Below are 54,455 nucleotides of genomic sequence, written 5' to 3' on the forward strand. Positions count from 1 at the left end.
CTATATTAACTAGTCTTTGTCTCAATCCGGCCTAATAAATTTTATGCTTTATTTTAAATCCACCCTAAGATTAAAAAAAAAGGAATAAAATAAATAAAAACGTCTAAATTTTATCTGATAGAAGCGTGTGTTACTGCAAAAAGGACGTGTCAACCCAAATATTCCAGCAATATATTATTATTCCAAACTAGGTGGATTTACGAGGATACCCTTATTTATGCCCATTTATTTCATAAGGTAAGCATGGCGTGATCAGTGAGCCCAGGCCCCACCTGGACCGTCCATCAGGTGCATCGCATGATCCCAGTCGCTCCTCCCTGCCGACGCCTGACAGCGATCCTGACCGTTGGTTCGATCTTAGCGGATCCTGGTCAAACTCGGATGACTCCGAGATCGAACGGTGATGAGCCGCGAATCGCGGGAATAATGGTGCTTTGGTAAATCTGGTTACATTCGGAGGTTATGTTCGGGACACGCGGTTGATCTGCCAAGTGTCGGTACGCTTACCCGCGGTTAAGCTCACCGTCGGTGGCGTCGGTGGGGTGGAAATTGGGGGGGGTTTAATTTGGGCTACGCGAGAGTTTATCGAGGGAATAAGCTTGTGATATAAATATATAAGCAAGGGAAGCGAGAAAGATGGGAAAAAGAGAGGGGTAGAGAGAGAAGGGGAATAGGGAGGGGAGAGAGAGAGAGAGAGAGACAGAGAGAGAGAGAGAGACAGAGGAGTTCTCGTTCTCGATAGGACGAGAGACTCCTCGAGGTAATGGGAGAATCAAGCGGCTCGGTATCGATTGATGTGGAGAGGATCTCGTTCGGGGGAAAGGTTAGGGTTTTCTCGATCGATTAGGGTGTTGGATTTTTAATGTACTTGTTTCGCTTATTTTGTCGTTGGAGTATGTGAAATCTTGGATCCGATGTAACTGTGTAAACGAGACGTTTCCTTGTACTTTTCTTGCTTCGAGGTCGTCAAAGGGCTCTCATTTGTGTATGGGATTGTAAGCATTGATCATTGAGCTGACCGATGATCAATGGCTTCTTCAGGCTCCAAAATGGTGCCTTTTCTCTTCATTTAACTTGATTTTAATACCAAAATCTTGTTTTTCTAAACATCGTGTTAGTTTTGGTTTATCTGTTGCTTTATTGGTTTCCTTGTGTTGCTTTGCTCCTTGCATTGTGATTCTTCTTTTTTATTTTCCTGCTTACTTTGATGTACTACGGATTGTTTTAGCGATTTCTTTTCGTGGGGTAAAGTGATGTAATGAATGAGTTTCGCTTTTGGGCCATCTTTTCCTGTCCCTCTTTTTGATTAGGTGATATTGTATCTAAGTCATCAATTACTTGGGTCATACCCTTTTGATTCATTAAGGAGGTAGTCTTTTCTTCAAGCATCGGCATCGACGGCATGGTCCTATTAACTCTTAAGTCATCAATAGAGAAGGCATCAATTTATAACTATGAAGAAACTGTGGTAATTGCACTTAATTCGTTCAAGAAGATATGGCGTCTGCTTGTTTCTTAGCTACAAGCTCTAAATATTCTAGAGCTTGGTAGGTTTTTTGATTTAGGTTGAAGCCTTTTCTTTTTTGGTTTGCCTCATGCGTTTTGTTAATCTCTTAAATCTGTTTTGCTAGCATATAACCTGTATGAAAAATCTTGAAACCCTTTATTCCTTCTCTATTCTTATCGGTTTTACAGCAGATGGTGTTCATAAGTATAATACAAAATTATCTTTCTTTACTTTATCTTCTTGGTTACTCAATGGCATAATTTTTTTGGCATTCTGCAGGAACATCACATACAGACAAACCATGGTGCTGTATCTGTTGCTGTTTATGGGGATCAAGATAAGCCTGCACTAATTACCTATCCAGACATAGCTTTAAACTGTAAGTTTGACAATTGTTAGTCTTATATGCTATAAAAATTAGCTGCCTTGTTGCTGTGGTTATACTCTTCAAACTATATGATTTCCAGATAAATACATCAGCGAATAATTATAATTCCAAATTCCCTTTATTATGTTCATGATTATCCACCTCTCTTTCAATTCAGAATCATCTCAGTCTTTAAGGTGTTAATGAGTGTCCACCTTTCTCTTGTTTTATTTTCACATATTATGCTTATTTGTCAAACTGCAGCTGATTTATAATTGATGCTTAAGTTACATGTAGTCTTAGTTGTATTTTACAAGTTATATTGGTCAGATTTAAGTGGATACAATAGGCAACAACTTCTGTGTTATAGTTATTACAGAAGTCCAGAATTTCTGCAACTTATGATGCCTCATCTTATTGGTTGGTCAGATATGTCTTGCTTCCAAGGATTATTCTTTTGTCCGGAAGCTGCCTCTTTGCTACTTCATAATTTCTGCATATATCATATCAGTCCTCCAGGGCATGAGGTCGGTAATTTGATTGCTTTTTCCAATTGCAATTTATCTTGTATATTATTGGTGCTCATGTGATTGTCCCCGTGATTTTGTAAGAACCTTGCAGTTGGGAGCAGCTCCGATTTCTTTAAGAGATCCGGTGCTTTCTGTTGAGGAATTGGCAGATCAAGTTGCAGATGTTCTTGATTTCTTTGGGTAATGCAACATCATACAGTGATTGATTAAGTCTTGCAGTTTGCTCTGTTGAAAGAAGAGATATTATAGAGAAAGCACATCATTGCAATTGTAAGCAAATTATTAACACTTGTTTTCAATTATGCTCTTTCCAGGTTAGGCTCAGTGATGTGCTTGGGGGTGACAGCTGGTGCTTACATTCTTACTCTTTTCGCTGTAGGTGCCCTTCTGTGAGTACTGGGGAGTTCCATTTATAAATTCTTTTTGATTTATGCATCTATACATTGTTGCAGACAAAGTATAGGGAGCGTGTTCTTGGTCTAATACTCGTGTCCCCTTTATGTAAAGCTCCCTCATGGACAGAATGGTTTTATAATAAGGTACCAATCTATATGCACTGATTTTGATTATTGCATTTCTGTGCTGACAAACAGATTGGAATTCTTAGGTTATGCTGAATTTGCTATACTTTTATGGCATGTGTGGCTTGGTCAAGGAAAGCCTACTTCAGCGCTACTTTAGCAAGGTATAGTAGGCTAGGATCACTCTTTTCTGCTATTTGCTTACCAGACTCTTTGCTGTGCACCTCACACTATTCTCTTTCTTGGCAGGAAGTTCGTGGAAGTCCACAAGTTCCTGAATCAGATCTCGTACAAGCCTGTAGAACTGTTAGTATTCTAATCTCTGTTCACAACTGGCATGGGAAAACTCACATAATGCTCTTCTCTGCATATTGTTTGGTAGAATGAAAATTCATTAATTTGGTATGCAGTTGCTGGATGAGAAGCAGAGCACAAATGTGTGGCGGTTTCTTCAATCGATTAATGGGTACGATCAGTATTTTTTTTTTCTGTCAAATGTGAAATCTACTAAAGGGTAGGGTACATGGAGCTGACAAGAACTTAAACAGGAGACATGACTTGACGGAATCACTGAAGAAATTGCAGTGCCGAACGCTAATTTTTGTGGGCGAGAACTCTCTATTCCACTCGGAAGCCATCCATATGACCTCAAAGCTTGACAGAAGATATAGTGCACTGGTTGAGGTAACTTAGGAATTAGTAATTTGTAATCGAGTTTGTGTTTTAGTGAAGATTGGTCTGAATATATTGGATCATGTCTGAGATCTGTCTCTCATCAAGTAGCATATTGGTTTCTTGGTGGTGGGGAACCTCTGTCGAACCAATTGCAGGTCCAAGCGTGTGGGTCAGTTGTGACAGAAGAGCAGCCCCATGCCATGCTGATACCAATGGAGTACTTCCTCATGGGGTATGGACTGTACAGACCATGCCAGCTCAGCTGCAGCCCAAGGAGTCCCCTTAGTCCATCATGCATTTCGCCAGAGCTGCTCTCACCCGAGAGCATGGGAGTGAAGCTGAAGCCCATCAAGACTCGGATCTCTCTCGAAGTTTGAAGAAGGCTTTGAATCATATTTTGTTATATAGATGTGGTTTTGATGGCCGTTTTTGGTTTTGATAATTGAATTACTGGGCTGTAGATAAAAGGAATTTAGATGATCACTAAGGACAGGCAGATATGAGAAAGAAGAGTGGGGTCTAGGGGGACACTATTCTATTTATTTGTTGTCATAACACCTGTAAATGTTTCATTATTTACAACTGAAGAATAAATAACAAGGCTGCTGTGCTGTCCTCAATCATTGGAGATGTGCTCTTTATCTTCTTTCAGTTATTCCACTTAAATTATGCCATTGTTGTGGAGGAAGGTTAATGATGATGATGCTGTCCCTTTAGCTGTGTGGCGGACAGTAGTCATGTTTAAGGATATGATAGAATACAGCATCATATGTAATTGCTATTAGATTAAAGGTGGTGCTGATGCTTTTGTATTGCTTATCTACTGGACGGTGTCGCATTCCTGGTGGATGGATGGGTGGTAAGGGCTGGTGGAATAGGATATAATAGGTACAGCTTCTGGTTTTATATGTGAGAATAGCAATTGCTTGGAATCTTATGAGAATAATTATAAACTCTTCATTAGAAAACAAAGATGTATGCCTTTAGTTTAGGACAGCTCCATCTCTATCAGAGAAGGTGAGCCATTTCCATCAGGCTAAGCGTGCAGGATTTTTGCCAGGAGAGGTACGTGTGCGGTGTACCTAATGCTAATTAATTCTTGGATGGTGAATAGTAATGTTATCATTTTTTATCCAAAAAAATTGAAGAAAGAAAAGTATGTGATCTTTGAGATCTGTCACCCACTCACCCTGATTCAATAAAATTTAGGAGTCAATGGTTCTCTATTGAATCATCATTATTAGCTTTGCTGAACTGTTTTAAGAATTGCTTTCCAATTTTATTGCTCTAAGAAAGAAACTGATATTATGGCTGCACAAGAACAGATAATTTCACGAATAATAATTCATGTCTGAAACTCGATTTGGTTGCAAAACAAGATGAGCTTAAGCACCATCTTAAAGCTTGGTATCTAAACAATTCTAATATTAAAAGTTGTATTTGTAGAAAACGTATTGAGCTTGTATAAAAAAACTTGAACTCGACTTTGGCTAAAGTATGAATATCCTACTTTGTTACCATAACAAGTCTTGAGTACTTCATGAACTCATCAAGGTTACAAGTTGGACTGTTTAGTTTGGAGTTGTCAGTCAAGGAAGTTGATGAGAAAAATAGGCCCAAATAACCAAGATGTTCACATCTCGATCAACCATGTCCAGCCCAAGAAATTTTGGGCTGTGATTAAACTTGTCTCCTTGCTTAACTGTTCATGCCCTATGTGGTACTTACAGGACTTCATGAATTACTAACAAGCATGCAAGTAGATGCTCTTCCCTTTTGCACACATTGCAACAGATGCTATAACTGAAACAAAAGCTAACCAAGTTCCCTTTGCTTGGCCGTCAAGGTAAAGCTATGGGAACTTCTTATTCTGAAGTCAAATACAAGAAAGCCGAATAATGTAATTCTACAATAAGGACCATGTTCAACATCATCAACGAGGAACTGGGAGGGCCTTAAGCAAAGTCTCATGGGAGGACACTGGAATTGTATGGAATTTGCAATCGTTCGACGGCAATCACGCGGCATCATGATCATGATCACCTAAGACTGATTCACTGATAAGCTGAAGAATGACTCTCCCAAGCTGCTCCTCTGCATCACTCCACTCATGTATCTCAGCTTTGATGGCCTCACTGTTGATATGTATAAGCTCCCATAAGGGGTAGTCTTTTCTGGGCATCAAATAGTCCATTTCACTTAGCTTAAATGAAGGACAGTAGTCTCCTTTCCCATCACCAATGTAGATGAACTTCTTCTCCTCTGTGAAAGACGATGCTCTAATCTTTTCGATGATCACGCCCTATATATATGGCAGAGTAATGCCGTGAACCATAACGTTTTACATTACTATCAAAGCAACATTCTAAGCTATGGAGTTACCTTGCACATATTTGGAGGGCAGAGTCTGCAATCATGAGAAGAGGTAGTAAAATCATGGTGAGAGAAAATCCTGAGCCTCCCCTCCTCGTCTACATAGCTTGGATTTGTGTTGATCTCAGAGAAGTGTTCTAATATTCCATGGTGTTTGAGGATGATCTCAATGAAGAAGGTGTTGGCATCACTAACTATCCTTAACTCACACCTGAGAAAACCATCATATGTACATATCAAATGTATGACAAAAGAAAGTGGGACAACAAATATATATATATATATATATATACCCAAGAGCAGAAGCAGATTTGATTGCTGCAATAGTGTTAGGGGACAATGGAACTCTCTCTAAGATGTTTGCAATCTCATCAGTAGATATCCTTTGTGAATGCAACTCACTCATCATTCTGTCCTGTAACATTTGGAATCTTTGTTATCTCGAGGACCCAAAATGATGAAAAGAATACATAAGAAGTCACGAAGAGGTCTAGTGTAATGCATATACTATAGCAGAGTTCCATGACATGGATTCAAGAAGCTCTTGGAATAACTTGGCGCCTCCAAGATTGTCGACAGCCCAGATATCGCTATCGCAGTCGATTATAGTCTTGTCAAAGTCGAAGATTACAACTATTCCAGCCATTTGTATTTATAGAGAAGGATTAATCTCACTGCAACTATCTAATGCAATGAGAAACAGTTTGCAGAACAGATAAGTATGTTTATATATATATATATATATATATGTGTGTGTGTGTGTGTGTGTGTGTGTGTGTGTATGTATGTATGCATGTAATAAAGGGAGCCAAGATTCTTAATTCCAAGAACAATTCAAGAGGAATAGGATAAGTCCTTGGAGGATTTTCTAACCTTTTTTATCCAGTTTGCTATGGCTTTAATGCGGTTGAAAAGGCATAGTATCTTCCCTCCCTTTTCTCGTACGCCAATAACCGCACGTGCCTTTTCCTTTGTTACTTTAATATAGAGTGGTGGCTTAAGATTGAAGAAAATTACTTGTTGTGCATACATTCTTGTTGCTCAGGAGTAGGCACTGAGAATAAAGTTGAGACAAGTGTGGCAATTTCTTCTGCCATGATAATTAGTTTCGATGCTATTCTCGTTATAATTAACACCTCTAAATCTTATTTCAGCAACTCATTTGCATGTGGTTGCTCTTACCGTCTTCTAGGGTTGGGTTTTTTTTTCTCCCCTCCACCTAGGATTTTCTCGGTCTGTGGCGTATGACCAACTATACTCTTAACAAGTTAAATTTAATACGTAAAAAAAATTTTAATTTATAAAATTACCTAAATACTCTCAACCAACTTACTGTTTTTAAGACTCCAGTTTCAACTTTTTATGTCGTTGCCTTCCACCTAAATACTCTCCCGTTCTTAGCGCGATACCGTTGCTCGGCCGTGTGCTGCAAGTAGTCTTGTCGCGCATGGCCAAGCAGTACGGCCCTACCTGTTATTCGTTCCCGACTTCAGACAGGATTATGATCTCAAGATCAATCTAATTTAACCCAAAACCAGATAAAGCTGATCGGAGAAATTGCAAGCTTAGCAAGGAAGAAAGAGATCAGATGGTGGAAGCTTTCAAGCAAGGATTTAGGGAATTTGATCCAGCTCGATAATCAGATACAAACATTGCTTTCTTACTGATGGTTTATGTGATTGTACTCTCGAGGACGAAAATTAAGCATGATGATGCATCAATATCAATGTTCTTACACGCGAGAAACTCTGCATCTGGGGTCCAGACATGTTGTTGTAGCATGAGTTGGCAATTGTTATAGCTGGCTGTGTTTGGCTGATGAGTAGTTATTTCCATGATCTATATTGTGTATTGGCTGCTGATGCAGATGCTGCAGCAAGCTCCAATACCTGGTACTACAAATTGAAGCGATAGTTGATGTATAATTTTTGTAGTCCAATGATGAAAGATGGATCTGAAGTGGCTCTGTGATTTCAACTAGTGCATCGCGATGGAGTAGCAAGTTAACTTAATATTATATTTTTCATTGTAGTGTTATATAACACAGATTATGATCCTATTTTCGCACTATTTCAAAAAAAAAAAAGAAGAAGGAAAAGATGGATCCGAAGTTATGCATCTAAAACTGGGACATAAAAGAGTAGTAGTAGCTTCCACCCCGGGCGTCACTCGAGCCGGACTTTCCTTAAACCTTTTGACCTTAACTTCTGCAACTACCCGATTGGCATCATCTCAACCCTCCTCACCGACGGGGTGCAGGACCTAGTCTTTGTCAACTACAACCAACCCGTGGTGGAGCCTCCTACGTAAAACCTATAGCTTAGGAATGCTCGGTCTGAAAGCGCTCAAGGGCTGGACCGACGTGTGGTGGGCTAAGTTGGAACTCATGTTGTAGTCTCTATTAAAGTTGAGCTGAGCAAGCAACGAAGTGGAGCTCAAGGAGATGTTGTTTTGTGCAATGGTCAACATGATAGGGCAAGTTATACTAAAGCGACGAGTGTTCGAGGCGTGGTGTTCATAGTTGAGCGAGTTTAAGAAGATGGTGGTAGAGTTGATGATTGTAGTTGGGCTTATCAACGTCGGAGACTACTTGCTAGCAGTGGCGTAGATGGATCTGCAAAGGTTGGAGAGGAGGATGTGGGGGTTACATAAGAGGTTTGATAAGCTGCTGAGTAGGAGTTTGCAGAGCACAAAGCGTTGGCCGAGGAAAGTGGAAGGACAAATTGGACCAAAATGAAATTTAGTTCTCTTCCCTTCAATAAAGGCACTTAAGTTATTTTGTAGTTGATGAACTTTGACATGACTGTCACATAAGTAGATTCGTCTGATTTTTTTTACGATAAACTAACGAAAGTGTGACATCAAAAAATTTCTAAAATTTAGGGGTGATAACAGTAAAAATCGGATATATCCAGGGGATTAACCCAAAAAGGACACTCTCCAACAGGAGTATAATAATAAGAGGAAAATGTAGGGTCTAATTATAAAATTGCCTTCGTTTTATAGTCTTCGTGAATCGTGGGGCTTGGCCATAACCTTAGCGGGTCTACTTAGAAGCGGATCTCGCCGGCAGTTGCAGCCGCCCGATATTTAGCGAGAGCGACGCATAAAAATCCAAGAATGCGAGGCCGAAATCCGAGCTCCAGAGGGCGAAGGAGTGATGGGAGGCATAGCGAAGAAGGGATGGGAGCAGTACATGCTTCAACTCCAACTCCATCCCTTAAGAACCAAGGTGGTGCTCCTCTCTCCTCTTCTCTTTTGGGTTCCTTCCCTTCTCTCTAATGGTGGTGGTGGTGGTGGCTGGTTTCCCTCTGGTTCTTTTTCCTCTGGAGACAGGCGATCACTGCGGGAGTACTTGCAGGGATAAGCGACTCGACGGCTCAGAAGCTTTCCGGTATCCCGAGGATTCAGTTGAGGCGGCTGCTTCTCAAAGTGGTAACTTTTATGCTTCTGTTTGAAGTGGTGAAATGATTAGTACTGCTCTTATTATTATTATTATTATTATTATTATTATTATTATTGGGTTTTCAAGATCTTGAATTGGGTTTTGTTTGGAATGTAAGATTGGTAGCTATAAGTCGGTCTTCATGATGGCCAGTGACCAAAATTTGTGTGGGTGTGATATATGGTTTTGTGTATTTATATATGCCAATCTATAGACTCAAATTTTCAGTAGTGCTATGTAAATTCAATCCATGTTCAGATTATTTGACTAATTACCAAGTCCTTTAGGTGATCATTTTTCTCTAGCAATACCATTTAAAACTTCGAGTACTTATCCGGTGCCAATTGTTCAGCTTTTTGGGTTTGCGTATGGTGGACCTTTCGGGCACTTCCTGCATAAATTGTTGGATATCATCTTCAAAGGAAAGAGAGACACGAAGACAGTTGCTAAGAAGGTAGACTACTTTCATATTTTAGAGTAGTGGGTTTTATATGCATCTAGATTTCTTCAAAGGTTATATTATCATCCAAAAATAAGAAGATATAGCAACAAAGACATGTCATCAAGACAATGAAGAAGAAATTTCTGAAAAGCAAAATAACCATCATAAGAAACCTAGAAGATGTATGACATGAAATAGTGCACATTAGGTCCTTGTTTTCAGCAACCAGATCGATATATATATATATATATATGTCAATCATGGAAATCTTCTCATTAAAATGAGCAGATCAGGTAAAATTTTTCAATGTTTTTCTTTTCAGGTTCTATTGGAACAGTTGACATCTTCTCCTTGGAACAATTTGCTCTTTTTGTTCTACTTTGGTTTGGTTGTTGAGAGTAAGTCTGTTGCTATTATAAGTTAAGTGCATTCATATAAATTGGTGGAGTTTTGTTGATATATCGATTGGAGATCTTCAGTCCTTATGGTTATGAGAAAATATAGGTACATGTGGCAAGATACCGTATACTTTTATCTACACTGTGGAGTACTTGATTTTTTTTTTTTTTTTGAGTACTTGATATTTAATTATCCATCAGTGTCTCTTGTGTACTTTCTAATTGCCTGTAGGAAGCCTACCCTCATGTTATTTCATTGAAGTTGGAATACCTGTTTTTATCAATATTTCTGTCTGATAGAATAGCAAATTACCATATGATTGTCTAACAAAGATATGTGGTTGTGAAGAAATCCTTTCTTCTGTCGGCATAGTAGAAAGATCAAAGAGATAATGAGCTTGCTTATCACTCTTTTATTCAGTTGAAGTGCATTCTGCAGAATTGTACGGTATCAAGACTTTTATGTTTATTGACTTCTACATATTTATGTGATGTAGGGAGACCCTGGCCACAGGTTAAGAATAAAATCAAGAAAGAGTATCCCTCAGTGCAATTGACATCATGGATGGTATACAGTTGCTCTAGTATGCGAGATAATTTCGTTAGCATTCACTTCAACTATCTCACATAATTACCTAAATATGCAGTTCTGGCCAGTAGTAGGATGGATAAACCATCGATATATGCCGCTGCAATTTCGCGTTGTATTCCACAGTTTTGTTGCTTGTTCTTGGTATAGTTCTTGCCTGGAATTAGGGTTATCTTCCTATTTTGTTTAATGATAGGTAACATATTTTGGTGGTTATATTTTCTCATGCTTCAGGGGAATATTTTTGAACCTTCGGGCAAGGGCTATTGCTTCGAGTAAATGATGGCTAAAATCAATGGCATGGGCTGTCTCTGGATTCGACCTGGTAGTATAATATTCAAATTTATCCGTTACTCAGTAATGGCGTCTTGTATTTCTGATGCTCTAGTCAAGGTCTTCTTGTTAGTATACTAGCCTCATATCTCATTGGATTTTTCTTTCTTCTTCCTTTAGATGGTTAAATGCAAACCGCTCTAAATGTAAGAGAAATTAATTTTATGCCACCATGTTCTTGTTAATAGTATCTTTATTTTCTAGCAGCAATATTCAATTTGCTGATTTCACATAGCATGTAATTCGGAAATGTTGGAGAGAGATTATTGAAGTTTCTGTTTATAGTGTGCTTGAGATGGTCAAACATCTTCTCATTTTACAGCAAGAGAAAAGATCACAACTTGATGGGAAAAAAAAATAATTTTCCTATTTAAAGTCACTTTACAAAAGAATCAGTTAGTCCTTTAATTGCAGGATGTACATCATGAACATTTTTTTGGAAGAGTGATTAAGAATCAGAACAGCTTCCCGGCAAACTCTTTTATCTCTTCTTGTCTGCATGATGGAGAGGCATAGGAAGCTAACTTCTTAAGCTCGGAAAGACTCCTCCCAAGCTTCAATGCCACCTTCATCTGAAACAACTCCCCGTTCTCCCTCTTCCCCACTTCCCTCTCCTCCAAATTGCCCTCAATCTCCTCCTCCAACTGCCTGTAGAAGCCGCCGCAGTTGCGAAACAACTCAAACACCATCCCAATCTGGCCTCCATGCTCCAATGAGTTCACCGCGGCCGCGAGCACCCCTCCGACGACTGCGACCAATGGCCCGTGAGCCGACGAGCCGATGAAGCCAGTGCCGATCGCCGCTAGGCCGGCTAGCAGAGGACCTGAGACTGCAAGTGTCTTGTTAATGTTCAACACCAACTTGCCCAATCTCACATACTGTTCTTCATCTTTCTCCTTAAGTACATTTAGAACACCCTTCATCTCCTCTTCCAGTTCCTTGCTCCAACCATTACTCCCCATTCCTTTGACTTGTTTCTTATGTTGCATTCTTGGCCACCAACATGTAGGTTCCACTGTCTCCGGGAACTTCTCAAGCATGCCAGGTAGCAGAGGAAGTGGATAAGCTTTTTCAAGAGCAATAACCTTCTCCATGGCGTTCTTTACATCCAACTCTGTGGGTGTTTGATGCCCTAGAATGTGATCAATGTCTCTTCCGAGCTGCTTCCACAACCGGGTTGCATTTCTCTGCTCCTCTGCTAGCTGAGATGGCTGTATCTTGTTGACGATCAGCATCATGCCGCCGGCGGCGGTGAACAGGAGCATGGAGGAGAGCTTGAAGGCTAAGGCATGTGGCGCGGAGGCGTCACCCAGTGTGATGGATGAGACGCCAGCCATGAGCGACGCAGCGAGGGTCATGGAGTTGATGGAGTGGAGGAAGAGGTGATTCCAGTTGTTCCGCTGCGCGCCGATGATGGCGTGCATCTCCGCCCGGTCCGCGACGGTGTCGGCTATGGCGTAGAGCTTGGAGAGCAAGAGCCTGTCTTGGCTCTGTGGTGTCTTGGGTAGTAGCTGGATTTGCTTGGTGGCTGTCTTCTCACCTCTCTGGATCAAGTCATCCTTGGGGAGTCTTCTTGGTAGAGTTGGGAAAGAAATGCCATTGCTTCTAATGTTACTGGGCAATTGGAGACTGACGTGGGATTTCCGGCAATACGCCGCCGGCTTTCTTATTATTGCTGCTGCTGATGATGATGAGAACAAGTTACTAGTCCGTAGAGTAGCCATTTCTGGTAGTGTCTCTCTTCAAATCTCTTAGATTTCTTTCCTCTTTGGCTTTTGGGATTGCTGAAAGTTTTCTTCCTGGTGGAATGCTATGGATATGTCTTTGTGTGATATATATATATATATAGATTCAAGGTTTGGAAGAGATCGTTGTTGACTGGTTCTGGTTTCAACTGTTGCTTCAAAGTAGTTGAATTCGGAGAAAGACCAGGGAAGGAAGTGGTCAATAGTATTGAGCTGGGTTCGAATTTTGGATCGGGCAAACTGTGACCTGGTCGAATTAATATAAAACCTCCAAGTTGGAATTTAAATTTAAACGCTCCTCCGAACCCTTTTTAACTTGTATATGACGTCGGCTGCAAGAAATTCCTAGAGACGGGGCAGCAGGCAATCCAACGCCTCGGAAACCAAAGCCACACGAGTGGCATATAAAGTATGGAACTATATAAGCGCACGATCCCAACTACCACGGGGATGTCAATATCCACAATTCCAGGGGCATTTCTTGGAAACAAAAATTCCTTCCTATCAACTTGCTTCGTTTGCGTTTCCAATTTCGCTTTCCCTTCTCTCTTTTGTCTCAACCAACAGGCAACATAAACAAATCATTACCGTTATTCCCAACATACCCTTCCGTTTGCTCCTCTTCTGCCGTTCTCGTCGTCTTTTCTCTACATCTCGGTCGTCTTCCTCAGCATCCAAGCGCTCCTCTCTCTCTTTCTCCAATGGTCTCTTCCTCTTCTCCTCCTCCTGCTCCTCCTTATACTCGGTAACCATGGAGGAGAAGAGAAGAGGAGAGGAAGGGAGAGGAGGAGTTCCTCATGGGATCGAGGGGTCGATGCCCCTCTTCCTGAAGGAGCTCGTGGCGGGAGGAGTCGCGGGTGGGATCGCAAAGTCCGCCGTCGCCCCGCTCGAGCGAGTCAAGATCCTCTTCCAGGTGCCTAATTCTTAGCTTTTCGGTACATTTTTGTAGTGGGTTCGCGTTTCTTCATAGAAAGTTGGGAGTTTTCTTCTGGGTTTGTTGGGAATACGGTCGGTGCTACGATTTGTTTGGTTTCTTGGATTGTTCTGCAAATCTTCTTGTTGATAAATGGGTATGCTTGAAACTGGGGAATAATTGGTTTTCCCTTCCCTAGTCGGCTTCTCAAAGGGATCAAAGTTTAGGTTTCTTTCTTGAATTCTGTTATTACAACTGGTCGTAGAAAGAATGGTAAACCTTGAGTTCTGCCGTGGTGATTATTGTGCGTTTTCTTGGCAAGATTCTGTAACATATAATTATATTCTTAGATCGAACTTAATAATCAAGAAATTGAGTTAATGGGATGCGTATTGATGATAAGATAAATGAAATTTGTTTTTTTGGAATTGGAAATTGAGCCATTCTTCAGGAGAAAGATATTATGGAGGGACATATGGGTTTCAATTCAAGGTAATGACTGTGATAAAGAGCAAGAAGCAGGCCTGACTGAGGGTGTGGAATATAAGGAAAACCTTGTAAAAGTCATGATCATAAGTATGTTATTAGATATAATGATAAAATAAAATAAGTAAACAGGTTTGCTCTGCTTAATATTTGATCGGGACACTTGAATTTGAAGTTCTCTATTATGTTATTGCAGACAAGAAGAGCAGAATTTCATAGTGTAGGAATAACAGGATCTTTCAGGAAGATCCTACAGACAGAAGGTTTATTAGGGTTCTACAGGTATGAATTTTACACTTACTAATTCAACAAGCTTTCTAGCAAATGAGTGTAACGTTCTCTCTCTTTCCCAGAAAAATGAGGTGCAGTTGGTGATTCTTTCCTTTCTTGTAGGGGAAATGGCGCCAGTGTTGCTCGAATTGTTCCTTATGCAGCTTTGCATTATATGGCTTATGAACAATATCGCCGGTGGATCATACTTGGTTTTCCTGATGTTGGAAGGGGTCCTGTTCTTGATCTTGTGTCAGGGTCAATAGCTGGAGGAACTGCAGTTATTTTCACTTATCCTCTTGATCTAGTTCGTACAAAATTGGCTTATCAGGTTAAATATTTATATCTTATGCTCTTTTGCTTCTCTGCCCTTTTTATGCCTTTTTCCCATCTGTTGTTCGATTGCAACAACTACACTACTACAGCAATGTTAAGAAAGACCAAAGAGATGGTATCGAGTGAAATAATATCAGAAGTGAATGATATGATTAGTTCATTTTGCCAGTAAAAAGGAAAACTATATCAGCTATGGGAAACCTTTTAGATGTCCCAGTTATAGTTTGTTTGTTTTTTTGGGGCAATTGACATACTTGTATAACTTTAGTTGTTTCTTTATCATTGGAAGCCCATAGCCCATAGGAGTATCAAATTTACATTTTGTGCATAGAATTGCCTACTTTTGTTGTATAGTTGATCCAATAATTTTTCTGCAGGTTACAGGATCTTCAAAAATGATGTTCAGAGGACTGTCTCCCACTGAGCAGGTTTATAAAGGTATTCTTGATTGCGTCATAAAGATCTACAGACAAAATGGCTTGAGAGGTCTTTATCGGGGTGTAGGTATGTCTCACTTAATTTAAGTATTGGTGATGAAAATGACTTATCTTCTTGCAGTTGAACAACCTCTTAAATGTTGTCAAACAAGTAATCAATTGCTTGTAATGAACCCTGCCGTGATTATTATGCATGCAGCTTTTGTCAGAGGCCTGAGGCAAATAGGCAATTGACAATTAGTTATAGAGAGGCATCTGTTCTCTGTTCCTTGAGAGATTTACATCTTTAATGTTTGAATTATTTTGGTTCCTTCACTTTACTTTCCTTTTCCTCATAATGAATCCCATCTTTCCTTCCATTTTGGTACTTAGGTAACTGCTTGAAACCCTTGAATATGTATAGTTGATTTGTTGGCAAGCATACATTCAGAAGATGCAAATAATATTCATAAGGGAAAGTTGCTTAGCTCATACATATACATGTGCATAAAATATGCATTGGTTTAGACATGTACACATGCACAAAGATAGAGTGGTACATATTTCAATGTGATTATTGAAAGGTCAAGCACTTGAATGTTGGTTAGTTGGTTTTGATATACTAAGAAATTTTGTTAGGTAATACTTATAGCCACCATCATGATGTTCAAGTTAAAATTTTGTGCATGAGTTTCTTATTTGTTTACTGTGGTTGACTTGTTCCTGGATATATTCACACCAACTTCTTTTACTCAGCTCCATCACTATATGGAATCTTCCCTTACTCTGGTCTTAAGTTCTATTTCTATGAGGAGATGAAGACCCATGTTCCTGAAGAACACAAGAAAGACATTGCCATGAAGCTTGCTTGTGGATCAATTGCTGGTCTATTGGGCCAGACGATAACATATCCACTCGATGTTGTCAGGCGGCAAATGCAGGTATCTCATAATGAATGTTTACTACTCGCTTGCTGTTTATATTACATAAATTGGAACCAAGTGATGCATAATAAAGGGGAAACTATCTCCAGGTACAAAACCTCCCAGCACCTAACCATGCTGTGGTGAAAGGAACATTTGAAAGCCTCATAAGGATTATTCAGGATCAGGGCTGGAGGCAACTTTTTTCAGGACTTAGCATCAACTATTTGAAGGTGAGTAGGTTTTATCATTATTCTTTATAACTTGTCTATTATTCAGGATCGGGGCGGGGGGAATGTTTCCTCACAATTTATGAAATGTATGCCTAGGAGTTAGAATATTTATCACAGCCAGATTTACACGATAAAATTATAAAACAATATTTGTAAAGATGCTCATGTATACTTTTTGTTCATTTTATTCTTCACATAAAATATAGTTTGACAATTTTGCCACCCCCTAGCGGAAGATCTTGACTCTACTACTGGCTGTGAATGTATTATGCATTTTACTGCTCTTTGGATTACTGATGGTTTCATGCTAGATTTTTTTTTTTTTTTTGGGTCAGCACAAATCTTTATTTTGCTTCATTTATATTTAAATTCACTCTTAGTATTTAAAGACAACCCTTCTCTCAGGTCATCCCATCTGTGGCAATTGGATTCACAGTGTATGATGTGATGAAGTCATGGCTTAGGGTTCCATCTCGAGATGAAGTAGCCATTACAGTTTTGACAGAAGAAAGGAATAGCCATCCATCTTCCCTTCGCTCTGGTTAGCAATCAACACATGCCCAGTGTATATTTTCCCAAACGGTTGATCATTCATTCAATATGTAGAACACATTAGCCCGCAAAACTGCAGCCCTACAATTTTGGCTCTAATTTCTTTTATTACTTGAGCATGCTGTTTTAACATCAAGCTGCTAACAATCCAGCAAGAAGCCATGGTGGTCTAAACGTGAATGGGCAATGAAATATTCTTCATTTCTTCTCCGACACAGGAAGATTGAATAGAGCAATTTCTTGCATCTAAGATAGCCTCAAATTTTATGTACAGGCTGTGTATAATTGACATATCATTCTTGAACTCAAGTTATGGTACCATTCATTTATTTGCGGTTGTGCTACTGCCATGATTCTTTAACGTCTCGATCTATCTACTGCTGATTGTTTGCAAAACTTTGTAATTATTTCTACACAAAGTATAGAATTACTGCTCAAGCTTCAGTGCTTCCATTTATAGTACATGGCACACGTCTTGTTCCTGTAGTTTCCTCCGGTGGGAAAATGACAAGGTTATGTTGTTGGCCTTCCGAGCAAACCATATGGTGTGTCGTGTGCTTGTTTGGGGGAACCAAGATGTATCATATGTCTTACCTCGCCATCATCAGCATCAAAGTTCTATCCTAACTGTAACAGTTCAGCTTGGACCACAACCCAGAGATAAAAAATCATTTAACAGATGTGACAGATTCTACTACCCTTAATTGATGCACCTCAGACTATACTTAATGGGCTACAGAGCTGTGTCTGGCTGTGCCAAACGAACAATGTGGAATATGACACTGAAGTGAAGTGGGACTGGGGGAGTTTTCTGATGTTGTCTTGAAAGTGAAAGACTCGAGTTATACTTTGGGTCAGGTCTTTGCATGATTAGATTTCATCTGTCACTTGTTTTGAGAAAAGCCTGCATTATATATAGATCAGGGCATTTTGGCTACTCAAGTTGGGCAGCTTATGATAATCATCTATTGAGACTTGTTGATCACAATTCTCAAAGAATCCCTTCTCTTTTACATTCATCCCCTCTAGAATCAAACTCATTCAAAGGTCCCAGTGCCACAGTATTGCCTCTTGTGAGGAATGGAGATGCACTGCATGTGCTAGCTTACAAATACATGCACTTGAGCAAGGACCTGAACAGTATCAGGTGCAACTGCAGGCCCAGCTTTTTCTTCATTTTCCAAGGCCCCCCCCCCCCCAATTATGGACTTTCTTGCCTTCATTGCACTGTCTTCTTTACTTGCCTTCAATGCGGTTTGTTTCTATTATGCAACTTTCAGACAGTAGCAAACTGACATGGTAAAGGCTAGTCAGATCAAGACTACACCTTTCAAACCACTGGTTACTATAATGTTCAGCCATAAGGCTATATACATTGATCTAAGTAGTATTTTGGACTCGTTCGTTCTCCTTTGTGGTAAGATAGTGTCATCTTGTTTTGAAGTGCTAATGACTGTAAGTATACTAGAAAATGATGCAGTATATATGATATATGTTGTCCTAATCTCTCGCAATTGTGAGCACCAACTTTCCCTAGAACTGGAAGTCATTGAAGTGTAGCAGATAAGCAGGGCAGTTGAACAGAGAGTGAATAACCTTGTGTAAATAAGTAACTCCGTGTTTCTGACCCCATTAAGATATCTCTCAGATCTCCCCGCTAGATTTTGCTGACCTCATCTTGTCCACTTCTTCGTTCCCAATACTGCATTCCTTCTACTGTGGCAGGAAAGAAAAAAGTAGCTCATCCCTCTATACCTTTTCTCTCTGTTTATATAAAATATGTATACCGGTTACATACATATGTATACAAAGGCATAAATCACAAAAGAAATTACTCACCACCAAAAAAAAAGAAAAAAGAAAAAGAAGCAAAGTACTATGTCTGAATGTAGCTGAGAACAGCTGCCCAGAACAGGAAGCCTGCACAGAGATTCCAGATATTTTGGCTGCCACGATCATTGCAGAGAGAAGCAGGTGGAGATGGGGAAGTCTGAGGAGATGAGAGAGAGAAGGGTAAGGGAGAGATGGGGCCCCAAAAGGCTGCACAAAGAGGTAATGCTCTTCCTTCCCCACCCCACCTCACACTTGTCTTGTTTCTCCCCCCACTCCTTATATGTGCCTCCTCTTCTCCCAACCTCCTCTTTATTTCCCTTCCCTTCGGTTTTCTCAATAGCATGGTCTTTGATTGATGGGCTAATGTACCTCTTCTGCTAAAGGTTTTTGGACACCCTCCTCCAAATGTTACTCCTTTTCCCTGTTTTGGGTCTCACCTGTTCTTCCTGTGCTTGTGATTGTTCAAGCAAAAGGTTGTAAAAAGGTAAAAAACTTGCTTGGGTTTTTTCGGTGGGATATCTTGGGCTTGGGGTAGAGTTGGAACTGAGAAGAATGCCCTTATAGGGCCGGGTTGATTTGTTGTGTAAAAGGTGGCCTTTGTTACTGTGTTAGATAGAATAGGAGGGGGGAATGATTGGTTTTCTGTTTAGTTTGAACAGCATTCCTTGTCAATTATAGGAGAATGAGAGCCCATCATCTTTTCATGGATGTGTTTTGAATCATGCCTTGGCTTCAGGGTAAAATCTATATAAAATTATATGCTTTGCTTTGTTGTTTGAAGGCAATGGAAAATTCTATTGTTTCTTGGCACTGATCAATCATGAGGAGATAAAACCCATAAATATTTTATGTGCTTAGTAGTCCCTTGCTTTTGTCATTTGGTTTGCACTGTTGAGGAAGGTAAGCCCCACTATTATTATCAATCAGGAACAATCCCATGTCTAACACTCTAACCATAGCCTTTGGTTTGATGCCCTTAGGAGGAGAGGAGCAAGGTATAGTTCTTCTTTAGCCCTGGGACCCATCCTTTTTGATTTTTGTGCTGAGTGAAAAAACCCAATTCCTTGATCACTCAAAAACAAATGGTTACTTCAAGTAGTCATAGAACTGTATGTTTTGATAATGATGGATGCCAGATAAACTCTGTACGCCCTGTTTTCTTGCTTGTTCTTGGGTTATGAGAAATCACCATCATGTAGGCATTCTATAAGGAAATGCACCACTTCCCATTTTAGGAAGAAAGGTAGCAGATCTTTTCATGTAATTTTTTTTTCACAACAAAGCTAGGAAGTGTGTGCGTTCTACAACCTTGTTCTCAGCTTCATTATTTTGGTTTTGGTTTCAGGATCTCTTCTGGAGGACCTCTTGGTTATCAACTTGGGCCTTTGATGGTCTCAGCAGCCAGCACTTCTTTGAATGCGGCCAGGTTGGTTCCTAAGTTCTTCTTTCATGTGAATGTATATCATTTTGCTTAAATGTGTTGGTCTCTTCACGGGGATGGTTCAAAGTTTCCGCAGTACATGAAGTGGAAATCTCACTCTGCATTATTTTGAACTAAACTACCTTTTCATCTCCCTTCTCCATTCCTGCATTTGTTTAATCCATCCATTTTTGCACCGTTTTCGTTCCCTTTATTGGTTCACAGTGGACATTAAAGGTTACGGATAAACATTATAATGAACCTCTGACCATAGTATGAATTTCATGCAGGTACTTTCGAATCATGATTTTTTCTTTAAATGTTGTACATCCACATCCCTAGCACACTTTATCTTTATGATGCCAAAATTACTGTCTAATTTGATCGAAATTTCTTTTCTTTAAACTTTCTAATTCCTAATTCATAGATCCAGCTTCTTCTGATGCGCTTTCAGGTCCTGGGTCTAATTTAGGTTTAAGAGATCACAACAGCCATAGGCAGACAATGATTGGTGATCAGTTGCTTTCGACATTACAAGTAGAAACCATGAACAACCATTTTGTGACAAATAATGACCTGGACAATGATGAGGTACCATTTTCCTTAGATGTAGCACATAGTGAAAATATCACATTTAGTGGTTCCAATGGAATTAGTGAACCACGAGAACATTTCATGGGAACTTCACTGTCTGCCACTTCGTTGGCCAACCTCTTTTGTGCCACCACTTGTTTACAAGAAAATCTTATCAACATGAACACTGCTTCTGCTTCAATGTTACCTTCAGAAGAGATGAAAACTTCTGTTTCCAGTGATAGCTGTATAAACTCATCACTCACGGCGTCAGTAAATTGTGAATTTGGACCACCAGATAATACAGTTCTTCTGGCAGCCAAAAAAGATGACAAATTGAATAGGGAGCTGGAGTGGGCTTGGAATTATGCTGAAGTTCTAGGCAATCAATTTCCTTCACGGAAGACAGTTAGCTCTGTTTGTCCATCCTATCACGTGATAGGAAGCTCAGAGTCTTCTTGGCACCAAAACCGATCGGATTTGAACTTCTGTCAACCTTTCTATAGCTGTCCGCCAAACAATGAGCTGTCTCTGAGTCTTGGGTTTTACGAGCCTTCTTTTATCAGCATGACTAGTATACCTGATCAGTGCTCTGAAGTAAGCTGCTCTGGTGTAAGCCGTGTTACCTCAAAAGATGGTGCATATCCATCTTCAACAGAATTTCAAGCTTGTTCTCCTCTGTTCCAGCATTCTTTCGATGATGTAACACTAGGAATGGGGCTTGGATCATGGCAAAGGCATCTTAACAATGAGGATATTTCTCTACTCCGTGGTTCTTCCAGGTCACTTCAGTTTTCTCATGTGCTAGTAGGATCAAGGTATCTTCATGTGGCAAAACAAATACTTGCTGAAGTTGCCAGTTATGCACTTGAGGATTTAAATGTTACTGCTGACTCACTTTGTGGAAATGAGGGAAGACCAAAGATGTCTTCTGCTTCAGGTTGCACTACAAAGGGAAATTCATCAGTATGTTCTGATGGCCTGCAAATTTCCACTGGAGAAATTAAATCTCAGGACAATATGGACGGTCAAAATTATCAAGATGCTAATACTAAGAAAAATGAGTTACTAACTATGCTCCACATGGTAAGTTGACCCTATTTTATACTCTCTGGAGTACTAGTTGACATTCTAAATGCTTATAGTTTCTATCCACCATGATAAGACTTTCTCTCTAGTTGCTTGAGAAATGTTATGAAGTCAATAGTATGCAACCTACCTTTTTGCAAGTGCTGCAATCAATTGTCAAAACCTTTCCAGTATCTATCTTATTTGTTACCTTGAACTGTTTCCTTGTTCACTGCTTGGTAAACATATAGTATTTGTAGATGCGTATACCTTGTTCTCTTCATGGTATTGTTATGAAAAACAAAAGAGCTGTGTAAAATCTTCTTTTAGAATGAATGTATGTGTCAAGATACTGGCCTCACTTCGACATTGCAGGTCGACCACAAGTACATTCAGTGTTTGGATCAGATCCGGAATGTCATAAATGAATTTCATAAAGCAACCGAGTTGGGCAGTTCCAACACTCATTTCCGGTTTGCTCATTATGCAATTTCTGGCATCTATAAGAAGTTGAGAGAGAGGATTACTAGTCAAATTGTCTTAACTGCTCAACAACCAAGCACAGAGTACTTGAGTGAGAACGAGAAAAGCTTTGAATCATCATTTATCCAGAAACAATGGGCTTTGCAGCAGATAAAAAAGAATGAGCAGCAATCTTGGAGACCCCAAAGGGGTCTACCAGAAAAATCTGTCTCCGTTTTACGAGCATGGATGTTCCAGAACTTTCTTCACCCGTGAGTTGGTCAAGAAATTACTAGGATAGTTTTTAATTAAGAGTGAGTAACTAGCTCTTTGATTGTTGCATCTCTCATATATCTTCAGGTACCCGAAAGACAGTGAGAAGCAGGTACTCGCAGTAAAAAGTGGATTGACAAGGAGCCAGGTATTCAGAAATCTTGAACACATTCTTCTAAGTTCTAACCGTGGTCTAATTTAGTCGACACTCTTATAAGCACATCAGAGTGTGATTGCCCAGTATTCCTAATGTTCCCTATCACTTTAATAAAATTATGCATGTATGGACTCATATTTTCATGATTAGGTATCTAACTGGTTTATAAATGCTCGAGTACGTCTTTGGAAGCCGATGATTGAGGAGATGTACTCAGAACTCAACAGAAAGAACCGAAGCGAAGATGGATCAAGTGCCGAATGCAGAAGCCATGGAAATACTGGCAACCAGATATTCCAAATGAACTGAAGTGCATAGAATTTGTTCATCAGCTTTAGCTCTATATATTTATCATGCTGATCAAGCAACATGATGATCCATGGCTACTTTGTGATCTAATACATTCAAGTGTGCTTTTCCTCCCATGATTAGATCAGTGAGCTGTTTGAGACAGGACGATCCTTCGATGAGTAGCAGTAGCAATCTGTATGTGATCATCTTTTTTTTTTTATCAATAAAAAGCCCGTAGTTTATAAGCTAATCTTCCTCGATATATCGGTTAAATATTTAGGCTAATTCTTTTAAGAAACGAGCTACAATTAGTCTAAATAATATGCATATTGCACTTTGTTAGATAAAAAGATATGTCACATATTAATCTTAATAGTGTCTACCAAATTGCACTAACAAATTACAAATTACTGGTAAATTAAGTAAGTATTCACACAATCTGTAAGTATTTGTGAGCAGCAGTTAAGAATTTGCCTTCACCGGAACTTTGTTATCTTAGGAAGGAAAAAAAATCTCTAATGGAAGATGTGAATATGATACAAGGATCTTTTCACTATCTAAACTATCACATTTTTTTTATATCGACCTCATAAACTTTTTTTAATATATAATGACTCTTTAAATTATTAAATAATTTCTACTTTCGTTAAAAAATCATTACATACTAAAAAAAAATTTGAAAAAATTATTATATACCAAAAAAAAAAGTTAAGGAGGTGAAAATAAAATAAAAGTATGCCTGTGATATAATGATAATAGTACCTATTAGAATCAATGCTTCAATACAGACTGTTAACTGAAAATAAAATACTATCTTCGAGGAAGTTTAACGTAGTTATTTTCCCTCTCTTCTCCATTTCTTTCCCTTGGATATAAACTAGCTGTTCTGCTGTGATTGCACGCCAAGATTTTTTACTCATAGTTTGACCAGTATTCTGCAACGAGGTTAGAGAAGGCGGAGTTTTTGTTTTCCATCAGATATGAAGGCTTGTCGTACTCCACAAGTTCCCCTGCAAGCAAGAAAGAAAGCATGAAGTGGTTCAATTTTTTTTTTTTTAAAACAATTTCAATCGAGAAGGCACCAAACGTTTGAGCCTATGTAAGTGGATCTTACCAAACGACAGGACCATGACCATGTCACTATCAGTGACAGTTGGTACTCTGTGAGCTATGGTTATAACTGTGCAGCTGGAGAATTCCTTCCTGATAACTCTCTGCAGGATAGCATCTGTGGCAGAGTCGATTGAAGCAGTTGCTTCATCAAGAACTAGAATTCTGTTCTTACCAAGGAGAACACGGCCAAGACAAAAGAGCTGGCGCTGCCCCGCGCTCCAGTTTTCGCCGTCGTCGCTCACTGCCATGCGGAACAATCAAAGAGTCATATACAGGATTATGCAGGCTTTAGAAAATCATGACTTCCATTTATCAGATGAACTCACTCACCTGGCGAATCGAGAAGAGCAGGAAGACTGCTAATGGTGCTCTTCAATTGGCACTTCTCTAGAGCCTGTAATTGAAAAAAGAAATGGGCAATTCACTGGGAGTTAAATGCATAGAGTAGAAAGTTTTCTATAGAGTAGCACATTTGTATGACCTTCCAATTTGTAATTAACCTCAAGCTTTAATGAAGTTGGATGATCTAGTACTAACCTCCCAAATTGCACTGTCTGTGTACAGGCCTAGCGGATCCAAGTTACTGCGAACGCTGCCCCTGAAAAGAGTTGCCTCTTGAGGGATAATACTTAGTTTCATTCTTAGATCCTTCAAGCCAATGGTGCTTATGTCAAGATTATCAATCAGAATTCTCCCGTCAGCAGGTTCTATCAAACGAAATAAAGTACTAAGTAAAGTCGTTTTTCCGCTTCCAGTTCTTCCAACTACCCCAACCTTCTTCCCTGCTGTAAAAGTGCAAGTGATTCCTTTAAGAACAAAGGGAGCAGTTGGACGATATTTCACCTGATCATCAGCATGCGTATTACCGTGAGTATTAATCAAATAATCAACTACTTAAATCTTATCAAATAGCCACTGTATTTCATAGAAATGGTGCAAAATACTTGTATTAGAAGAAGATTGCAGTTGTGGTGTATTATGCACATATGCTATTGCAGAAGTTCAAATAAGCATTTTGTTTCAGTCCTCACTTTCAGATTTTCCAAATCTATCCTTCCTTCAGAAGGCCATGAAGGTGGAGGCCTTCTTCCAGTGAGCACAGCAGCAGGCTCTGGTGGAATATGCATAAATTGTTTGATTCTCTCAACTGAGATTATGTAAGTCTCCAGGTTGGAGTAGAATCGAGTCACAAAAACTTGCGCAGAGGAAAGTGTTAGAGCATAGGAAAGACAGAGACCTAGAAAACCTGAAACACATCCAAAGAAAATCATGTAATTAAACTTCGAAACAAAGTAGAAGAGCAAAGCAGCAGCACATATGTTAAATCTGATGCTGTTATACCTGGGGTAACAACTCCCTCGCTAACAAAAACAAGTAAAATAGATGAAGTAACTATGATAAAAATTTGGAGCACTTCCACTCTTAGAAGCACCCATTCCAATGCAGCAATTGTATGGAAGAACAATGTCGCATCAGTGTCGATGAGCTGTAAGTTGTTTTTGATGAATCTCTCTTTCATTGCATAAGCTCGTATAGTAATCACACCAAGCAATGACTCTGCTGCATAGTTCATAACAGGTGCTTTTGTTGTTCCATTGATTCTTACAAGCTCCCTCGCAGAGGCTAAGTAATACCTCTTTCAAGATACAAATATATTTGAGTGAAATATAGAAGTCATTAGCTCTATTAGTCTAGGAAATGTAACCTATGAGTATTTGATCTATTCTGTCACTTACCTGGATGCGCAGCATTATGATTATTGCTGGAACTGCTACAATAAGCACTTGCCATGTAACTGTAACCATAACTATTATACTTGCTGCAATCTCTATAGAACCAGACAGCACAAAGGCAAGGGCGTAAGGTATATCAAAGTCCAAAATACTCATATCAGAAGATGCCTGCAGTGCATAATACTCAAGATGACATATCTAATGTTCAAGCCCTATGAAAAATAAATTCAGGACAGATAACCTAATTTTTTTAGATAGCAACATATAACATAATGTTGTGCTGGTTAATGAGACAAAAGGAAAGAATACCCGAGTTAAAATTCTTCCTGTGGGAGTGGAATCAAAGAATAACATTGGAGCCTTAAACACTGAATCCATGAAACCGGAGAAGAATGCCTTGGAGGCCTTCAATCCAAGATGAGCTGCTAGCAAACTCCTTATATAAGCCAAAAGGCAGCTAGTGGCTGAAGTTATTGCATAAACTCCGACCACAACTCCAGCAGTAAAGTGGTGCATCTGAACAGAAGCTGCCAACCAATAGGTTCCTAGAGTTTGCAGAATGACAAAAGAAGACTGTGCACATACAATCAAACCAAGAAGCAATGAACCCCTTGAAACATTGAAATAATCTTTATACGGTTTCAATCCAAGATCTCCTATCTCCCTCCTTTCATCCTCTGTGAGCTGAACTTCTGAGAAGCCCTTGGCTGAAATTTCACCCTCGTTGTTCTGCTTTACAGGCGGCCGCAATTCATCCTGAAACACTTCTTCCATTTCACTTTGCTTTTCTTGATTTGGAGAATCTAATATTATTATTGAAGATTTATGAGCATTAACTAGTTGTTCAAATGCTGTCCCAGATTTCAAAAGTTCTTTATAGGTTCCTGCTTGTGTCACTTGTCCATTTTCCATGACCTACAGAAACGTGCCTCTAAACTCAGTCAATATATTATGCTAGTTAACGAATCGTTCAAAAGGAAGCTTACTTACCAAAATTTTGTCAGCTTTAGTAAGGAACTCAACTTGATGCGTCACAAGAATGACAGTCTTCTTTTCTAGAGCAGTCATGACACAGTCCTGCAATAAGTTATTGGTCATTCAACTATCCACAGCACTCAAGTTGAGATGAAATTATACAGTAACATAAATCCTTCTGTGCATCAGAAAATATGGTTTACACACATGAAAAAGGATTGCAGCAGTATGTGCATCTACTGCACTAAAGGGGTCATCTAGGAGATAGGTGTCTGCATCATTGTAAACTGCTCTTGCAAGCTGAATTCTTTGCTTCTGTCCTCCACTCATGTTCAGTCCTCTCTGACCTATCTCCATAAGGTCTTCATGGACAAAGGTTTCAATGTCCTTGTCCAAAGCACAAGATTTAATGACCTCCTTGTAGCGTGCCATGTTCATGGGCTTACCGAAAAGTATGTTGTCACGAATTGTTCCGCTTTGGATCCAAGATGTCTGCGCAACATATGCGATAGAGCCAGACACATGAACCTAGAAACACAAGGATATCATATTAAGGTTATCAAAGAAACAGATCAAACAACGCACAAGAAAAGAATAATTGAGTGATGAGCATTGCTTATTTATTTTTCTTACAGATCCTGATATTCTAGGTATCTCCCCGAGTATAGCACACAACAATGATGATTTTCCAGCACCAACAGGTCCACAGATAGCAACCTTCTCACCCCTGTTTATGCACAAATTGATATTATCTAAAGTTGGAAGAGATGTGCAAGGCACCCAATTGAAGATACCATTGCACACTTCAACACTCAGGTCTGAATCCTGCAAAGGGATCCTTTTAACATCTTCATTAAACTCATCTTCTAACAGGAACATGCCTACACGATCTAGTGATACCTTGGCTTGCATCATTACAGATAATACTTCAGGGAGCATTCTCATCGGCTCTGATATAACTCTTAATGTTGCAAGAATTGTGAAAATAACACTAGCATCTAAAGGAGCAGTACCCATAACTGCTGTTCCAGCAAATATTACTGCTGAAACAAATGTAGGAGCCATCCAATATAAGGCACTTCCGTAGGCCTTCTTAATCTGCGTCTGTCCCAACCACTTCATTTCGGCATCTCTGAGGGTCTCGATTGCTTTTCTGAATTGTTCCTCCCATGACTGCAACTTGATGATCTTCATATTGTTCAAGACTTCAGATGTAGCTCTTTGTCTTTCATCTTGTGCAAACATGAACTTTGATTGGTAATGCTGCAACATCTTTGCAAAGGGAACATTGAGGATTCCGCATATGACAAGAGGAACTAAACCTGGAAGAGCTCCCAAACCCACACTCCAAAAGAGTAGGACTATAGCTAGGATCAATTGCAATGGTTGACTCCATGCTAGGTGAAGCCAGTAAGGGAACTCCCCAAGTCTATAGGCATCAACTGCAATGTAGTTAACGATCTCTCCAGTAGAATGATTTCTCCTTCCCTGACTGGAAAGCTTTAGCTGCTTCTGAAAGACGGCCGCCATAAGAGCGGAGCGCATCCTCATTCCTAGCCTCCTTGAACCGAAAAACCAATGCCTTTGAGACAAGGATTCAACAAGTTTCATAACTACCAAGAAACCTATTAACAAGATACCCATGTTGATCTCTCTCTCCTTGCGATAAGAGTATGACACAAATGAATAAAGCAGTATAGGTGAAGCCCCAAAGGATAACGTCCTTAGCAGTGTATATAAACCTGTCAACAAGAGCTCCTTCATGTAACACTTAGCAAGCACATAGGTAACCAAGTTACTACTACTCCTTGCTTTCTCCTCTCCTTGAAGATCCCATTCTCTTAGAAAGGTTTGACAAGCTTGCAGTGCGCCATCTTCGGCATCCACAGGAGGCATGTCATTGAGATCCAACGGTTTTGAATTACCTAGTCTCAGTAATGGATTTATCCAAGAAAATGTCACGAAACTAAACGAACCGGCTTTGCTAAACTCTGTTTGCTTCGCACTTTTTGTGCTTAACAAGGGTTCAGATAAGCCATCACTTGCAAGGTTCAGATGGAGGAGATTGTTTCTATCCAAAGTGAAAGAGTACAAGGCAAGCAAGAAGCTCATAAGCCATGATATCGTCTCAAGAACTGAAAGGCTATAAGAATTCACCGCAATTTCCAAATTATATGCAGAAATGAGAACCAAGAATGAGGCCAACCATAGTCGAACTAAAGCAGCAACCCATTTGGTGGGCTGAAGGTTGAGTGAAACTGATAGAACTACCCAAACCAATCCTCTAATAAAGCATGTCATCCATTCAGCACTATATGAAGTCCATACTCCAACACCAACATATGCAATGCCGATGGCTGCAGTACAAACTGAAGCAATAATATTTCCCCAATAGAGATTCCTACTTCGGTTAATACTATATCCTATTCTGAAAGCAGCTATCCCTAAGCTGAAGAAATACACGACAAGAAACAAAAGATTTATGAGATCTATCAAACTTCTCTGGATGCATAGCGATCCCAAATCGAACTCGCCCTCACATATCCAAAAGGACCAACCTGCCATGTTAGGCAACAAGCAAACAAGATGAAGAATTTTAAGACCCACATCAACGTAATTGAAGAAAACGAAATCCGCACGAGAGATGATAAAACGGCTACCTCTGTTTCCTTCTTCCATTACTACTGGAACAAAAAGAAAAGAAAATAGAACTGGGTCTCTTGGATCACCTTGCATTTGCTTGAAGGATTTAGTGGTTTTCTTTTTAAGAGCGATTTCTCGTCTGTCGTTTTGCATGTCGCCTGATCCGAAGAAGAGCTGGAAAGGCCGTGGAACATCGCTACTCACTCATTATTGTCTTTTTTCTTTCTTTTTTATAATTTTTGACGTAGATCGCACTTTTTTGTTGTTAATCTCACTTGCTCACGATGTATTTGTTTTTTATACCAAGTTGCAGGACAATGTTACGACAAGTGAAGCCACAAATGATTGATTTCTTAAAGGAGGTCCTTTTCTTCTCGTTCTTTTTGTCTTATATGATAGTTTTTCTCAGGCATATGCTTTACGTTTTGAGGACTAAGGATACGACTTTGACACCGACCTGAGTCGCTGGGACTTTTGGCTTCTTGGCTATAAAATAATGAGCAGTTAAGATAATTTCGCAGGAGTACTTTATTATAAAATTAGAACAGCAATTAAATTAAGAATGAATAGTGACAGGTTTAATACAATTAATTTGTACACGAACAGCTCCCAAGGCACTGCCCTCCCTACGCTTAGCAGTTACCACATGTTAGTAACCACCGCGGATTGATAAACGAACGAGGAAGACATGATAATAAAAAATGGTATATTCGCATGTAGCACCACATTATTTAGTGGAAATGTGCCCAACAAACTATCTGGCTCGAAGATTTTACTGTTGTTAGTCGTTTGATTTCTTATTCATGCCTCTAGTAAGATTTTTAGAGATACTAAAAGGCCTGTTTACTTCTAGAATAAGTTAAATGCTAGTATCAATATGCCAATTTAATTACTTGCGTAAGAGAGTTTATTTTAGTATATATTATTGTGATTTTTAAAACTAGTTTATTAATATGTAATTAATTACATTTGATATTATAAAATTAAAATAATAATTTAGTAAATAATTAAAATATATCTTGTAAGGAAAGGACGAGGAAATAAAAAAGAAGAAAGAATATTTAAAATAATAATGAATTAAAATGACATTTTCACAGGTAAAATAATAATTAATAAGTATAAAAGAATTGGCAGAAGAGAAAAAAAAATAGGATACGAAAAATTGGTAAATGACTCTTTACATGTTAGTATGATAAGAGTTAATGAGATTTTCTTATTCCGAAACTGTGTTAATTATCTCATTTAATACTCTGCATATTCATAATTTTATATTTCACAACCTATCTATTTAGTATTCAAACATCATAACTTGTGGTTTTTGTCCTCCAAAACACCCACAATATTCAAAATTGTCAAAAACATATATATATATATATATATATAAAAGAAAATATTATTACAGCATATTAACGAAAAATCGAGTTTGCCTAACCAAGTATTCTTATTCGGCAGAATAAGAATATAAAAACGGTCGGGTTACTCCTGCAGCAGAGAGTTCTGTAAGATCATTTAATTCTTTAGGCAAAACTGAAAATGGCTTCATAGAGGAAAAATAACATGAAAAAGGAAATTAAAAATGTCCAAAATGAATCACGTAATCTGGCTACTGCTGCCTTGAACAACGGCAACCAGCAAATAGCATGCTGTAATACACGATTCAAGGTACGAAGAGATAGATGCCACAGCAAGAAGCAAATTCAATCTAGCATATGACAGTAGGCAAACATTAATTAGGCAAGTGTATTCGCTTACACATAGGATGCATGATATAATTCGGAATCCTGGCAAGTTTCTTAAACTTAGAAAGATGGAATTTGAAATAAAGGCAGAGGGAGACGGACACAAAGAGTCTGCAGCACCAAGTACTCTTCTACTTTCCACCGAGTGTGGGGAATTGACCAGGATCTTCAATTGAAGGCGTAACATAGTTGCCCGTGCTCCCACCACCAAAACCACCTCTGTATGATCCTCGATCACCTCGACCCCTACCACGGCCACGCCCTCCAGGATTGTAATATCTTTCTCCTTCCGCAGGCTTCAGAAACTCATTGATACTCAGAGACTGTAAAGCAAAAAAGAGAAATTATATCAATTACAAGTATAATGGGAATAAGGATTTCTATAGTCGACTCGGATAGCATACCTTTTTGGACCGTTCGTCCCTCTCATTGTCCCTTTTCTTCCCAATATCCTTGTCAGAACCCTAATCGGATCATTGTTTTCTTAGAGCAGCATTTAGACCTTACTCCAATAAATAAAAGAATCAACCTGATTGAAAGCTTACTAATTTAATGAAGATCTCATCACTCCCTTTCTTGATGGAAAGCAGCTTCATAGACTCAAACTCCTTGTCTAACTCAACCTTCCTCTCTTCAGCCTTAGTTGCAAGTAATGCCTTCCGTTTTTCCTCTCTTATTTTCTCATACTCTTCTAGAGTCATTTCCTGTTTAAGCCAGTAAGAAATCAACAAAGCATACAAGAAACATCATACTAGAAAACAATAAAAAGGAATTTTTGAGATGAAAGGAAAGCACAGTCAAGTGAAAATTAACTAGCAGAATGTCAGAATGATTTTATCAAAGCAGCTTTAAGTTTTAACTTCTAATAATTTCTACTCTAGAATCTTTTCCTATAAGCCAATTTATGAAGATGGTAAAGCATGTCTAGAAAACCACCCAAGGAGAAGGAAAGAGAAAAAGAGAACTTGGAGACTGCTCATCAAATAAAACTAATGTAGAGGCCAAGGAGAATATCATACTGCTTTAACCTAAGGAATGGATACAAGAAACCTAATAACTTCAAATAATTATAGGAACAATATACAGACTATAAAAAAATTTGCTTGGGTGCGCTTTTTATTTGAGAGAAAACAAAGCTCATTTTTTGTTGAGTAATCGTTTTCAAGTCTTGAATGAGCCCTCCAAAGGTTGATGCAAATAGACGATTTTTCGTTTGATGTCTCTGAGCTGTACATCTTGTCTTACTCTGGCCATTGAATCAAATTAAACCTTAATGAATAACTAATTGAATTCTCTCCTTTAAGTCATCGTAGTATAAAAAAAGTACTAGTGAGGAAATGAAAACTATTCACCACGATTATATCAGACTTAACAGCAAAATGTAATTGCATGAGAAAAAAATGCCTATAAATTTTCAAAGCCCTTCTACCAAGCAACTATTAGGATGCCTAGTTGAAAATGTCAAGACAGGGCTGTTGGAGGAGCTCAATATACGCCTGCAACGGAACCAAGAGTAGCATAAAAGTGCCATCCAGTTCTCTCAAAGGCGACTGAAAAGAACTTGACACCATTCCAGCTCCATTAAATCACAGTAGTGCCTATATACCGACTCACAAGTGCCTTCCATACTTTGATTGACAGCTAAAAATTTCTGCCAAGGTTGCAGAAGCTAACTAGTAGGGTAGGCTGATTGGAAAAAATAACCATGAACGGACAGTAGTAGCAGAAGAATTTAATACTATCTAGACCAACATTCATTTACCTTAGTCTAGTCTAGGCGAATTATGACAAATCACCAGTTAAAAATATGAACAAAGCTTAAGAAAACTTAACTAACTATAGGTACAATCAGAGCAAATGCTCAACATGTCCAAGAAACATCATAAAGATAATAAGAATCAAGCCAGGCATAGAGAAGATTACATTCTGTTGACCATAAAGTTGTGAATTTCAGAAAGGCCAGAGAATGAGGGAGAAATTGTAGGGCCAAAATAGGTAAGGTCATCTGTTTGCATTCTCCTAAATACGAAGGACTGAGGAGCATAGAGAAACCTATTTCTTGCCCTCTAGTGGGGAAAGGTCAACTGGTTTGCTGCTTGCAGGTTTTTCCATTTACATAGTAAATTTAATATATAGGGGTCAAGATCACAACATTTTACCAAAATTATTTGCACGAATCAGTGGCATAGTGATGAGCCATACATATATGTGCAACTGCCCACCTTAACATGCTCTCCTTTATGGTCCAATATTGACTCCATTAAGAAGTTTACGTGCCTATTCATGTCAAAGTCACACTAAATCTTCACTGGATTATACTCCTTAACATTAGCATCAGACAAGTGACGAGACCTTGGTGATCAGAGTATTATTCGAGCCACCACATAAAGCAGCCATTATTATGAGCAGTTGGTGGAGACAACCATATCCACTTGATAGGAGAGGTGATTAAGATAATTCCAAAGAAAGCACCTACCTTATCCTTAGTACAAGATGTAGCAACCATTGTAAAAGGGATGAACAAGACCATCAACTGACAAAGTATACCTTTTCCTCAGGTTCTTTCTCCTCTTGTTCATTTGCTTGACCCTCCTTGTCCTTATTCCCTTCAGATTGTGGCACATCTTCTTGCTCTGCCGGCTTTTCAGGGTTCAATGCCTTCTCATTGGTCACATTTTCATCAGTTACCCTACTCTCAAACAAATGCGGAGATCAGCAAAGAAGCGCATCCCAACAAATGCACAAAGCAAACAATACAATGTAAGACGAAGAAAAACTTAACTGAGCAAGAACATCATCATCTGTGGTTCCCCAGTTTCCTCGTCCTGCACCATCACGTTTAACTTCGTATCCACGGCCAGTTCCGCTACGCCTCTCGTACGCCCTCCGTTGGGGGCGTTCTGAGTCACCCCCGGCTTCTCCATTGCCATATCCACCACGCCGACCGCCACGGTACGATGGCCTTTGCGAGGCATAACCTCCGCGTTCTCTGTCAGATGACCGGCGAGCATCCAACTCCTCGCCACCACCTCCTCCACCAAAGTTACCAGTAAATCCATTAGCATCCCCATTTGCAAAATCTCTATTTGGTCCGGTCCCACCTCCTCGCCCACCCCTACCACGAAAAGGCCCACCTCGGCCGGCAACGCCCCGAGCTGGTGCAGCAGTGTTCTTCGCCTCCCTCACTAGAAAACACGTCCCAGCACAAGAATAGCAAATATTACAAGAAAAATAAAGTTGATGCAAGTTTCATCTAAAAACGTCTCTTGAACTAGGGTCCAACATCAATTTTCCATACAATAACTCAAAAAAAAAAAAATCTGGGAAACAAATATTCGAACCAGCTTGCTGAGGAGGGACCGGCTTCGCAGGCAGCTTCGCCGCAGTGGCGGCTGGAGCGGCAGCGACAGAATTCTTGGCGGCGATTTTTTGCTGGTGAGTCGCGATAAGATGCGAGGGATCGTCGTTCTCGTCATCTCCGAGGAGATCAAAAGAGTTCACGGTGGCCATCTCCGCGAGGGGAGGGGTCGGAGGTGGGATCGGAAGTGTTTGCGTGAAACTCTAGCAGTAGGCGATTATACTGGACGAATCAAACTCCATGGAAACCCCAAAGAAGGAAAAGAGTGGAGGAAGCTGTTTTGGAATCGAAGAAAGCTAGGGTTTAGGATGGCTGCGGAAGTGCTGGCGAAGAACCCTAATTGCGCTCCCACATACGAATAACGAAACCATATATATAAAGAGAAACCTAATCGCCTTGCGGCTACGCCGCGCCCCCAGTAATAAATTGGATAACTGAAATGTCAGTTTGAGACGTCACATAGATTCTTATCTACAGAAATGCCATTAAGATACAGGAATATACTAACCCAGCTGTCCCCTGTTTCGCTAACGAAGAAATAGCTGCAGTATGTGTCGGTGAGTGATACGTGTCGGTCGGTCGACTGCCAAATGCCCGCCAGCTCACGGTACGGTCGAACGAACGGCGTCGATTGAATAATAGGGTAAAATCGGTTTTTTCCGCTAGAATTTACAAAGTTATTGGGGAATTACATTTTGCTCCCAGATTAGAGTTTTTGACTTTCTTTATGGTCTAATTTACTGTGGCCCTAACAAAATTACTAAACTAATCGACAGTTTTAAAAATATTAATAAGTTCAATTTTTTTCTTTAATTACTGTTCAGATTAAGTTAAAAAATTTATATACATAAAATACTGATTATTTTAAAATCAGACAAAAATACTGATTAATTTAATATTTTTATTATGAATACAATAAATTAGACCACATGGTAAGTTTGAGAAGTCGACTATTTCGATAAAAATAAATTAGAACGAGGCTAGTTTGGTCAAAAACTTCCCAGATTAAGCCTAAATTCATTTTATTCAAAATTATGTCTTTCTACTTTATATTCAAACTGAAATCTTATTTATTTGTATTATACTTAACTAAATCACACATCGAATTTAAAAATACTTAGAGACAAAGTTGTAAAAAACTTAATAAACTTTTAAATACATCTAAAATAATATTAATTAAATTCAAATAATAAACATATATATTTTTTAATATATTTATAATATATTTGTTATCTAAAATTCAATCATAATTATTTTAGCCATGTTATAAAATTTATCTCATCCTCTACAAATTTGTATCTAACAAGTATTTTTAAATTCGACCACCAAATATATTATAATCTAGACTACATGAGAGTAAAATGACAAAAATTAAACTATAGAATACTAGATTAAATTTAAGTCCAGCCAAGAAAGGTAAAATGTAATTTCCCCAAAGTTTTGTTTGACTGTTCGTTAACGTTATTGCAAGCAATTCCCAATGGATAGGCCATCTGGCCACAAGGGTCAGTTATCCAATCTTTTAGCAAAGGGCTTATCTTTTAAACTAGTCCAATCTTGATCAACTACCGATGAAACAAGAAATCACACAGCATAACAGCACTAGGTGTAAAAGACAACAAATTGATAGACGCTGGATGTTAGCAACCCTTAGAAGAATGAAGGACAAAAATCATGCCAACCACTAATGATTCCTAAACATGCGAGTTTAAATAAACTCTATATTCGTTGAAATAGTAAAATGGATTTGAAACTTTATACAAGAAAACAACATCAAAATATAGATGCCTAGTTAACATACAGTTGAACTGTGCCATGTTGATTGGCATGCAATAAGCAGATACCACAGCATGGATCTTCGGAGATAAAATTAACCTTTCCTCATTTTAGACCTTGCATATCTGCAGGAGGCTTGGTCAAGAAAATCTCGAGGCAAAACAAAAGGTAAGTTAAAACGGAGTGAAGAAAAATTTGTGATCCAGAGGTGTATATTGATGAGCAGATTAGTAGTGCATGAAAGCTTCACAACATAAAATATTTTAAAAAGGAGAGAAGGCAGGATACTCCAAATGCATTCCACCCCGATCAGAAGAATTCAGCAGAGTCCCTTGGAGCCTATTCATAGCTGTGGTGGAGGACTCAATGTCCTGCCATTCAACTTTCTGCTGTTAGTAGATGATCATTTGAAGTGCAACTATAGGAAGTGGTCAAATTGTGGTCTCTCAAGGACCTACAATGATCACAGAATCATAAAACAATTATCATATTTAGGCCAGCTTGACACAGAAAATAAATCTATAAGGATTCGTACATCAAGGAATCTGACATGCCATAGATCATTCTGCAATACCGTTTGAAAATTGGACAAGAATTGGCAGAATCTGTAACTTTTAATTCTGTATGATGCAAGTTTATGAGAAAACAATCAAATGGAATAGGTCCACTGCCTTTACGTACAAAACGAACGTCTACAGTTGATTCCTACCAGCAAATAAGCTCACCAAAAAGGAAGAAGTCAAACCAAGTACTTAGCCCCTCTACAATCTATTGTCTTTGTGTTCTTTCTAAAATTATGGAAAATTGACTGCAATTAATCTCATGCATCAGAATTTTCTCAGATCAATTAGGTACTTTAGTTACATCTTAAGTTGAAGCAGGACAAAATGCAAAAACAACACATGATGAACGCTACATTCTTAGAGGTCTTAATATATAAGGTGGCAGATTAGCATGCATAAAAAGCAATTGCATCATATTAGCCATGCAAAATAGGTGTTAGTGTGAAGCCTCAAACCAATCCAACATCCTCCCATGGTAACCCTCCAACCACAGTTGCTTACACCCAAATAGAGCAGATGACATGTAGAAGTGGCTGTTCGAGAGGACAGGTAACTATAAAACTCAAGAGAAAATAATGGTAGTGAACAGCATACATACCGTAAAATCAGCAAAAGCAACAGGCATCCCTCCTCTTCCTCGCACTTTAAGTACATGGAAACCAGAGAATCTAGAGACAAGTTCAACAATTTGTTTGCCAAACGAGCAACTAAAAGTCCCCTTCATGAGAAAAGTTAATGAGAAGACCAAACTTACTTCGATAAAACTTGCTTTAGTTCTTCTTCGGTGCAAGTAGGTCCTAGATTTGCAATAAATAAAGTAGAACAAGGTGGAATACCCTCTGATAAAGATTTCTCTGGCTGCTCCTGTAACATTACCCATGGTAGCAAACATATATAAGGACAATAGAAGAATATTTAAGGTTTTGGTTGGGAAAAACAGAAATTTAACAGTGTGATTAGAAAAGCCAGTTCGTAAAGTTCCATCAGTTCTAGTTAATTAGTTGAATAAGCATGGCAAGTTTGAGTGTAACTCAGCTACATATATCACAGTGGTTAAGCAATGATTTTACACTCTAGCTGGCAACTTACATTTGAAGTAGCTTGTCTCTTATCCAGCTTAGCACCAGTTTCTCCACTGTTTATCACGAAAGACGCGAGATAATTAACAAGTGTAACAGTAAAAAATAAGAAGCTCAAAAAGAGGATAGTTTTCATTTATATCTGTGATCACGTAGGACGAGACCATGAAGTTAAACAAAATATCCCAATTAATTAATATGTGCATTCTGAAGTGCATGTCAACCTCTGTTTTGCAGCTAAAGCACCCTTGTCGCTGGGACTATCATTTTCTGTGTCCGATGGTTCATCAGATCCACCATCTCCTGAAGGTGCAGATGTGCCAAAAACATGTGCAAATGAGATGTAGGTACAATTTCCCATGATAGTGCCTTTAGTGAACTCAGACTGCGGAATACTCGGTTGAATTCATGTGAAATTCACAACAAAATAAACTAGAAAAGCCATTGAATCACAGTTTTTCCTTAAGGAAACAGATTTATTACATCTACAAAAGTGTGAAGTGATGCTTATTATCAAACTTTGAGAACTTTGAGAAATGAACATTACCATCATTGCTCCATGCATCTTCCTCGTCATTCATTACTTTGGCTCGCTTATCAATCACTATATAGGCTCCACTTCCTATACAAACAAATGTCAACCTTTGCTTACCAGCATTCAGGAAACAATATTTGTCAAAAGGAAAGTGCATGAACATCTCACCAACATATTCCAAAAGAATAATATTGAATAACATATAATATGGTACCATGTGGTCGTCTCCGAGAATTTGACCTGGCTAATTCAATATGAAGAGTAGATCCTATCTCAGGGTCAAAAACAACTCCCTGATACCAAAAAGAAAATGATATAAAACAACAGTAAAGATCAATATCAATCATATTCAAAACCTGATAACTTGGCATGTATAAATGCTAAAAATGTTAGAAACAAATGAAGAATCTTTTAGTTGGCTGGTTAATGGTCACAAGCTAAAGGAAAACTAAAGCCTCCTTTGGTTGAAGAATAAGGTATTTCATGGATAGTGTTATACTGATTTTTTATCCATGATATAGAGAACTATATTTTTTATGTTTGGTTGCAATAGTCGTCACCAGTCATATATTCTTAAATAAAGATCAAGGGTCTGGTATCCATAGTATCAGTAATACTATTGGAATGCTGATATTAGTTATATTAGATTGGGTGGTGTTTGACTACAAACCATGAAAAAGGCATCCATAATTTATGGATGAGATTCCCATATTCTTCAATCAAATGGAGCCTAAAGGTTTTGAAGATCAAACAGAAAAAAGGACAAAGTAATGCCGGAGATAGTTCCTTTTCTTAGTTGCTCCATGCCTTCGCCATGAAGTACTATCTGCAACTAGATTAAAAGCCTATGCACTTGGAAGACAGTATGAAAGTACCATTGATTTTTTATCAATGGCAAAGATATTCACCCTAAAAGGAAAAATAGAGATGTTCAATTATGCTTTGTTGGTTAGTATCAATGACAACATGTGTTTACCCATATACACAGTTTTGGAAATTACAATTTGGACATGCATGTACAGTGACGTGCTACTTCAAGCAAAGAGACAATAGAACTCAGATCAGTTTAGATAAGGTATTGAAGTATATGTGATGCAAACTTGATTTATTCACTATTTGACAATGTAACATTCAGTAGTTTGCAGGAAAAGTGAAGCTAAAAAATGAAAAATATCTCATGCAATTCCATTATTCTACTGATTAGATAGCAATTTGCAAAATATTACTAGATATATAATAATTACAACGAAATAGCTTCCAGTATTAACAAGGTGCAGTAATTAGAATAAAAATATTTTTGTAAATCCATAGGGGCATACAGGCACATGTTAACAGTAGGCCAATATAATGTAAGCAAATTGAACCAGGAAAGTAACATTCTCGCTGTAGACATAATAAACGCCACGGTGATCGAACTAATTAAAAGCGAGACACACAGAAAAATAAAAGAAGAAAAAATTTCAGAAATATAGTAGAGAAGAAAACAATATCATCAAAAGCTGGCGAAGATAATACATCAGAACTCACATTTAACGCGCTCATAGCTGCCATTGCCGCCTGATGATTGAAGAATGTCGCAAAGGCAACGACCTACGATAATAGAAATAAAACCCTAATAGCACGAGATCTTGGGATCCAATCAAAGAGGAAACTCCAAACAACAGATCAAGAACCCTAGCTCTAACACCAAAAGGACGAATAAGGATGAGGGAATCGAGAACCTGGTTACCGCGCCCAGTGTACTTGAGCTGGCAAGAGTCGAAGCCATGGCGGCGGCGGAAAAGGTTGTGGATCTCGCGGGGCTTGACATCGTCGGGTAAGCCGGACAAGAAGAGGGTTTTGATCCTCTGCTGCTCCGGGTCAGGATGGACGACGGGGATCGGCGCCGGCGCCGGAGCGGGAGCTGGTGCGTAGTGGTGATAGGGTTGGAGGTAGTAAGGGTTATGGAAGCCAGAGGACTCGACGAGGACGGTAGCAGGAGGAACTCCGGCGACCGCCGCCGGTGAATGGAGGTGCGGTTGTGGATAGGGAAGAGGATTTAGGGAAGGGGAAGGGTTCATGTCGTAGGAGCGAGAGGGGTGATAGGGTTGCGCCGCCATGGGATAGACGGCGAGGTGCACAGGCTGGGTTCGAACCAATACCGATCCGGGCTTAAAGGTCCTGAGTTAGGATCCGACCCGATTCACCCGCGCCATGACTCCGGAATAAATCGGACGGGATAATGCCAGATATATGACTTTTTCTTTACAATTTGGCCCAAATATGTATGGCCCAATAAGGCCTATTAATCTGAACATGTTATTGGATCAAAGTGAGTTCGTGGACCTTTTTGGATTATCCAATTCCACTAGCATTCCCTTGTAATTTTCTATAAAAGTCCTCGTCGATACGCCATTTGCCCAACTTATCCGTATCCATTTGTCTACTTCGAAAAAAGAAAAGAAAAGTAGGCATCCTAACATTTATCTTTTTAGCCCCTACCTTAGTTTGGAATCCTATATTAAGTAACCACTTGATTAAAAAAGAAACCATCTAGCTTCCCATAGTTTTTACCTTATATTTTTAATTATCATGGTAGGATAAGAGAGAATCTGGGATAGTATAAACTAATAAGCCTCGACAAAATTGTCATCCCACTATTCGCCACACATGCGCCCACGATGCTTAGAGATTAGATTTAAGCGATTAAGTACACAATAAACGAGAATTAGTGAACAAAGTTGGTGCTTTTGGAACATGCACGTAGAACTATGTTTGAACTCATATGCCAGCAAACCTACAGGATAAGGATTCCATTGACCGCAATAATAACTAGTCAAACACAAAATTTAATAAAGTTTGAAACTTATCCATGGATTTCTTTCTTAAAACCATGTAACTTGGGGCTGTGGAGGATATCATATCGTACGATGTTACGAAGCTTTATGGAGTAGATCATGATGAATAATATATTTTTTTATTGGGGTTGGATAAGTATTGATTTTTTTTTAATAAAGGTTTTTTCATTTCACACCCTATGTTTTGTGGTAATTACGATTTACACTTTTAAAGTATCATAATTGGCGCTTAAATAAATATATATATATAAAAGCCCGACAAAAGATTAGCTTTCTCTTAGTATAAAGTCACTTAAATTCTACTGAGCTTTCAACCAATGTACAAAGCTATCGAAATTTAAGTTCTAGGTTTTCTTTTTTAATCATTCATGAGGCCAAAGGCTATATATAAGCCGGACAAAAGATTAACTCTCTCTAAATACAGAAGCACTTAAGTCTCATCAAATTGTAGCCAATATAGTAAACAACCTAGTCTAAACTCTAAATCATGTGCACCGCCAAACAAATTACTTCCAATAAAATGCCGTTGAAATCTGCTCCAACTCGCTGCAGTGGTCGAGTGTTTTTCAGGCAAACCGCATTGCCGAATCATCATTCGAGTCGAGTTGTTAAGCCGAATCACTGAATCATAAAATAATATTTTCTAATATAATTGTTTAGGATTGAAGTTGATTCCATAACCTTCTTAGTTATGGAAAATAATACCTACTAACTAACTCTACTAAAGCTGATTAATATTTTAAGTTCTAAGTGATTGAGCTGCTCGGTCGAGTTAATAACTAAATAATTTAGATGCAACGAAACACAGAAGGGTCACAAGTGTCAACTTTCACGTGCCCCAGTTGAGGAGACAAAAGAAATGGAGTAAATTTAGAAACGGGGATCTTGACATTCTATCTGCTGTCTCTCTTTAATGGTATGCATGTCCTTTGCTTGCAACGCAATCCACCTCAACGTCTTAGTTCTTATCCAAATCGTACTATGATCAATCGCACATTTGGGCTTTTGTGGGCCTTACTGTAACCCCACGTAATCTCTCCATCTCTGCATCTCTAGATCTCCTCTAGATCTTACACATATCTAACTCAAAATATCTTATACTTACCACGTCCTTCATCATTCATTGTGGGCTCCACTCCCCCATCTAAAACATTTTTATTTAGTATGGTCCTCACCACTTTGGATTAGTTGGAGAATAACTAGCTAAATAATTAATTTCGTAAATCATATATTTGTTTTTGTTATTTATAATATATGAGGGAGAATCAAACTCATTATCTATATCATAAACTAGTAGAATCCGACCACTTATTTATGATATTTTTTAACAATATTATATGGCCTCATATATATATATATATATATTTTTTTTTTTTATGCAATTGAAACTGTTGTATATATCCAATCAATATGTTAATGCACATTCAATAGTGTGCTCGGACTGATCGACATTAATCACCCCACCACGTAAATTATTTATGAAACAATATATATATCATCCAAATTGCCATTTCTTGTATATAAGAGGATTAACGTTTCCTAATAATAAAGGAGTTGACAATGCATGAAAAATATTAAAAAAAAACTTAGCTTGCAGGTTAACCCTGTGTGTTTGGAATAAAGGAGAAATAGATTGTCTCATTCACTTGTGACACAAGACTAAAACTAATATAGTTATTATAATTTCTTAGTTATATGCTAATAAAATGTATAATAATTATATTTAATGTATTATAAAGTTAACATACTAATTTAATGAATAATTAAAATACTCTTTATAATAAATGGATGAGTACAAGAGAGAATGACCGAAATAATAGTTACTTAAAACGATATCTTTTTAAAAGTATAATAATATTAATAATTAATATTTAAAGAGTAGAGAGAAATAGATATCGTTGTACTAATATGAATAGTTTTGTATGAGAATAAGCCTGTTATTAATCTACAAGTGAGCGGTGGAGTGTGATGAGAATGTGCATTCTAACTTCTATAGTCTGGATTAAAAGACAAGTGTCACAAACTTTGTCATGTTATGTGCATAAAAGAACTAAATTTATGCGTATTTTAGAACAACTTGGCTCCAAAGTTAGGGGCATGTGGAAAAGGAGTAATGTTAAATTCCAAGTAGATACAACTTAAACCTTAATTAACTTCTTTTTATGTATGTCCAAGTAAGAAGGTTTTCTCTTTATTTACTCTCTTTTTCATCCTTTAGGGTAACATAGTACAAACTTCTTCTTTTCTGGGGTCCATAGTACTGCTTACTTTCTTGTTCCTCTACACTAGCTTTATAGTTGTCATGTTAAACTTAATTATGAGAAGCATAGGAAAGTCCCATTAATTTGTTGAAAAACCATTACGTACAATTAAATATCGCTGAGATATTTACTTAAAAATTAAATAATTATTTATAATAATTAATTGAAATTCAAATACATAAACTTCTTAATTATACAGTAGACGAGGTAGCTATCAAACTTTCCTCAAAAGTTGGCTGGAAGATATTTACGAACGATTCTCGACATTCTACGTAGTATATATTTTAATATATATTAAGTAAGGGTATACCGTACATTTCTTTATTAATGGTGGGGGGAGTATCCCTCACTTGCCGTATACGTGGTCTTTTAATTAGCTACCTGTCTACGTCGTCGCTCTTATCCGAATCAACTATCGGAAGCTAGATATATATATATATATATATATACACTGCCAACTAAAGCTTAATTCAATGAGTAATGTTACTCAAAAAGATTATATTAAAACCATGATAAATATCATATTAAATAACCAACAATATGTATTATATATTAAACTGTTTATTTTTTTTTCTGAGAAGTAGAGTGTGAACTGTAATTTTTCAATATATGAGTAAATTCTCATCTACATGTATATCACCTGGATAGTTCAAGTTAATAAAGTTGAGTAGTTCTATCAAGTGTCAGGGGGTAGTGCAGTAGCTCCGTAATATTGCGATGATTTAGACTGAGGGCTGACTGCAACGTGGATAGAGAAGATGAATAAATGTTCTTAAAATGATCTTAGAAAAAGAAAAAGGAGAGAGAGAGATGATTTTAGAATAAAGATGGGTGCACTGTAGATGCTGCAGTGCTCTGAATCCAACTAGGGATGATGTATGTAGTCAGTCCGTCTCCGAAAGTGGAGGAATGCAACTGCTTGCTTATTGATACCAACAACCAACTCTAAATTAAAAGGAAGTCTACCAATTAATGCCCTTCACCTTTTGGTGAGACACTTCATCTGCCGACAGCCACAACTCACTCCTAATTTGTTCTCATTCCATAATTACAAGCCAATTTTAATAATAGCAAATATTATTATTAGGCTCTTCTGTGGAAAATAGATACAGCTAGTTTTCAAGAGATCTATATATAATACCAAGGATATGGTAATATGGAAAAAAAAGTTGGAAAAAATAGCATGAACGTTGTAAGAGAGAGAGAGAGAGAGAGAGAGAGAGAGAGAGGAGAAGAGATTGATCCCCACCATCACAAGTATCAAGTATAGATGCCCCCTTGTTAGTGGGTACGAGATATGACTTGTTGCAATGAAGGGGATCAGTATGACAGGCCAAGGGGATGAAGCACAGCAAAACCCCAGACATGGAACCCCCCCAAAAAAGTAAAAGCCATCACGCTAAGTTTCACCGCATCTATTCATACCACTTTATTTCCTTTCTTTCATAGTCTGTCATATAGGAACATTCAAAAGCTAGCTTCAAGAAACCCTAAGAATTTTTTTTTTTAATATTATCCTTGGTGTTATATATATAGAGAGAGAGAGAGAGAGAGAGAGAGAGAGAGAGAGAGAGATCTTTTGATCTTTTGCTGCTCCTAATGCATGAATTTGATGCACATTGGTACATTCAACCCCACCCCCTACACCTCCCCGAAGATTTTGGATAAGATTATTACAGTAGAAAGATAAGCGATAGTACATTTTAACTTTTTCTTTTTCTTCTTAAGAGTGGGGTCACGGCGTTCCTCCGTTATCGGAGCGAGAATAGAAGAAACAAAGATGGTGGGGGTCACGTGTGTCTCCTTAATCGATACTCTCGGATAGCAGGAAATGCATACGCCCAGGGATCGGAGGAGATCCTGGTGCTCAGCGGAGGCCAACTTCAGTCAAATCTCACGGGAATCCCGAGGCTCACCCAACCCACGTGGCGGGATCTGGGTGAGGGCAGCGTCAGAAAAGGCTGGACACTTCATATAGACATGACAGGGGGGTGCGGGCCAAGTGTACCGCCCCAACTGCGAAGGGAGTCCTTATCCCACCTCGCCTTTGCCGCGTGGATCTACGCCGTACGTCCTGCATTCATGGCGCTCCCTCCCTCCTTCCCCCGCCCTAACTTAACTTAAACTATTCCCCTCTCTTTTATTTTTAATTTTATATTTTCCTTTTTATTTGTTGTCTGTTTAACCTTCTCCTCCACTTCGCCTGCCCTGCGGTCGATACTCGAGAGAGATTTTTGAAAAGAGGACGTGGCAGTTCATTGGTATGGGGATCCATGAGGCGGCAAGCTTACGTGGTCCTTGGACCGTGAACGTAATTTATACAAGGTACTGTTCATAATTATTTGTCACGGATATGTGGCACATCAAAATAGTGGTGTACCACATCGGCATTAGCCAATTGTTCTCTTAGATTCGGACAGAGGTGGTTCCCCTCCATGTGCAAAAAGGATTGAATGGTACCATACTACTACTACTAATTAACCCTTCCTTTGGATAATCACATTTTAACCCCTCCACCATCTATCTATCACTATTCACTAGGATCTATCATAGATTTTTATTTTAAAAAAAAAATAAAAAAGTTTAGGGTTACGAAGGTACGAAATCACCGTGCCAGTCGAGTTTGTCGCTTGTGGCACTAAATAAGGCTTTCAATTGAATGGCACTCAATATCCATGGGCCACACTAGGAACAGCGACTCAGTATCCGGCGAATAGGAGATGGACGGCCGAGATTAGACCTAACATGGGTTAGCCTCTCCATCACTATTATAAATGTCCTTCTCGTTTTAAATCTTTTTTAAACCGTCTTAATTAATTAATTTCTGATACGAAGTCAAGCGTTACACCAATACCGAATGATCTAACCGTCATTATGGTCACTAACTTTGCGTCCACTTGCAGAGTAGGTTAAATCGAAAGGCAAGCTTCATGTGATTGGACTAACTCGTTTTAAAATTAGCAGTCTTAAGACCTCCTCCATATATAGATTGTTACTAGGATAACAAATATGGTATAACCCCACTTATTCCCACCTTTAACTACATCTATACTGAAGAATAAGCAAAGGAGCGCGAATAAGTTTATTCGCGCCAAAGCATAGGGGGGGTGTACGTGTCCACGAAACGGTGCACCCACGGACCACCTCCCCATGCGCATGTCTGACAAAGCCCTCTACGCCCTCTACGCCCTCCACGTGTCCCACCACCTCATGCCCCCATACGTTAACCCACCCCCCAAACGGCGTCAGTTCCCATTTTCTAGAGATATCTCTTTAAGACCCTTAACCCAAGTTATCCCTAACCGCAGTTACCTTCGGCCCCAACCCCGGTTATCCCACCAGTTTATAACCCCACCGCAGCCATCAAAGAAACACACCAAAAACCAAAACCCAAGTTCCAGAGGGAGAAAGAGAGAGAAAGAGAAAGATGATGCACAATCCGACGGTTCATGTACCTCCTTGGTCGCCGTTCGACGATGGGATGGGCGGGATGGATGCTTACTCCTACCTGCCGTCGAACGAATCGTATGCGGACTCGGACGAGTCGGACTCGGCGGTCGACGCGTACTCGTGCGACGAGTTCCGCATGTACGAGTTCAAGGTGCGGCGGTGTGCGCGTGGCCGGAGCCACGACTGGACCGAGTGTCCGTATGCACACCCCGGAGAGAAAGCCAGGAGGCGTGACCCGCGTAAATACCATTATGCGGGCACCGCCTGCCCCGACTTCCGCAAGGGGTGCTGCAAGCGTGGCGATGCGTGCGAGTTCGCCCACGGAGTGTTCGAGTGCTGGCTACACCCGGCCCGCTACCGCACGCAGCCGTGTAAGGATGGGAGCTCGTGCCGACGACGTGTTTGCTTCTTTGCCCACACGCCCGAGCAGCTTCGGGTGCTTCCGGAGTCATACGACGGGTCGCCGCTGCGGCAGTTCATGAAGACGGCGTCGTCGCCCACGTCGACACTGATGCCGTCGTCGCTGATGTCACCGCCGCTGTCTCCCCCATCGGAATCGCCGCCGGTGTCCCCCGGGGTGGTGCGGAGGGGGGCCTCTTCGGTGAACGAGGTACTGGCCTCGCTGAGGCAGCTGCAGCTCGGGAGGGTGAAGTCGGTGCCGAGTTCCTGGGGGCTCGGGTTGGGCAGCGGCGGGTACGGGTCGCCAAGAGGTGTTTGTGGAAATGGGTTCTTGAGTCTGCCAACGACTCCAACGGGTGGTACCTTCGGATTTAGTAACAGGGAGTTGGGTTTCGTGGAAGAGGAGGAGAAGGTGGAGAGGGTCGAATCTGGGAGGGCTCTGAGGGAGAAGATGTTTGAGAGGTTGAGTCGGGAGAGCAGCATGGTGGAGAGGTCGGAGCCTGTTCCGGCGATGTCGACGCCGGACGTGGCGTGGGTATCCGAGCTGGTCAAGTGATGGGCCTGGTCGGGCTTAATTTTTTGTGAATACTAAGTTTTTGTACATATATGTGAAGGAGAAGGTGGCTACGGAAGTGGGCTGGATCCGTTTTGGGAAGAAAGCTGAGGAGGAGGAGGCGGTGGTGGTGGCTTTCTTGTACAGAGATGAAAGAATTAATGCTGCTGAAGAAGATGGCAGCATCAAATGCTGTGCAAATTGCTGATTCCGATTTGTTCTAAGCAATATCTAATGTTGTTTCGTAACTTGTTTTTACCTTCATTTTGGTCTATTTTGTGTATGCCTTTTTAGTTTATGATTTCTACCCTATGTGAATTCTGTATTTAGGACTTGCTTTATATATATATATATAATATAAAATATGCCTTTGCTTGACATTAAACTTCATATTTACAATGTCTGCTCGAAGGTGTATAAATATGTCCCAAGAAATTAATGCTGATGAAGAAGAGTTGATTAAAAGGTTTGAGGGGGTCAAGTGGTTAAAATATCTTACGCCATGATCAGGACATCCTTTTACTTTGTGTTACACAATAGCCTGTGATGACAGAGACGGAATACCGGGCTATAGGAAAAAATAGAAGATGTCCTTATCGTTGCTCGAGTATCCCGTGAGCTTACCACATACCGAGTCCGCGGAGGAGTTAAAATGGATAAATTTTGGCCTTCTCAGTCTTTGAAGAAAGCACATATACTATGTATACAATGTTTTGCAGGTGGGGTAGTCCTTGCAAAATATCCAAAGATGTTTGATTCAGAGAGACAGGATCCCTTTATTGCTTTTCTACTCTTCTCTCGAACCCCATGAAGTCCTTGGATGTGAAGTAAAGGAAAAAGGGTCATGGCGAATCATGGAAGCTAGCATTAAAATGGCAGTAAGGGGGAACTGTCTTTGTACAGTGCTAGCCATATTATTCCTCCCTCCATCCTCTCACGCAAACAAGCCTGCTCCCATTAATTTCTTGGACTATGCCGGGTTGATGAGAGATGGGAAACTTTTAATTAAGGACGGCAGGAGGAGACTGACGAATCCTAACTCCGAAGGTCGCGTCTTTTCACGTGGTTAAAGCGTAGGACCCGCTTCATACTTTCGTGAAGAGGTTAAGGCCCTTCTTTACTTTTTTCCTTCCTTCTTCTTCTTCTTTTTTTTTTTTTTCTTTTGAATTAAAAAGAAAATTCTTCAAAGGGATAAGGCGTCGGATAGCGTAGAAAGAATAGCAAGATCTGTGCCCCTGATAAGGGGGTGATATCGTGCTTAATATTATCATTATTCTATTGTGTTGATGTTATCCGCTAGTAGGATGTCGCCGTCGGCATCACGTGAGAAAATCTGAAACTAGTGGAGATGGGAATACAAATGGCTTCTCTCGAGGGGCCCAACGGAGCGGGCAGTTGGGGGGCATGACGGGAAATAAAGTGGTGATGAGATGATAGCCCTAGTTATCAGATCTCGATAACTCAGGGCGATAAAAACCGAATGGTAGATCTCATGAGCCCCCTCGCTAATGTGTTATTAAATTTCCACAAAAAAAAAAATACCTGAATAAAGTAAAATGCTTTTGATGCTTCAATACTTCAATAAAAATAAAGGTTTAATTAAAGATATTAATAATAGAATCAGGTGCTAATGAGGTATATATCAATATGGTCATGACTGCTATTTAACTATATACTCTCACAGTCTATAAGCAATATTAACTAACTTTCCACTTGGTGTAGTAAATTCATCTTAAAACTAATTAAAATACTGAGAAGTGGAAACTATATTCAGCTACAATCTAGGCGTACTATCATGAAATATGCATCATCACATCTAGAGGTAAGTGCTCTAAGAGATTCAAGTTCACCAATGATAAATAGTGCAGATATATATATGTCTACAGAAAAATATGTCATCCTTTTTCCCAACAATTAAGTGTGTTTATTGGATTAATAATCAAATCCCACTGTTAGAAAGCTAGCCCTAGGGACTAGGAAAGGAATCTACTGCACTTTCCAATGGCTTAAGTAGACTGTTTTCATCTTCCGCAAGTTCTCCCTGATCTCTTCCAATAGTAGGACAAGATAGAGATAAACTGGAGAAACGAATCAAATAATTATTCAAGTCAATACAAGAGGGCCCAAGAAACTCGTACGATCTACAACTTAGTCTAGCAGTTGCTTTCAAACTCGTCTCCAAATCTAGATTTATATATATATATATATATATATAAATAACAAGGACGTAAGGTAGGATTACCAGTAGCAAACTATGTTCCTAGTAAGAGGAACACCACCACTGCTCTAAAACGAAAACGCTAATAATAAACAGTGTTCGGGTATCATGGAACGGCGTGTTGTGTAGTGAAGTCACCCAGCAACCTCGATGTGGACACCTACGGTGGAAGACAGTAAGAGAGCACAGCGGCACAAAATATGGGACTAGTTTCTACTTTAGTTTTCATTAATAGATCTTGTCAAATCTTAAAACTCTTAAACTAAGCCAAATCTACGGCATACTTAGTGAGGATTATATGAAGCTGTCCCTTTCCTTTGTCCGCGGTTTCGGTACTCTTTCCTTGGAGCTAACTGGGTGTTGGGTTAATTCCTCCCGATTTTGTGCTAGGAAGTGGGTTAGGAGCAGGCGTATTCCAATGATCATATCTTTCCTTGACAAACAAGTCAAGAAATGGACCAGACTCTATTAGATGTTAACATGTCACCACCCTCTTAGTCTAGGCAACGTAAAACTAGAGCTGCGAGAACGTAGGGTTTGGGCCCGATTTTATTGGATTTAATTAGCTCCGCCAGTGAAATGTTATTGAAGTTTGAGAAAAAAGGAATCATATAATGAAAGCTACTTCAGATAATAATGACACCCATGACACCACAAAGCAGATGGCAGAAATATATTTTTTACTATTGGTAAAAAGTAGGAGATAAAATATTATAACGGAAGTGCGGCTGAGTGCAATAACATCCTGGTATTTACGATATTATATGATCAAGCGAGATTCACACTCGATCGTTCCCTGGTATTATTGAACTTAAATCCTAATGCAATTTACCAGATTATGATCGGTAATTGGGTTAATCCAATCAACTTATGTGACGTTTCCTTTCACTATTTGAAAACGCTGCGCTGCATCCTATCTGTAATATATGAATAGTTTTTTTTTTTAAAAACATATATAATACCTCTAAAATTTACTTGTATACGATTTATTTCAATTTAGATATAGAAAAACGAACTGAATTTAATTTTTCATATTTTTTCCATAAAATTATGAAAACTTATTTAAAAAAATTAATCGAGTGGACATCTGTGCAAATATCAACTTTAGAAGAGTATACAAATAAATTAAAGATTTTTTAAGGGTGCACAAGTAAAATACCCAATAAAAATCAGATATGATTTGATAAATGTCGAGAGTTTCCAAGTGCCGAGCTGATATCGTATGCAGAATCTTGACGGTGTGAAAACATATATCTTAAATATTTTTTGAGAAGAAACTAGCAGCGGACCTAAGTTTCTTGCCCAGGATGATTTCTCACTTTATCTAAAAATAAATGGAACAAATGGCACCTTATTAAACCCCTGCAACATACTCATAGGCTTACCATCAAGCATACTTGCCTACTTGACATGCATACTTATCTCGAAGGTAGAGACAGATTTAGCCAAACAAAGGAATCTACCATTCGAATTCTAGATAGGTAGATCTATCAAATCACTACAGCTCACACTATTGTGAGATCCTTCATACTGCCACTCTTTTATTATGTTCGAAAGATGCTTTGTTTTATATTCCTTACTTTCTGAATGGAGACATGGAAGTACTACAGTTAAAAAGCAGATGTCAACTCATCTATTTATCAGTCATCGAAACAGCATGTATCAACAGTTAGTAATTAGACTTTTCTTTAAGTAGACTTAACAGGGTAACTGGATAGTGATAATTGTGTTACCTGCCTTAGAAGTGCATCAATGATAGGTGTTCCTCGATTGCTGCGTTCTCGCTTAAGTTTCCAACAAGCTATGAACGATCGACCATCTGTAATCATCCATCACCCTATAAATATAATAATCAGAACTGCAGAATGATATATCCATCACTCTATTAAGAGTTACAGAATAGAATTTTCCATTTTCCAATAGTGTTGGCGAAATAGTTCGTCTAATAAATACGCTGCATAATTATGTTGCAATGACATAGATGAAACACTGTTAGAAATTAGCTTTGGCTCAGCTAATTGAGACTGGAGCAGAAATAAACTGCTTAACTATTCTTATCATATACTGATAATTCATGTCAAGCAGTTCATTGAAAATAATATCTAGCTTATGGTGACAAACTTAATGTGGAAGAAAATAGTTAATACATCGCAGACTGCTTGTAGAGAGACGAGGAAGGGTCATCATCAGGACTCCTGAAGAGAGGAACTTTGAAAGGGCATAAAATTCTGATTTCCTTCTAAATTGTTGCTGTTTTGGTCATATTGAGAGCAGTATCAAAATAAAGATGCAATACAAAAGTTCTGCCAATAAGTAGGAATCAAGGAAATGAAATCAGTAAACTATTATCCATGATATAACTTCTTCATGCACAAGTGAATTAGAATACTTTATCAGTGCAGTCCGTAGACCGTAGATAATGTGGTTACTTTCTAATAGATTGAACAACACATATATAATCAATGCCACTCAAAAATATGAGTCCTAATGGTTATCCTAAAAATGTAATATCACTATCATTATGTCAATGTCATTTTTATATCAGGTCAGCGTGGCCTCCATCTCCACCACCGTCAACATCATTCTCCCATGACACCTATCAGTGGGCCTGTAACGTTATATTGAATTAAGAAGGCGACCCAGTATGCTTCATCATCATCCTCCTCCTAGGAGACCTAAGATGGTGATATACAACATCCTGCCTCAAGGAGATCACCCAATACGCCATTCTTCGACTGATCCTAAGACAATGGACACTTAACTAAAATAATTATTCCATGAGCACTACAAACAGAATGGCAAGACCAGACCAGAGGTGCTTCCACAGAGGGTCTCTTTAGTAGCATGTGTTCACACTTCCCAAGCTGCCAAGGACTTACAAAAGGACCCATCCATCGTGGTGAGATGAATAAATAATTTGCTAACATTGAACCAAGCCGGCTATTAATTCTTAACAGTACAAAACAAGAAGGATGAACTGACGAATACAAAAGATCACCCTATAGTCTTTTAAACAGTATAGGTACAATGATCGGTGTTCTTTGATAGTTCAAGCCCCTCATTCATTAAGGCTACATCTATCAATCTATCAATCAGAGTTCATGCCTTCATCCTGTGAGCCCTCTGATGCAATAATCTGAATCTCCAGCATGTGTGTATATGACTATATTGGATATAATTCCTTCTCTCCTTTCACCTTTGATCATGCTTCAAATATTAATAAGCTATGTGAAAGGGACCAGGAAAAAATTCATATTCTGGTTCTTGGTTACTGGCGGCACGAAAAACTTTTGACAGTGTTGCAAGAATTGCACAGTTTTCCTCATTGAAACAATATAATGCTCATTCCATTGACCAAAAATGTTGCTCCTTCTCTGATATTCTCGTAAATTTTTAGAGCAATTCATGATGGCAATGATCTTCTAGATAAGCTTTTCTAACATCTGTAATAAAATATGATATTTGATCCTATAAGTACTTTTACAACATAATAACTTTATATATGAAGAAGTTCATGGCACTTTAAAACAGTTTGTCAACATAACAGCAACCATTCTCTAAAATTTAACAGAGGCCTTCTAGTCAATATAGTCCTTGTCCAAGATCTTCCACCAACTTAAAAGAACAATATCAAGCTTCAGAACAGCACTTAGAAAATGTGACTACTTTATCTATAAACTCGATTGCATCTCTGTTAAATTTTGTTCATTGTTTCCTTTAAACTGATGGAATATCATGAAGGAAGATAATGGATCTCTAATCCAGAGCTGAGCAACATGAGGTTTTCAAGTTATGTAAGCCTTATCCAAAAAATCTAACATAGGTATTTTGGAGTCTTACCCACGTCACTATTAAAGGTAAGCAAGAGGTGCAATCTAGAAAGTTATCATAGACGAAAAATTCAACGACGTGCATCTATTGTGTATTTCAAGGGGAAGACTTAAGCCCACAAACATTGACAGAAACAGACAATTGCTTATCTTCTTTCCACGGAATGTAATCTACTCATTATAATACGGAAGAAAGCATCCAGCATAAAAGCACTCTGCGAATAAATTAAACACCTCAAAAACTCTTGAAAGATGAGAAGCG

At 38.9% G+C, this 54,455-nt stretch overlaps 9 protein-coding genes across 26 annotated transcripts; 5 read left to right on the plus strand and 4 right to left on the minus strand.

Annotated features, from left to right (window-relative positions):
* Window positions 1–624: 624 nt before the first annotated feature.
* Window positions 625–4,223, plus strand: LOC140791854 (protein NDL1-like). Its single transcript, XM_073142541.1, has 12 exons — window positions 625–680; window positions 726–823; window positions 1,787–1,886; window positions 2,304–2,401; window positions 2,496–2,584; window positions 2,719–2,779; window positions 2,857–2,943; window positions 3,012–3,089; window positions 3,175–3,231; window positions 3,336–3,391; window positions 3,474–3,609; window positions 3,756–4,223. Exons 2-12 carry the CDS (start codon window positions 764–766, stop codon window positions 3,975–3,977), a joined length of 1,044 nt encoding a protein of 347 aa, XP_072998642.1. The 5' UTR covers window positions 625–680; window positions 726–763; the 3' UTR covers window positions 3,978–4,223.
* A 4,834-nt stretch (window positions 4,224–9,057) lies between these two features.
* On the plus strand, window positions 9,058–11,365 carry LOC140792719 (peroxisomal membrane protein PMP22-like). The gene is made up of 7 exons (XM_073143880.1): window positions 9,058–9,205; window positions 9,310–9,408; window positions 9,771–9,872; window positions 10,183–10,258; window positions 10,756–10,826; window positions 10,906–10,991; window positions 11,082–11,365. Exons 1-7 carry the CDS (start codon window positions 9,134–9,136, stop codon window positions 11,128–11,130), a joined length of 555 nt encoding a protein of 184 aa, XP_072999981.1. The 5' UTR covers window positions 9,058–9,133; the 3' UTR covers window positions 11,131–11,365.
* A 67-nt stretch (window positions 11,366–11,432) lies between these two features.
* LOC140792718 (probable F-box protein At4g22030) lies at window positions 11,433–12,988 on the minus strand. Its single transcript, XM_073143879.1, has one exon. The coding sequence runs from the start codon at window positions 12,902–12,904 to the stop codon at window positions 11,636–11,638; it is 1,269 nt and encodes a 422-aa protein (XP_072999980.1). The 5' UTR covers window positions 12,905–12,988; the 3' UTR covers window positions 11,433–11,635.
* A 521-nt stretch (window positions 12,989–13,509) lies between these two features.
* LOC140792720 (mitochondrial carrier protein CoAc2) lies at window positions 13,510–17,398 on the plus strand. Its single transcript, XM_073143881.1, has 7 exons — window positions 13,510–13,838; window positions 14,521–14,606; window positions 14,718–14,925; window positions 15,308–15,434; window positions 16,103–16,287; window positions 16,380–16,502; window positions 16,908–17,398. Exons 1-7 carry the CDS (start codon window positions 13,677–13,679, stop codon window positions 17,046–17,048), a joined length of 1,032 nt encoding a protein of 343 aa, XP_072999982.1. The 5' UTR covers window positions 13,510–13,676; the 3' UTR covers window positions 17,049–17,398.
* A 1,523-nt stretch (window positions 17,399–18,921) lies between these two features.
* LOC140793018 (uncharacterized) lies at window positions 18,922–23,381 on the plus strand. 12 transcript variants are annotated; one of them, XM_073144331.1, is made up of 6 exons: window positions 18,922–19,106; window positions 20,233–20,313; window positions 20,741–21,966; window positions 22,324–22,682; window positions 22,771–22,831; window positions 22,991–23,381. In XM_073144331.1, exons 2-6 carry the CDS (start codon window positions 20,304–20,306, stop codon window positions 23,147–23,149), a joined length of 1,815 nt encoding a protein of 604 aa, XP_073000432.1. In that variant the 5' UTR covers window positions 18,922–19,106; window positions 20,233–20,303; the 3' UTR covers window positions 23,150–23,381. The 12 variants fall into 12 exon arrangements, with proteins under 12 accessions (XP_073000432.1, XP_073000439.1, XP_073000436.1 ...); XM_073144338.1 differs by having other exon boundaries at window positions 18,927–19,106; window positions 20,762–21,966; XM_073144335.1 differs by lacking the exon at window positions 18,922–19,106 and adding an exon at window positions 19,131–19,371 and having other exon boundaries at window positions 20,762–21,966.
* Window positions 23,382–23,848: 467 nt separating this feature from the next.
* LOC140793028 (ABC transporter C family member 8-like) lies at window positions 23,849–29,766 on the minus strand. 2 transcript variants are annotated; one of them, XM_073144354.1, is made up of 12 exons: window positions 29,613–29,766; window positions 27,586–29,510; window positions 27,160–27,480; window positions 26,968–27,054; window positions 26,287–26,892; window positions 25,981–26,145; window positions 25,586–25,880; window positions 25,276–25,490; window positions 24,782–25,087; window positions 24,575–24,638; window positions 24,246–24,485; window positions 23,849–24,141 (listed from the first exon to the last, which is right to left on the minus strand). In XM_073144354.1, the coding sequence occupies exons 1-12, from the start codon at window positions 29,746–29,748 to the stop codon at window positions 24,044–24,046; spliced, it is 4,458 nt and encodes a 1,485-aa protein (XP_073000455.1). In that variant the 5' UTR covers window positions 29,749–29,766; the 3' UTR covers window positions 23,849–24,043. The 2 variants fall into 2 exon arrangements, with proteins under 2 accessions (XP_073000455.1, XP_073000456.1); XM_073144355.1 differs by having other exon boundaries at window positions 29,682–29,763.
* A 1,539-nt stretch (window positions 29,767–31,305) lies between these two features.
* On the minus strand, window positions 31,306–35,149 carry LOC140791960 (RGG repeats nuclear RNA binding protein A-like). Its single transcript, XM_073142693.1, has 6 exons — window positions 34,676–35,149; window positions 34,117–34,519; window positions 33,882–34,023; window positions 31,880–32,038; window positions 31,739–31,798; window positions 31,306–31,657 (listed from the first exon to the last, which is right to left on the minus strand). The coding sequence occupies exons 1-6, from the start codon at window positions 34,842–34,844 to the stop codon at window positions 31,466–31,468; spliced, it is 1,125 nt and encodes a 374-aa protein (XP_072998794.1). The 5' UTR covers window positions 34,845–35,149; the 3' UTR covers window positions 31,306–31,465.
* A 1,150-nt stretch (window positions 35,150–36,299) lies between these two features.
* Window positions 36,300–40,903, minus strand: LOC140791961 (uncharacterized). 6 transcript variants are annotated; one of them, XR_012109660.1, is made up of 10 exons: window positions 40,367–40,903; window positions 40,173–40,235; window positions 38,860–38,938; window positions 38,658–38,732; window positions 38,335–38,413; window positions 38,121–38,166; window positions 37,868–37,895; window positions 37,630–37,738; window positions 36,757–36,839; window positions 36,300–36,593 (listed from the first exon to the last, which is right to left on the minus strand). XR_012109660.1 is itself a non-coding variant. In XM_073142694.1 (10 exons), the coding sequence occupies exons 1-10, from the start codon at window positions 40,742–40,744 to the stop codon at window positions 36,563–36,565; spliced, it is 1,014 nt and encodes a 337-aa protein (XP_072998795.1). In that variant the 5' UTR covers window positions 40,745–40,903; the 3' UTR covers window positions 36,300–36,562. The 6 variants fall into 6 exon arrangements, 2 of the variants coding, with proteins under 2 accessions (XP_072998795.1, XP_072998796.1); XR_012109658.1 differs by having other exon boundaries at window positions 36,757–36,922; window positions 37,630–37,699; window positions 37,786–37,895; window positions 40,367–40,841; XM_073142694.1 differs by having other exon boundaries at window positions 37,630–37,699; window positions 37,786–37,895.
* A 6,196-nt stretch (window positions 40,904–47,099) lies between these two features.
* On the plus strand, window positions 47,100–48,530 carry LOC140792003 (zinc finger CCCH domain-containing protein 35-like). The gene has a single exon (XM_073142765.1). It carries the CDS (start codon window positions 47,171–47,173, stop codon window positions 48,146–48,148), a length of 978 nt encoding a protein of 325 aa, XP_072998866.1. The 5' UTR covers window positions 47,100–47,170; the 3' UTR covers window positions 48,149–48,530.
* The last annotated feature ends 5,925 nt before the right edge of the window (window positions 48,531–54,455 follow it).

The sequence above is a fragment of the Typha latifolia genome, chromosome 7 (genome assembly GCF_019914945.1).
Source record: "Typha latifolia isolate L0001 chromosome 7, TyphaL0001v2, whole genome shotgun sequence".
In the NCBI taxonomy this organism is placed as follows: Eukaryota; Viridiplantae; Streptophyta; class Magnoliopsida; order Poales; family Typhaceae; genus Typha; species Typha latifolia.

Coding starts and splice junctions, on each gene's coding strand:
- LOC140791854 (XM_073142541.1), top strand. CDS start 764: ATGGGAGAATCAAGCGGCTCGGTATCGATTGATGTGGAGAGGATCTCG. Junction 1,887..2,303: donor TCCAGACATAGCTTTAAACT/GTAAGTTTGACA, acceptor TTGGTTGGTCAG/ATATGTCTTGCTTCCAAGGA. Junction 3,090..3,174: donor TTCAGCGCTACTTTAGCAAG/GTATAGTAGGCT, acceptor CTTTCTTGGCAG/GAAGTTCGTGGAAGTCCACA.
- LOC140792719 (XM_073143880.1), top strand. CDS start 9,134: ATGGGAGGCATAGCGAAGAAGGGATGGGAGCAGTACATGCTTCAACTC. Junction 9,206..9,309: donor TCCATCCCTTAAGAACCAAG/GTGGTGCTCCTC, acceptor CTCTGGAGACAG/GCGATCACTGCGGGAGTACT. Junction 9,873..10,182: donor CGAAGACAGTTGCTAAGAAG/GTAGACTACTTT, acceptor TTTTCTTTTCAG/GTTCTATTGGAACAGTTGAC.
- LOC140792718 (XM_073143879.1), bottom strand. CDS start 12,904: ATGGCTACTCTACGGACTAGTAACTTGTTCTCATCATCATCAGCAGCA.
- LOC140792720 (XM_073143881.1), top strand. CDS start 13,677: ATGGAGGAGAAGAGAAGAGGAGAGGAAGGGAGAGGAGGAGTTCCTCAT. Junction 13,839..14,520: donor GAGTCAAGATCCTCTTCCAG/GTGCCTAATTCT, acceptor ATGTTATTGCAG/ACAAGAAGAGCAGAATTTCA. Junction 16,288..16,379: donor TTGTCAGGCGGCAAATGCAG/GTATCTCATAAT, acceptor AACTATCTCCAG/GTACAAAACCTCCCAGCACC.
- LOC140793018 (XM_073144331.1), top strand. Junction 22,683..22,770: donor TTCCAGAACTTTCTTCACCC/GTGAGTTGGTCA, acceptor ATATATCTTCAG/GTACCCGAAAGACAGTGAGA. Junction 22,832..22,990: donor GTGGATTGACAAGGAGCCAG/GTATTCAGAAAT, acceptor TTTCATGATTAG/GTATCTAACTGGTTTATAAA.
- LOC140793028 (XM_073144354.1), bottom strand. CDS start 29,748: ATGCAAAACGACAGACGAGAAATCGCTCTTAAAAAGAAAACCACTAAA. Junction 27,481..27,585: donor TACCTAGAATATCAGGATCT/GTAAGAAAAATA, acceptor TTGTGTTTCTAG/GTTCATGTGTCTGGCTCTAT. Junction 26,893..26,967: donor CTAAAGCTGACAAAATTTTG/GTAAGTAAGCTT, acceptor ACGTTTCTGTAG/GTCATGGAAAATGGACAAGT.
- LOC140791960 (XM_073142693.1), bottom strand. CDS start 34,844: ATGGCCACCGTGAACTCTTTTGATCTCCTCGGAGATGACGAGAACGAC. Junction 34,024..34,116: donor GATGATGATGTTCTTGCTCA/GTTAAGTTTTTC, acceptor GTTTGAGAGTAG/GGTAACTGATGAAAATGTGA. Junction 31,799..31,879: donor ATGAGATCTTCATTAAATTA/GTAAGCTTTCAA, acceptor TGATCCGATTAG/GGTTCTGACAAGGATATTGG.
- LOC140791961 (XM_073142694.1), bottom strand. CDS start 40,744: ATGGCGGCGCAACCCTATCACCCCTCTCGCTCCTACGACATGAACCCT. Junction 37,896..38,120: donor AGAGACAAGCTACTTCAAAT/GTAAGTTGCCAG, acceptor GTAATGTTACAG/GAGCAGCCAGAGAAATCTTT. Junction 36,840..37,629: donor TTGCTTTTGCTGATTTTACG/GTATGTATGCTG, acceptor GTTGAATGGCAG/GACATTGAGTCCTCCACCAC.
- LOC140792003 (XM_073142765.1), top strand. CDS start 47,171: ATGATGCACAATCCGACGGTTCATGTACCTCCTTGGTCGCCGTTCGAC.